At 32.0% G+C, this 64,201-nt stretch overlaps 3 protein-coding genes, 1 long non-coding RNA gene and 1 pseudogene across 4 annotated transcripts; all 5 read left to right on the top strand.

The window, feature by feature from the left end:
* The first annotated feature begins 16,794 nt into the window (after positions 1–16,794).
* Positions 16,795–17,228, top strand: LOC110673505 (uncharacterized mitochondrial protein AtMg00810-like). The gene is made up of 2 exons (XM_021836647.2): positions 16,795–16,930; positions 17,077–17,228. The coding sequence occupies exons 1-2, from the start codon at positions 16,795–16,797 to the stop codon at positions 17,226–17,228; spliced, it is 288 nt and encodes a 95-aa protein (XP_021692339.2).
* Positions 17,229–18,922: 1,694 nt separating this feature from the next.
* On the top strand, positions 18,923–22,094 carry LOC131172897 (receptor-like protein EIX2; annotated as a pseudogene).
* Positions 22,095–30,418: 8,324 nt separating this feature from the next.
* On the top strand, positions 30,419–31,540 carry LOC131173161 (uncharacterized). The gene is made up of 2 exons (XR_009143391.1): positions 30,419–30,940; positions 31,040–31,540. It is a non-coding gene; the product is annotated as an uncharacterized LOC131173161 (long non-coding RNA).
* A 5,934-nt stretch (positions 31,541–37,474) lies between these two features.
* Positions 37,475–40,488, top strand: LOC131172896 (receptor-like protein EIX2). Its single transcript, XM_058134437.1, has one exon. It carries the CDS (start codon positions 37,489–37,491, stop codon positions 40,486–40,488), a length of 3,000 nt encoding a protein of 999 aa, XP_057990420.1. The 5' UTR covers positions 37,475–37,488.
* Positions 40,489–47,365: 6,877 nt separating this feature from the next.
* LOC131172895 (receptor-like protein EIX2) lies at positions 47,366–50,365 on the top strand. The gene is made up of 2 exons (XM_058134436.1): positions 47,366–48,891; positions 48,943–50,365. Exons 1-2 carry the CDS (start codon positions 47,366–47,368, stop codon positions 50,363–50,365), a joined length of 2,949 nt encoding a protein of 982 aa, XP_057990419.1.
* Positions 50,366–64,201: the final 13,836 nt, after the last annotated feature.

Raw genomic sequence — 64,201 nt, 5'->3', positions numbered from 1 at the left:
ACACATCATCAAATACAATAGAATATCCAGTAGCCATGAGTTGCCCAACACTCAATAAAATCTGTGACAAACTAGGAATGTAATAGACATCATAGAGAAGCTTTACATTACCATAACTATTTTTTATTGCCATAGTACCTTTGCCTTCCACTTGAATCTTCTTGCTGTTTCCAAGTGTTACTTTTTGTTTGAAAGTGTCATCAAGCTCCTTGAATAGTAACCGTACACCAGTCATGTGATTAGAGTATCCGTTGTCCAGGAACCAAATGCTGCTGTCAATAATTTCTTCTTGATGAGCCATGAAAAGCTTGAGCTCCTCCTTTTCTTGTTCTGCATAATTTGCTTGTTCTTGTTTTTTTCTTTTCCAGCAGTCAGCTTTTATATGCCCAAACTGCTTACAATAGTAGCATTGAACACCACTTTTGTTACCTTCCTGCTGCTGTTTTTGATTTTGGTGCTCATCACCTCGTTCTCGTCCTCTGCCGCGACCACCTCTTCCATGAAATCCACCTCTGCCACGTCCTCTACTGCTTGCTTCTCTTTGCTCATTTTTCTTGTGTGATGCCTCCCCTTCACATGAAAAGCCTTTTCTTCATTCTTCTCATCTAACCTATTCAGTCTTGCCTCATGGGATTGCAGTGAACCCATCAATTCATCAAATGAGTAGGTAGCCAAGTTTTTGGATTCTTCTATAGTTGCTACTACATTATCAAAATTTGGAGTCAAACTTCGCAACACTTTTACAACTATGGTTTGATCAAAAATCTTTTCTGCATAGGACCTCATTTGATTAACAATTGTAGTTATTCTAGACAAAAACTCTTGCACTGATTCTCCACTTTTCATATGTAAGGTTTCAAAATCTCGGTGAAGAGTTTAAAGTTTCACTGTGATTACCTTCGAGGAGCCTTGGAACACTGTCTGCAAAGTAGTCCAAGCCTCTTTGGCAGTAGTTACTGCTGTAATTTTTGAGAAAATTGACTCATGCACTGCTTGCTGAATGAAGAATAATGCATTCGAGTCTTTCTTCTTGTTCTCTCTTAGCCTGGCCTCTTCATCTGGATCAACAAATCCATTCTCATCCAAGTCCACAGATCTTGAGACTTGAATAATGTCTTCATCTTAATACTCCAAAACTCATAGCTTTCACCTTTAAAAACTGGAATTGCTGGCTGAGAAATGTTCACAACATTGCCATTAGTTGCCATGAATCTTTACGCCCAGTTACAAACAAACCTGGCTCTAATACCACTAATGTTGGAAATCTGCAGTAAATGCAAGAGGCTGTCGCACAAGACTTTTATTAGATAGATAGTGACCAAAAAAATCTGCAGTAGGCTTGAGCTAATTTAAGAATTAAACAAAGCAACAAAAAAACAGAGGAATTATAATAGAAAGACGGGATATAGTTGACTAAAGTTGCTATTTTATTCACTTGCAAAATGAAGTAAACAACAGGCCTATAAATAGGCTTTACACAATAACAAATTAGCAAAAGAAGAGCAGCAAAATACTAGCATAAAGTAGAAAATAAAGGAACAGAATTAACAACATCCAACTCAGTAAAAAAAAAAAAACTAATATTTTGGTAACTGACTTTGAATCATTCTCCAACAGTTCTTTGAAGGCTCTTGCAACTACAGATACTTTGTATCCTGCTTGGGAGATATGTAACACTATGGTGTTATCATGGTTAATCCATTCTTTGTCTTAGTCAATTACTCACAGTGTGATTTGGATTGATAAGGCAGCAGATGTATGGAAAGATTTGAAGGAAAGGTTTTCTTAGGGAGACATCCTTCAAATTTCAGATCTGCAGGAAGAGATTATTCTCTCAAGCAAGGTAATCAAACAATTACTGAATATTTTACAGAATTAAAGATATTGTGGGATGAATTAATGAATTTTAGACCTATTCCTAAGCTTTCCAACGGTATAAATTTCAGATCATTTGGACTTGTTTTGAGTGAGTTATGGCTAAAAGACTGACTGCTGTTCAAATGGTCAATTTATGGGTTACCAAGTTTGTAATTCCGGATTAGGTCAGTTTTAGTGTCACTTTCCGGACAAAATTTTGGTAGGCTTTCAACATGAAAGTTGGCACATTTTATGTCTAGTTTCACCTCTAATTGGCCTCATACCAATTGGAGTCACACAATTCCATTTATAGCCTAAAATACATACTGCCCTTAACACATTTATGAAGCACCAACCAATCACACATTCAACTAGCTATAACTTCACTTCCCAAACCTAATTCTGCATTTGTATCATACCACAACCATTCATCACTTTATATTATAGTCACTTTGGGCAGAATACAATAACCTTTAATACACCAATTATAGTCCTAAATCACAATACACCAAATATAGTCCTAAATTACAAAGTTCATTTACAACAATATATACATGTAAACACTCCCAATATTACATTTAACTTCACTAGTAAATTATATACATATTCTGCCACCTTTAATACCATAATTTAACAAACCATTCATGAAATTAAACACTTCCAACTTCACTATAATGCTGTCCAAGTTACACATATACATCAAACTTTCATTTTCAATTCATAAACTAACAATTCAAACTATATACATGGTAAATCAACTCCTATACATTTAAGTACTTAAATCAACACCTCAAATCACCATTTACATGAAGAAATAATTCATTAACCTTGAGATTCCATGGCTGCCGAAAATAGTACTTTCCAATAACTCATTAAAACCTCAAAATTTCTTGACAAATCCACTCACCACAACACCAACACAAACTTTAACAAAGAAATGAAAGAAAATTGGACATGTACCTCAAGTGAAACTTGTCAAACCTCTTCAAATCTCTCCCTTTTTGCTTCCAAAATGCTGCCCAAGGTGTGGTGATCAACTTTAATGAAGACAACTAGGAGAAATAGTGACTTGAAGATGGTGGAGTGGAGCTCATGCATGTGGCCGGCCATGGAGTTTCCATGGAGAATTGGTTTCGGCTGAATGGTGAGAGGTTGAAGATGAGATTATTTTTTGTCCAAGAAGGCTTACATATGGCCACTTAAGCATGGTTAGTGGAGCACTAACCTTGCTTAATTATTTAAATAATCTAAAGTTTCTTAATTTTGCAATTTTGCCACCAACTTTCACTATTTATAATATGTACCACATTTCTTATTTTTCATGACATTTTCAAAGTTTAATATTATTTTATTTTTATAGACATTTAGGTCAAAAGGCAACTCGGGATATCAATTGACCAAAATGCCCTTCTTCGGGTTGTATTTCGAATTTTTCGATGCTACCGATTAACTTCTTGACCTATCGATTTCTTTAATTTTCGTTTTTGTTTATATTGACTTGCTAAATTTTCTTTGACATTTCCAATGTCAATTACACCTCTATGAATTTTTATTTAAGTCTTAAAAATATTTCCCAGGATTCCCCGTGGTCCAAAGCTAGTCAACAGTCATCGCCGTAACTTCCCGGTGCGGTCACCCATCGCTACGATTTTTGGCTCGTTTAACTTAGTTACATTTCATTGCTCTTATTTTTTCTTTATTTTTCTTGTATTTTCCTCTATTGTATTTCATTATTTTATGTCTTCTCACTAACATTTAAGTGTAGTTCTAGGCATTCTATCTGTCCGGACAGACACTGGTCACCGGAATAGTAGAACGCACTACCGAATATAGGGGTGTTACACCTATTCATACAACCAATCTTGTTTCTTCCTTTGACTCCAACATAGGCAATCATTTTGTTTTTCCTTGTAAAAGTAATTCTGATTAGTGGATCCTTGACACTGGAGCCACAGATCACATAACTCATTCTTTAAAGTTTTTTTGTTCTTCAAAATTAATTCCTCTTGTTTCTGTCACTTTGCCAAATGGTACTAAAGTCACAACTAACATTTCTAGTATTGTCATTCTTTCTTCTCACTTAGTTCTATATGATGTTTTGTATATTCCTGCTTTTCATTTTAATCTCATTTCAGTCACAAAATTAATTTTTTCTTCTGATTGTTGCTTATTTTTTCATAAACAAATATGTTTTATTCAGAAACTTCCAAACTGGAAGATAATTGGTATAGCTGAAGAGCAAGGAGGCCTCTATACATTGAACAATCCTACAAGTTCATTTCATTTTCACAAAGTCTTTGCTTCTTCCTCTATTGCCTTTGATCCTTGGCATTATAGACTTGGACATCCATTTGATTCAAGACTCAAAATTCTTTAACAATATCTTTCAAGTTTTTCAGTAAATAATGCTAATTGTGACATTTGTCATTTTGCTAAACAAAAGAAACTCTCATTTGCTATTAGTACCTCTATTACAAATAAACCATTTGAATTGATACATGTAGACCTTTGGGGTCCTTTCTCTGTTCCACTACCATAATCATAAATTTTCTTGATAATTATGGATGATTACATTAGACATACTTGGATATTTCTTTTAAAATCTAAATCTCAAATAAGACAAGTTTTAAAATCTTTTTTCTTTAGTTGAAACACAATTTTCGCCTCAATTAAAATTATAAGAAGTGACAATGGTGCTGAATTTAATATGCCGCTTTTTATGCGAAAAGGAACTATCCATCAAACTTCTTGTGTTGAAACTCCACAACAAAATGGCATTGTGAAGAGAAAACATCAACATATCATGAATGTTGCTAGATCCCTTTTATTTCAATCAAATTTACCTAAAGTTTACTGGTCTTACACTATTCTTCATGTTGTTTTCCTCATCAATAGACTTCCTTCTCCCCTTTTCAATAACAAAACTCCCTATGAAATGCTTTATTCTTAAATACCAGATTTTACAGAACTGAAAACATTTGGATCTCTTTGTTTTGCATCCACCTTGACAACTCATAGAACTAAATTTGATCCAAGGGCTCGAAAATGCGTTTTCTTAGTTTTTAAACCTAGAACTAAAGGATTTATGTTGCTTGACATTCAAAATGGAAACATCTTTACATCCAGACATGTCATTTTTCATGAAAATATATTTCCTTTCCATCACACTTCTACTACCATTCCACCATTACTTTCTCTTCCTCAAAATTCTTCTTTACCTATTTTTTATGATTTCCCCGCCATTCCTTCTGCTACTTCACAAAAATCCTTCTTCTTCTGCTTCTCATTCTCCTCTTCCTTCTACTTCCTCATAAAATATTCCTTCTAGATAGTCTCAAAGAATCAAAAGACCTCCATCATACTTGCAAGATTACCATTGCAATATTATTTTTGTTTCAGTTGTTACTAATGATCTACCAGGTACTCTTTATCCCTTAGAGTCTGTCATTTCATATTCTCATCTTTCTCCTACACATAAACATTTTCTTCTCTCTATTACTGCTTATGACAAACCTAAAACTTTTCAACAAGCTGTAAAACATGATTGTTGGAGAAAGGCTTTGCAGGCTGAAATCCAGGATCTTGAGGAAAATAAAACTTGGAATATTACTGAGTTACCTACTGGCAAAACTCCAATGGGTTACAAATGGGTTTTTAAGATCAAATATAAGGCGGATGGGACAATTGAAAGGCATAATGCACATTTAGTTGCAAAAGAGTACCCTCAGCAAGAGGGTGTGGATTACTTTGATATATTCAGTCTAGTTGCTAAGATGACTATAATTAGATTGCTATTGGCAATTGCTTCTACCAATAACTAGATTTTACAACAACTCGATGTCATTAATGCATTTCTTCATGGTGACCTCCTTGAAGAAGTGTATATGGTATTACCACCCAGTTTTTCAAGCTCTAAACCCAACCAAGTTTGTCATCTTCAAAAGTCACTCTATGGACTTAAGTAGGCAAGTAGACAATGGTTTAGCAAACTAACTCAGGCATTGGAGTATCATCAATCAAGTTCTGATTACTCTCTTTTTGTCAAGAAAACTTCAGCAGATATTATACTGCTTCTTGTTTATGTTGATGATGTCATCCTAGCTGGCACTAATCTTGTAGAGATTAATGTAAAAGCCTTTCTTGACCATAAATTTAGAATTAAAGACTTTGAAAATTTAAAATTTTTCCATGGTCTTGAAGTGACTAGAACTTCTTTTGGTATTGTTGACCCCACAAGCTCAAAGGAGCATAGATTTTGATGATACCAAAACTCAACTAGAATCAAACTAACATTGTTTTAAGTGTTGTGTATTTCAAAGAAAAATGACAAAAGGATTTCATGATGGATTCATGCTTATGAAGAAAGGATGACATTCTAAGGATAACACAAGACGAAGCAAAAGAGATAAAAGAAGAAAATGTTACCTTCCAAGGCTGCATTGAAAATCAGAATTGAAGGTACATCTAGTATAGAAATTAGTTTTAATTTCTAGAATTACTTGTGAAAAGAATTGAGGAGTAAAAGTCAATGATACTTATTTTCAATCCCTCAAAAGATTTTCTTTTTAAACATCATTATTGGCCTAAAAAAAGTATTTGACTATGATTTGGTGTGAAGTTTTATAGTTTTGAAAGTTATGCAGAAAAGCTTTCCTGGTATGCTAACTGGTTTGCTACTTATTTTAGTATGCTAACTGGTTTGCTATTTTCTCAAGTACGCTAACTGTTTCAACTCTGCACAACATCGCAGAAAACGACAAAATAACGGCTATTTTCTTGAAATTCGTATCTGTAACGTTCAAATGAGTTCTGCAACGGTAAAAAACGTTCCAAAGCTATAAATACACCTTCCTTTGGCCATTTTGCACTTAATGAAAGTCCCTCTACTGTTCAAAATCTTTAAAACTTTCATTCAAAGTGCTCAAAGTGATTTATTGCTCATCATTGGCTTATTTACTCAACTCTTCTTTATAGTTTCTGTTGTATTGAGTGAGAGTGAGTTTTAAACACATTATTATCATTTGTGAGAGGTCATTCAAGCACCTATTGAAGCTTGGTTGTGATAAGTGTTTGGGATAACACTTGGTAGAAGTGTGAAGCTACTTGTAAAAGCTTTGTTGAGAAGATTTGTAAAGGGCTTTGTCTCTTGCCTTGAAAAGAGAAGAATAGTGGAGTGAAGACTCAAAGTGTGATCTTTGAGAGAGTGGATGTAGGCTAGTTAAAGCTGAACCACTATAAAAATTCCAGTGTTCATTTTCTAAACCCTTGCTCTTTACATTTTTGCAATTTAGCTTTATGAATGATATGCTTTTGCTGATATGAAAATTGATATCATATGCTGTTGATCTTGCTGCTATCTGAGAAAAATAGTTTACTGCAAAATCTGCTGATATCTGATATATTCTGTTGGTTATCTGTTGTGCTGTCAGATAGGATATCTGGTATACTGCTCTAGTTGCTGTGATAAAAACGTATTCAGTTTACTGATATATTTACTGAATGTTAATATAGTCTGTTATATCAGTATACTGATTGCATACAGCTCAAACTTGAGTCAACTTGTCAATAGAGCTATATTGTTCATTTTTCACATTAGTTAATTTAGTTGAACCTAGCTGCAATTTTCAAAGGTTTTGAGCAAGAACCGAAAATTGTTTTTAAAGTCCAATTCACCCCCCTCTTGGACATATTTTGGGACATCAATTTGGTATCAGAGCTTGTCTCTCTTGCTTGAGGATTAAACCCCTTAGAGTGATCCACACACATGGCTAGTTCATCTAGAAATTCTGGTATACCTGCCCCCTTAGCTGAAGGTTATTCCATCACTAGACCACCACTTTTTAATGGCACAAATTACTCCTTTTGGAAAACTAGAATGAGAAACTTTATACAATCTGTTGACATTGATGCTTGGAGAATAGTTAAAGATGGTCCTTATATTCCTTATAAAACCAGTGAAGGAACTGTAGAAATTCCTAAAGCTGAAGTTGAATTTGATGATAATGATTGGAAGAAAATTTCTACAAATGCCAAGGCTATTAATATTCTTCATTGTGCTCTTGATATTAATGAGTATAATCGTGTTTCAGGATGTCAAACTGCAAAAGAGATATGGGACAAACTTGAAGTCACATATGAAGGAACAGATGTGGTAAAAGAGTCAAAGGCAAACCTCCTCATCCGTGATTATGAATTATTTGAGATGAAATCTGGTGAAACCATTGCTGAAATGAGTACCAGATTTACTGACCTTGTAAATCTACTTAAAGCTCTTGGAAAGAGATTTGAAGAACAAGAACTTGTGAAGAAAATTCTGAGGTCTCTTCCAAAAACGTGGGAAGCAAAAACTACTGTTATTCAAGACACCAAGGATTTCAGAAAATACACCTATGATGAGCTGATTGGTTCTCTCATTGCACATGAGATGATTTATAAGAAAGATGAGAATGAAGGTGATCAAAAGAAAAAGAAAGGGATAGCTTTCATATCCGAAAAAGTAGATGAGAAAAAGAAAAATGTTGTTCTTAAAGCTAGTTCAAGTGATGATTCAAGTGCTTCAAGTGATGATGATGAAGATATGGCTATGATAGTCAAAAGATTCAAAAGAGCATTTAGAAAAGGTGGAAGAAAATACAAGAAGTTCACAAAGAAATATGCTCCAAAGACTCCAAATCATTCAAGTGAAATAGTTTGTTATGAGTGTAACAAACCAGGCCACATTAAGCCAAAATGTCCTACATTGAAGAAGAAAAATAAGTTTAGAAAGGACAAAAGCAAAAAGGCAATGGCAGCAACTTGGAGTGACAGTGATTCTTCATCAAATGATGAAACAAGTGACAAAGAGGTTGCAAATACTTGTATGATGGCAATTGAAGAAAAAGGTGAAAGCTCACACATCGAAGATAGTGAAAATGAGGTAAATCTTGAACTTTCTAATGTTAATGAATTAGAACTTGCATTTGTAAAGACATATGATAAGTATAGAACTTTTAAAAAGAAATGCAAAATTTTAGTTCATGAAAATTGTGCTTTAAGATCAGAAAATATTTCATTGAGTATGGTTTCAAAGGAAAATGAATTTTATAAATCTCAAATGAAATTATTTAAGGAAGTTAATGATGAGCTTCAAAGATCAAAAGAAGTATGTGAACAACTTCTTGAGAAAAACAGAATTCTTGAGGAAAAAGTTGAATCTTTGACAAGAGATTTATCTAAATTTACAAAAGGAAAAGAAACACTTGATATACTTCTTGGGAATCAAAGATTCACAAATGAAAAATCTGGAATTGGATATGATGGATTTATGAAGTATGGGAAATACAAACAATTCTTTGTTAAAGCTACATCCTTTTCTCAACCGAGTATTACATGCTTTTATTGTAATCATAGAGGTCATATGATTAATGCTTGTCCTATTAGGAAAGGAACCTTTAAGGCAAAGAAAGTATGGGTGCCTAAAGGAACCCTACCTAATGTTACTAACATTCAAGGACCCAAAGTTGCTTGGGTACCTAAGAACGATTAATCGATTTCAGTGCGCCTAAGGAGTATCTTTGGAAAGCAGAACATTGGTACATTGATAGTGGCTGCTCTAGGCACATGACAGGAAATAAAGGCAAGTTTTCCTCTCTTACCTTGAAAGAAGAAGGTTATGTGAAATTTGGTGATAAAAGCAAAGCTAAAATTGTTGGATGTGGAACTATTGGTAAAAATCCTTGTATTGAGAATGTTGCATTAGTTCAAGGATTAAAGTATAATCTTCTAAGTGTTAGTCAATTGTGTGACAATGGTTTTAAAGTCATTTTTACTTCAACACATTGTGAAATTCATGGAAATAATGTTATGTTTGCTGGTGCTAGAATAGATAATATTTACCTACTTGATTTAACAAGTCTTGAAGAAAATTGTGAAACATGTTTTATGACATCAGATGATAATGCATGGTTATGGCATAGAAAATTAGGACATGCTAGCATGAGTACTCTTGCTAAACTCTCTAGAAAGAACCTTGTTAGAGGACTTCCAAAGCTAAGATTTGAAAAAGAATTTCAATGCAAAGCTTGTGCACTTGGTAAGCATACAAAATCATCTTTTAAATCAAAAAATGTTGTAACTACGTCTAGACCATTGGAATTGTTGCATCTTGATCTTTTTGGCCCAATCATTTGTAATTGTTGATGATTTTTCAAGATTCACATGGACTTTCTTTCTTGCTCATAAAGATGAAACCTTTGATATATTTGAAGCCTTTTGCAAAAGAACTCAAAATGAAAAAGGATATTGCATTACATCTTTGAGGAGTGATCATGGAAAAGAATTTGAGAATAATTTGTTTGAAAATTTCTGCTCTCAAAATGGTATTTATCATACATTTTCAGCTCCTAGAACTCCACAACAAAATGGAGTTGTTGAAAGGAAAAATAGATCTTTGCAAGAAATGGCAAGAACAATGCTGAATGAAAACAGTTTACCAAAATATTTCAAGTGTCAGAATACAAAGATGCTACATTTTGAACAGAGTTTCCATTAGAGCTATTTTAAAGAAAACTCCTTATGAACTATGGAAAGGAAGAAAACCCAATATTGCATATTTTCATGTCTTTGGTTGCAAATGTTACATTTTGAATAACAAAGACAGCAATCTCAAGAAATTTGATGCTAAATCTTGTGAAGGAATATTTCTAGGGTATTCAACAAATAGCAAAGCATATAGGATTTTCAATAGAAAAACATTGACCATGGAAGAATCAATGCATATACTTTTTGATGATGCTAACACTTCCTTGCAAAGGAAAGATTCTTGTGATGATGAATTTGAGCAGATTCTAAATTCAAAGAATTCGAATAATGATGAGCTTGAATCAAAAGAACAAATGGAGGATGATCAAAATGATAAAGAAGAAAAACTTCCTTGCTCCACAAATATTGAAATTCAAGAAGACTCCCAACCAAATGTGGAAGAACTACAAATTGAGGAACCTCAACATCAAGATATTCCACAAGAATGGAGGTACCATAGAAATCATTCCAAAGATGACATTCTTGATAGTCCATCACAAAGAATGATGACAAGAGCTCAACTTAGAAGATACTTTGTCCAAGTACATAAAGGATATGCTAAAGAAGTTCAAAATGGAGGATATGAAAAGTGTTGGAACTCCCATGAGCTCAACAATTAAATTGGAGAAAGATGAAAAAGGTAAAGAGGTAGATAACAAATTTTATAGAGGTATGATTGGTTCTTTACTCTACTTAACAGCATCTAGACCAGATATTCATTTTAGTGTATGTTTATGTGCAAGATTTCAGTCATGTCCAAAAGAATCTCATTTTGTAGCAGTTAAGAGAATTTTTAAATACCTCATTGGCACTCATAATATTGGCTTGTGGTATCCAAAATGTGAATCATTTGATCTTATTGGTTATAGTGATTCAGATTTTGCTGGTAGTAGATTGGATAGAAAAAGCACTTCTGGAACTTGTCAATTTCTAGGTCATGCATTAGTTTCATGGCACAAGAAAAGCAAACTTCATTGCACTTTCTCATGGAAGCTGAATATATTGCAGCTGGAAGTTGTGTTGCACAGATTTTGTGGATGAAACAACAGCTTGAAGACTTTGAAATTAAATTTGATCACATTCCCATAAGATGTGACAATACTAGTGCTATAAACCTATCAAAAAATCCTGTTCAACACTCTAGAAGCAAGCATATTGAAATTAGACATCATTTCATTAGGGATCATGTTCAAAATGGTGATATTCAAATCGAATTTGTCCCTTCTGAAAAACAGCTTGCTGACATTTTCACAAAGCCACTTAGTGAGGAAACTTTTTGCAAAATAAGAAGAGAACTTGGTATGATTGATGCTTTTGATTAAATTTTGATGTATTCTCATGTTTCCATATGAAAATGAAGTGATATATGTTGATTTGCAGTGTTGAAAATGCATTCTGATATTTTTGGGGTAATTTGAAAAATTCGGATTATATCGGATATGAACGATGTCTGCGAATTTGCTCTCGATGGCATACTAATCCGTTTGCTAATTTTCTTGTTTGCTAAACGCTTTACCATCGCTTCCTACTTTTTCGTTGGCAAACCGAAGTCGTCTGATTGCTCTAAAACTCTAAAATTATTTTTTTTCGAAGCGCCTATTCTGCATGCTTAAAGCCCATATGACTTAAATACCCCTCTACTTAAAGTATTGCATCATTATGTATTTAAGGGCAAAATGGACTTTTTAACACTTTGATTTGCGCGGGATTTAATTTTTTCTTCTGAACCATCAGTCTTCTCGCCGTCTCTCCTCTGCTACACGCTACCTATTCCCTGCAAAAACCTACAGTTGTGTCCTTTCAAGTTTTAAAATTCAAAACCCTTCTTTCCGTCGCCTCGTTTCCCAGAACCCGAACGGCTGCCTTTCTCTTTCCATTCACAAAACCATTTCGATCGCACCATTCCAAGCCGTCGTCTCTCTTCATCGTTCTCAAATACTTCCGAAACCCTTTGGCAGTGAATCGATTAAATCGATTATTTACAGAAAGAAAATCCTCGAAATTTTTCGTTTCCTTTATTTCACTGAATCTGCCGAAAGAAATCATTTGCTGTTGGTTATTTTTCTTTGTCGATTCGCACACTCTGTTTCAGTATATTTCAGGTATAAAGTTTAAACCTTTAATGGAATCATGCTTTACATTCTATCCATGCCTGTTTTATCTGCTTTCGCAATATGCTGATAATTTTTTCTGCTTGATTTGCTCTCGCCTGTTTGTTCTGTTTTAGCGCTCTGTTGTTAATTTTTTTTGGGCATTAACATTTCATGAAATGTGGTATATAATAATAAATCGACTGCCATGGATTCGTAAGAACCCGAATATTTTTTTCTTGCTGTCTGTTCTAATTTTTTTTATTATTGCGCTCTGTTGTGATAAATGGATGTTGATATGCTTAAATTGATTATATATATATATATTGGCTGCTCACATCACTGAATTTATAATCTCAGTTCTCTCTGTCATTTCGGCCTAATTTGTTTCTGAGATTGGTTATGGCACGTGACAAAGGAAAAGGGAAAGCCAAAATCACCACATACTCATCATCAAACTCAACTGACGCAAGTATCCCTGCGTCACCACCTCCACAAAAGGATGCTCCTCTGGTAATTGGTAAACCAAAAGAAACAACCAAGAAAAGAACAAGCGAGCCAGTTCAAGAAAGGGGAACTAAAAAGAAAAAGATTTTAAAAGCTCCAGTCGTGCATATGGAGAGGGCTATTCATGAGCCAAGGTATATTCACTGGCCTGCTTTTGTTGAAGTTTCCATTCCTTTGCAATCTTTATTTGAGTATCAAAAATGGGATAAACTGTGTTCTGATACTGAAGGAGTGTATGTGGACTTAGTGCAAGAATTCTATAAAAATTTGAGGGTTGATGATTCTGAAAAAGATGAGTCCTTTAAGGTGAGAATGAAAGGGACAATTTATGAAGTGACAGTAGCTAGATTAGCTAAAGCCCTAGGAATTCCAAATAGTGGAAACAAAATCTGCTCCCACAAAGATGTTTTTGCTGTTGGTGGATTTAACAAAAAGGATTTTGAGGGTGAAGTGTTTAAAGGAGAAGTGAAGGATAAGACTAGCATTACCCATGCTCATCAACACATTAAAATTCTTCATAGTTTTATCATTTATGTGTTGAATCCTAGAACCGGCAGTCCCAACTATTTGAGTACCCTTGACCTCTGCATAATTTGGCATATAGTGAACCAAATTGAGTTTAATCTTGCCTATTTTATGCTGAAACAAATCATGAAATGGAAGCCACCTTATAAGCTACCCTATGCTCATCTTCTAAATGGTCTATTTAGAGACTTTGGGATACCTTTGGAAACTGAGAAACTCAGGACCAATATGATCCCAATCACTAGCTTGCAAAAAGATGATGATGGTAGAAAGCTTAGATTTGAGCAAGGTGCTAGCTCCAAAGATAGTGCAAGTGGTACTTTCAATGTTGAAGGTATTTTGGAGGAAGTAAACAATTTGAGAGAATTTGTTGAGATGGAACTTGGAGAGCTACAAAAATTTAGAAGTTTTCAAACTATTCTTATGAATGCTCTAGACTCCAAAGTTGATGGATCTTTGATGTTGATGTACAAGATTGTTGAAGAGTTGTTTAAAATCAAAGTCCATTTGGGTATTTCAACCACTGAGGCTGGAGAAACCAGTAAGGTTGCTACTGGTTCTGTTCCTCTAGCCGAGAAAGTGAAAGAAAAGGAGAAAGAGAAAGAAACAGAAGAAGAAGAAGAAAAAGAAGAGGAAGAGGAAGAAGAAACAGAAGAAGAGGAAGAGAAAGAAACAGAAGAAGAAGAAGAAGAAGAGAAAGAGGAAGAAAAGGAAGAAGAGGAAGAAGCTGAAGCAGAAAAAGATGATGATGATTCTGATGAAAATGGTAATGGAGGCAGCAAAGAAGGTAGTGGGAAAGACATGAGTGACTCAGTGCGAGCGTAACACGAGACACACACTCCTGCTGCTCTACCAAAGGAAAGGGCAAAACAGCTCAACAAGAACAAAGACGCAAAGCAGAAGAGGAAAGCGGTAAACCCTCCGCAAAAGACTAAAGCGGCAAAAAGTCTGCGGTGAGTGCAGCACTCTTGAGTTAGCGGTGGGCCTATTGTTCCTTTGACACCCGGAACTGAATTGGCTGCTGCAATTCTTCAAACTTTGAGTGACAAACCTGTCAAGCCCAAAAAGCTGAAAATGGGTGCTCCAAAACCAATCAGGAGAAGTTCCAGGCTGAAAGGATAAACTGAACTTTGATTGAATTTTGTCTAACAGTCTGTCTGTTAGTTTGCTACTTAGTCTGCTACTTTTGGTTTTTCTAGTTTGCTATATCAGTTACTATTTTGACTGTTTATTCACTGCACTTAAACTGAATTTTAACTTATTCACACATGCATGATTTCTCCCATATTCTTTTGATGCTGACAAAAAGGGGGAGAAAAGTAATGAATGGTAATTTTGATACTTGATATAGTTTGTGATTAATGGTGCATGATATAGTTTGTGAATAGTATATTGTTGATATAATTTTATGGTGTGCATATTGTTGATATCACTTGTGAATGATATATACAATTTGTGATTAGTGTGTATATTGTGCATTTTTAGTTAGTATCTTTAGTCACACTTGACTCCTTGAGAAAATGCTTATGGATGTTTTATTGAAATTATTAAGGGGGAGTTATTTGTGATTAATTGTTGATATAAGCACATACATAGGGGGAGTTATTCTCACATACACATTCATACACATACTCACACTTATTGACATTTACTTGGTGATTCAATTGAGTTTTGTCATCATCAAAAAGGGGGAGATTGTTGACCCCACAAGCTCAAAGGAGCATAGATTTTGATGATACCAAAACTCAACTAGAATCAAACTAACATTGTTTTAAGTGTTGTGTATTTCAAAGAAAAAGGACAAAAGGATTTCATGATGGATTCATGCTTATGAAGAAAGGATGACATTCTAAGGATAACACAAGACGAAGCAAAAGAGATAAAAGAAGAAAATGTTACCTTCCAAGGCTGCATTGAAAATCAGAATTGAAGGTACATCTAGTATAGAAATTAGTTTTAATTTCTAGAATTACTTGTGAAAAGAATTGAGGAGTAAAAGTCAATGATCCTTATTTTCAATCCCTCAAATGATTTTTCTTTGAAACATCATGATTATTGGCCTAAAAAGTATTTGACTATGATTTGGTGTAAAGTTTTATAGTTTTGAAAGTTATGCAGAAAAGTTTTCCTGGTATGCTAACTGGTTTGCTACTATTTTAGTATGCTAACTGGTTTGCTATTTTCTCAAATCGCTAATCGTTTCAACTCTGCACAACATCATGAAAACGACAAAATAACGGCTATTTTCTTGAAATTCGTATCTGTAACGTTCAAATGAGTTCTGTAACGGTAAAAAACGTTCCAAAGCTATAAATACACCTTCCTTTGGCCATTTTGCACTTAATGAAAGTCCCTCTACTGTTCAAAATCTTTAAAACTTTCATTCAAAGTGCTCAAAGTGATTTATTGCTCATCATTGGCTTATTTACTCAACTCTTCTTTATAGTTTCTGTTGTATTGAGTGAGAGTGAGTTTTAAACACATTATTATCATTTGTGAGAGGTCATTCAAGCACCTATTGAAGCTTGGTTGTGATAAGTGTTTGGGATAACACTTGGTAGAAGTGTGAAGCTACTTGTAAAAGCTTTGTTGAGAAGATTTGTAAAGGGCTTTGTCTCTTGCCTTGAAAAGAGAAGAATAGTGGAGTGAAGACTCAAAGTGTGATCTTTGAGAGAGTGGATGTAGGCTAGTTAAAGCTGAACCACTATAAAAATTCCAGTGTTCATTTTCTAAACCCTTGCTCTTTACATTTTTGCAATTTAGCTTTATGAATGATATGCTTTTGCTGATATGAAAATTGATATCATATGCTGTTGATCTTGCTGCTATCTGAGAAAAATAGTTTACTGCAAAATCTGCTGATATCTGATATATTCTGTTGGTTATCTGTTGTCTTTGTCGGATAGGATATCCGTATCTTGCTCTAGTTCTTTGTGATAAAAGCGTATTGATTCATCGATATATTTCTTGAATGTTAATATAGTCTGTTATATCGATATCGATTGCATACAGCTCAAACTTGAGTCAACTTGTCAATAGAGCTATATTGTTCATTTTTTACATTAGTTAATTTAGTTGAACCTAGCTGCAATTTTCAAAGGTTTTGAGCAAGAACCGAAAATTGTTTTTAAAGTCCAATTCACCCCCCTCTTGGACATATTTTGGGACATCAGGTATCATTTTAAGTGAGAGAAAGTATGCCCTTGATATACTCCCTGACGCAGACTTCTTAGATTCCAAACCGGCTCTTACACCAATGGACAGCAAGTTGAAACTTAATCAATCAAAAGGTGATCCTCTCATTGACATTCAACAGTATGGAAGACTTGTTGGCAGGCTTTTGTATCTCACTTCTACAAGGCCGGATCTTTCTTTTGCCACACAACAAGTAAGTTAGTTTATGGACAAACCTACCTCAAAGACTTGCAAGTAGCACATAGAGTTCTAAGGTACATTAAAGGGTCACCAGGAGCAACAATTTTCTTCCTAGCATTATCAAATTTGCAATTGAAAGCTTTTTCTGATTCGGATTGGGCAGGATGTGTGGATTCTCACAAATCTATAACTGGTTATTGTATTTTTCTTGGAGGGTCATTTATATGTTGGAGAGCTAAGAAGCAATCAACAGTATCTCGATCCTCTTTAGAAGAAGAGTATCGAGCACTAGCTTCAACAACTTGTGAGTTCTGATGGTTGTGTTACTTGCTCAAAGATTTCCATGTTCCTCACTCAAACCCGAGACTTCTTTTCGTGATAATAAATCAACTCTCCAGTTCGCTAATCCCACCTTCCATGAACGTTCTAAGCATATTGAGATATATTGCTATCTGGTAAGTGAGAAGGTTCATTCTAGTCTCATCAAATTGCTTCCTTTTTCTTCCATAACTTAGCTAGCAGATATTTGCACAAAGTCGCTTCCTGTAGCTTCTTTTCAAAAGCTTACTGTCAAGCTGGGCATGAAGAACATATACTCCCCAGCTTGCAGGGGGCTATTAGACTAGAAAATAGAATTAGGCGCTTAGACCAGAAAAGCAATTAGGCGCTAAAACTTCAAAAGCCAGTTAGTCAGTTAGTTAGCTGCTCTATGTGTATTTGATTAGTTAGCCGGATTAGTTAGAGACAGTTTCTTAGTTCATTCTTTAGCTGGTTGTATATATATATGTATAGGCTGAAGAGACTCCAGTATTTTTTTCGTTCTTCTCAATCAATAATATTCTTTTCCTTTTTCTCATATGAGATTCATCTAATATTATCATTAAATTGAGGTTTCAAATCGTACTAACTATTCTTGTTGATAGGCACCAGTAAACTCTACAGGAATCATTTAAAATATTTTATACCCCTGAAATATCTAAGAAATTTCTCTCTAGTCCTATGAGCAGCTGGTCATCAACTTAACTATTTTTTTTCTCATTTAATTAATAAACAAAAGATCGTGCATAATGGGCAAATCGTGAAATAGGCGGCGAAGTCCTTTTTTTAATAATAATAATAATAATAATAATAATAACAATAATAATAATAATTGATGAATATGGAAACTTCACTTGCTTATGGATTAATATTAAATAAAATAAGAATATAATGAATATTATTTTATATTTTAAATATAAAACAATTTTTTCTAAAATTAATTAAATCATGTAAAATAGTTACTTAATTTCCTAGATTAAATAAGTGAAAAATTGTTATTATTGCTGTTTTAATATCTCTTAAGATTACACATTGATTATGAAAATGTGTATAAAATATATAAATTAGTATGTCTTAACAAAAACACTTTCATTAATTAATTAGGCATAAAAGTAGGGATGACAACAGATTACGTTGTATATGATCCGACTAAACCCTAATAGGATGGATTCGGATAATATATAATTGAGGATTGTGATGAATTTGAGTTTGAAATTTAATAACATGGAAAAAAATGTATAAAAAATTATTGAATGCATCCAGTATATATGCACTCCCTATCTAAATATAAGGTGCCACATTCTTAAAACTAAGAAAAAATTGACCGTTTTGTTTTTAAATAAGCACTATTTTTTAGTGTTATCTGGATATAATAATTTTCCAAAAAGTGTTTCTAATTGGTGGGGGTTAAAACCTGAAATTACGGCATAGAAAAAAAAAACCTGATAATACGGCATAAAAAAAAACCTGATAATACGCCACTTATTTTTTATTCAATGGCTGGTAAAAGCTGGTAGACTAAACTGTTTGCAGTCAGCTATACAGAATTAAAAATTGTTACAATTGGTTCCAGTTTTCTCAATAAATATCGTGGGACTGAAACTCACCTATGCATGCAGTTTTCTCAGAAAACTTTCTTGAAAATTAGACTAAATTCTTTGCTTCTGAACAGGGCATTGAGTGTTTGATCTATGGAGACCTTTCAATTTCTTTGGATCATCTGTCTGTTATCTGGAGAATTAATTTGTGGTGGGGTTGCTCAATTGGTGCACTGCAATGCAGCTGAGAGAGAGGCTCTTCTTGACCTCAAAATGGGTCTTAATGATAGCTGGAATCGGCTTTCCTCATGGCATGGAACCAATTGCTGTCAATGGTCAGGAATAGCTTGTCACAATACAACTGGTGCTGTTCTCGCACTTGATCTCCCAAATTCATCAGGTCGTCAGCCATTAGGTGGGAAGATTAGACCTTCACTTGCAAAACTTAAGTCCTTGAAACATCTGGATTTAAGTGGGAACAATTTCACTGGTAAAATTCCTCATTTCTTGTCCTCTTTGGAGAACTTGCAATATCTAAACCTGTCATATGCTGGGTTTAGTGGTGCAATTCCTCCAAATCTTGGAAACCTCTCTAGCTTGCAGTTCCTTGATGTCTCTTATTGGGGTTTAACTGTTGATAATCTTGAATGGGTGAGCGGTCTTCTTTCACTAAAATATTTGGCAATGAATTCTGTACACCTTTCAAAGTTAGGAGGAGAATGGATTGAGCCATTAAACAAGCTTCCACTTTTATCTGAGTTGCACTTAGAATTTTGTGGTTTATCTGGTTTCTCCTATTCTCTTCCTTCTCTTAATTTTACTTCGCTTAAAGTCCTAAACCTTCAGGGCAGCCTCTTCAAGGCTAAGTTGCCAACTTGGCTTGCGAACATTAGCAGCCTTGTATCTGTTGACATCGGAAATAGCATGTTGACTGGAAGGATTCCACTTGGTTTTGGTGAATTACCAAATTTGCAGTCATTGAAGCTTAATTATAATTTGAAACTCTCAGCAAGTTGCTTCCAACTATTTGCAAGAAGCTGGAAAAAGATACAAATTCTTGATTTATCTATCAATGGGTTGCATGGTAGACTTCCTACTCTTCTTGGAAATATGACATCTCTTATTCATTTTGATTTACACTTCAATTATATTGAGGGTGGGATTCCAAGCTCCATTGGCAAGCTTTCTAATTTGCAGTACATTGACTTGTATTTAAACAACCTGACCGGAAGTTTACCGGATTCAATTGGCCAGCTCAGGAATCTTGTCGAACTCCGGTTGAACGGTAACTTGCTTCAAGGTTCCATTCCTTCTTCTATTGGAAAGTTACAGTATTTGACTACCCTCACGCTTGCGTCAAATAAGCTAAATGGTTCTCTGCCTGCTAGCATTGGACTGCTCTCTGAGTTGTCTTCCCTTGATGTTTCTCTCAATAAATTGACAGGTGTTATTTCAGAAGCACATTTTCGTAGGCTGGGGAAACTGGAGAAAATTGATCTATCAGAAAATTCTTTCATTCTAAATGTCAGCTCCAACTGGGTCCCTCCTTTCCAAGTCATTTTCTTGCAGATGGGTTCATGCCATCTGGGTCCTTCCTTCCCTTCTTGGCTTAGATCTCAAAAACAGGTCCAAGTTTTAGATTTCTCCGGGGCTGGTATTTCCGGTTCTATCCCAAAATGGTTCTGGGACATGACTAGCATTATAGCCTTTTTGAATGTTTCTTTCAATAGTTTAGAGGGTCATATACCAAATCCATTCAATGTAACTTCCTATGCAAATGTTGATTTGAGCTCCAACCAATTCAAAGGACCCATTCCTCTTCCAAATGTCTTCTTACTAGATCTTTCTAATAACCAGTTTTCCGGTAGTATACCAGAAAATATTGGTCAAGTCATGTCAATGTTGTCATTTCTTTCACTTTCTGGTAACGAGTTGACCGGTGCAATCCCAGTCTCAATCGGAGAGATATCGCTCGATGTCCTTGATCTCTCAAAAAATAACTTGGCAGGAAGCATTCCTTCAAGCATAGGAAATTGTTCTTCTCTCACTGTTCTAGACCTTCAAAAACAATTTGTCTGGTGGGATTCCAAACTCTATAGGTCAGATAACTGGGCTTCAAACACTTCACTTGAGCAACAACCAACTCTCAGGAAAAATTCCATCATCTCTTCAAAATTTGTCAAAGTTGGAAACTTTAGACTTGGGAAACAACATGTTGACAGGAAATTTACCACGATGGATTGGAGAAGATTTTCCGCGTCTCAGGATACTTAGTCTCAGGTCAAATAAATTTTCTGGAGAACTTCCCTTGGCACTTTCAAATTTGAGCTCCCTGCAAATTTTGGATCTGGCGGAAAACCAATTAAATGGTTCCATTCCTGCTAACTTGAGCAATCTTAAAGCCATGACTCAACAGCAGAACGTTAACCATTATTTGCTTTATGGAACTCTTTCTGAACATCACAATTACCAAGAGAACATATATGTGACCATAAATGGCCTTGAATTAAGGTACACTAGGACTCTTTCCCTGCTAACCAGTATAGATATGTCTGGAAACAATTTCAGTGGAGAACTTCCTGAAGCAATAAAAAAATTAGTTGGTTTGGAAGTTTTGAATCTATCAAGAAACCACATCAGTGGCCCGATTCCTAAGAGCATTTCAGAATTGCGTCAGTTGTTATCTCTTGATCTCTCAGGCAATAGGCTTTCAGGTCCTATTCCCCAAAGCATATCTTCATTGACATTTCTGGGGAATTTGAATGTGTCAAACAATAACTTGTCAGGCATAATACCTTCTACAAATCAGATGTCAACTTTTAATGCATCCTCTTTTGCTGGGAACCCTGGTCTATGTGGAGATCCTCTGACGGTGAAGTGTTCGAATGATTCAAACAATGGAGGTGACAATTATCCAGATGGTGGAGGGAAAGCAGATCAGGCTGACAATGGCAATGGCTTCATCGATAAATGGTTTTACATGAGCATTGGGGTGGGATTTGCAGCAGGTTTATTGCTTCCTTATTTAGTTTTTGCGATGAAAAGGTCTTGGGGTGGAGTGTACTTTGCATTTGTGGATGGAACTGCTTATAGATTGTCAAGTGAGAAAATGAAAGCAGCTACAAGAAGAAGAAATCGGGGCGCACGCTGACGTTTTTCATTTTTCTTTTGCAAGTCTTAAATTTCTTATACAATCTAGTGAAGTAATTCAGCAAGTCTGGGATGTTAAAGTTGCTTGAATTTGGAGAAAGGGAAATTTAGGAATAAACTTTTTGGAGGGATTATTAAGTGCTCTCATCACCTCTTATAGGTATGTGAGATCCATCCTCTCTATTGTAAGTAAGGAGAATTCGCTAGTTTGTAAAAGATGGAATACTATTTTTATATACACTAGAATATTTTATAATCTTTCAACTTCTTATTATTTCAACTTAGTTGTATACTATTTTTGATTAATTAATTTAAAAGAGTTCATTTGGAATAAATTATTTATAAAAAAAATTTTAAAAATTCTTTCACTTTTTTTTTAATGAAAATTTTGCTTAATTAAAAAAAATTAACTCTTTTATTTTAAACTTAAAAATTAACTAAAAAATCAGTTAAATTGAATTCTTAATAAGAGGAAAATTCTTCCAGCATTGACATTCTTCCATGACATCTACTAAGGAAGTCCAAAAGTTTAGTCCAAATGTTTTTAAAATTATAATTTTACCTATAAAATTTAATGATTTTTTTCAAAAATTACTGTTTACTCTGTAAAATTTTTTAATTTAAAATTTTACTTGCAAAAAATTTACTGTATTTTTTAGAAAATTATTATTTACCCCCTAATATTTTTATTTTTATTGTGGTCTTTGCACTTCTATGTAAATTTCTTTTATATTTTTATATTATTCAATTTTTAATCTTTTAATATTATGTATTTTTATTTTAGTCCACATATTTTTATGGAGATTTCATTTAATTTCTTTTTAATATTTATTTTTGGCTCTTTAAAGATTAATTTCTAGTTCCACCCCTAAGTGTTGTCTTGGACTTTTGGGAAAGAATGTAAATAGATTGTTAGGGAAAGAATGTAAATAGATTGTTAGTGTATTAGAGTTAAACTCTGTTCATTTTGTGAAAAATATTTTTTATATTTTCTAACATTTCAAAGTATGTAGGAAATAAATTAATGAAAAATATTTTTTTTGATAAATAGAAAATTAAGAAATTTTATAGACTTTAATATGTATCAAATTTTTATAATATGTATCAATTTTTTTAAAAAAAAATATATATGATAAAATGATAATTTTAAATTATTTGACATTTTAAATAAATTAAAAAGTAATAATAGCTGAATTCTAAATAACTAAGACCATATATATATATATATATATATATAATCAAGCAGTCAAAATGATTTAGAGGAGAAAATTGTTAAAAAAAACATATGATTTTCAAATTTTTACAATTTTATTTTATACTATAAAAATTATTACTTAGACTCTTTAACTTTTATCAATTTTATCCTATCATTAATAAAATTAAAATTATTATTCTATTAACAGATATGTTATGTCAATTATCACATCATCTTTGACATTATACTAATGATAAGATATAATTATTAAAAGTTAAAAAGTATGAGGTTTAATTAGAAATTTAATTAGTATAGCTTAAAAAAATTAAAAGTATAGGGCCTTATATAATTTTTTCTAAAATTATTAGATTTTAAAATATAAATTACTAATTATTATATTTTATGTAGAGTATTAATTAAAATATATAAATTAAAATGGTTCGAATGTCATTCAAGTAATATAATTAAATTTGGGTCTTTAAAATACTTACCGGATTCAAAAAGAATAATTTTCACTAGTACTTTATGTATTGTTATTCCTAACATAGGTTAAAGACTAAAAAATAATTTTTTTAAAATATTTACTATAAAAATTATATATAATTAATTAAAATATATAGAACTACAATAATAATTAGCTTTTCATAATTAGATAAAATTAGTTATATAAATCATTTTTTGCCATTAATTATGTTTAATACTAATTTTGTACCAATATTCAAAGATTATAAATTTTTTCAAAATTATTTCCTTTCATGTCATTTTAAGTATTTTTCTTTCTGTTTTCTTTTTTTTTGTACTATTTTATTAAATTTTTATATTGAAACATTTTCATGCCAATTAAATTAATCCAAATCTAATTATTAATTAATTCTTAATTTTAAAAATAATTTAAAATTTTATATAAATTAAAATAAAGTGAGAAAATTATAAAAAAAACTTTATACTTTTCAAATTTTTTATAGTTCTCTATACTAAAAAATTACTAATTAAATTCCAATTGCACCTTATTGTGGCCTAATGTGACATCTCCATGGCATAATGTAAAATTAAAAATTCATTTACATTTATTTTCTAAAATATTTTTGATATCCTAATCTTATAAAATAAATAATAAATTTATAATTATATTTATTTTACTTAACATGATAATTTTATATTTATTTTTTTTTATTAAGATACATAATATGTTCATATTTTATGTATTATTACCTATGTAAATTAAATAATTTAAAATGATAAAATAATATAAAAATGAGCTTGAAAAAAATTAGGTTTTATGAGGTAAAAGGAACAGTGATATAAAGATGAGAGCCAAGAAAATGAGTTCTGCGAAGGAACAAAAATAGATGTAATTTTGTTATAAAAATTTTATTATGTGAAATTTATTTAAAATTTTTATAGTTACGGTTAGTGTCGGACATCTGTACAACGCGCGGCTAAATCAAAATCTCTTTGCCGGCACAGAAACTCACTGCTACTCTTTCCCATTTCTAAAGTTTCGAGTCTTCTTTCATGTCTGATCGCCACTGTCACAGAAATCAGCTACACGAACTAGCTTCTTTATCCTAGTCATGTCATTTACAGTCACTTTATCATCTCCTTTGAGTTGAAGTTTCCAGGGTATGTTGAATATGAGAGGAAGATACAGAAGACTTCTGTGGTATAATTGACTAGTTTGGTGGGAATGGTACAGACAGATGACAAGGCCGGCAGGAAAAGACTAACAATCATTTAGCTCAACAGTCATAAGTGGCAGATTAGATTAAGGGTGGTCATAGCAGCATTTGAACCCACAATTCTGCTTTAAGTATCTTTGTCACTATTAGAGATTGATTCAAAGTGACAATTGTTTTATTTTCTGACTTTGTCTTAGGCACATTTTTTTTCTTCCTAAAATTCTGGTTGTTTGTTAGTAGTGGGAGCATTTTTTATTTAGTGCCAATTAATTCTGCTATTTTATTGTTTTCAGTTATTGTGTTAAGCCTATTTAAAGGCCACTTTGGTTCATGAATAAAATGCCTTTGTATGTCAAAGCTTTCTGCAGATTTGTGCCCACCATATGTTTGATTAAATTTCTCTTTGAGAACTAGTTATCTCTTTGCTGTCCTCACTTTATTGCTTGCTGTGATTACTTTATTTTGCAGCATTTGTGAGTTCTAGTGAGCCATCTTACGTTCCTTTCACAACAGAAGTGGTATCAGAGCCTCGTTCGATTGTAACCGGGCGTACGACTCATGGCATCTAACGGCAATGCAATGAATATTTCTCAACCATCAATTCCAATCTTCAAAGGTGAATGCTATGAATTCTGGAGCATCAAAATGAAGACATTGTTCAAGTCTCAAGATTTGTGGGACTTGGTTGAGAACGGGTATCCTGAACGAGATGAAGAGGCTAGACTTAAAGAAAACAAGAAAAGGGACTCCAAAGCACTGTTCTTCATCCAGCAAGCAGTGGATGAGTCAATTTTTTCAAAAATAGCGGCAGCAAATACAGCCAAAGAAGCATGGATGACCTTGCAGACGGCGTTCCAAGGTTCCTCAAAGGTAATCACAGTAAAACTCCAATCACTTCGCCGTGATTTTGAAACCTTGCAAATGAAAAGCGGAGAATCAGTGCAGGATTTTCTGTCTAGAGTATCTGTAATAGTTAATCAAATGAGGTCTTATGGAGAAGTAGTTACTGATGTGACTGTTGTTGCAAAAGTGTTGCGCAGTTTAACTCCAAAGTTTGATCATGTAGTGGCAGCTATTGAGGAGTCGAAAGACTTGGCTACTTACTCGTTTGATGAACTAATGGGATCTTTACAATCCCATGAGGCAAGGTTGAACAGGCAAATGAAAAGAATGATGAAAAGGCTTTTCAAGTGATGGGGGAGTCATTTAAACAACAAGATGACTCAAGGAAAGCATTAACCAGAGGACGTGGTAGAGGAGGATATCGCGGCAAAGGTGGTAGAGGTAGAGGCAAAATTGGTAGACAAGATGAGCAAGGGCCAACAACAGAGAGGCAGAAAAATTACAAGAGCAATATCCAGTGCTATAATTGCAAGCAGTATGGGCATGTGAAGGCAGAATGCTGGAGGAAAGAAAAGCAAGCAAATTTTACAGAAGATGAGGAAGAGCTCAAGCTATTTATGGCCTCTCAAGATGACAACAAAGCCTTAAGTGACATTTGGTTTCTGGACAGCGGGTGTTCCAATCATATAACTGGAATAAAATCTTTGTTTAAGGAGCTTGACGAGTCATACAAACTGAAAGTGAGACTTGGTGATGACAAACAAGTGCAAGTTGAAGGCAAAGGCACGGTGGCAATAAGCAAAGGCCACAGTAATGTGAAGCTCCTTTACAATGTTTATTTTATTCCTTGTCTATCACAAAATTTGTTAAGTGTCGAACAACTTGTGTCTAGTGGATATTCAATTATGTTTGATGATGGCTCATGTGTGATTAGAGATAAAAAATCAGAATAGATTATTGTAGATGTTCACATGGCACCAAACAAGCTTTTTCCACTTGAAATTTCAAGTGTTGAAAAACATGCTCTTATTGTCAATGAAAATAGAGAGTCTAGATTATGGCATTTACGGTATGGGCATTTGAATGTAAAGGGTCTGAAATTATTGAGTCAAAAGGAAATGGTTTTTGGGTTACCTAGAATTGAGTCATTAGATTTGTGTGAAGGGTGTGTATATGGGAAACAATGTAAAAAACCATTTCCTATAGGAAAGTCTAGAAAAGCATCTGAATGTCTTGAGCTTGTACATGCTGATTTATGCGGCCCCATGAAAACACAATCGTTGGGTGGGAGTCGTTATTTTCTGTTGTTCACAGATGACTATAGTCGCATGAGCTGGGTTTACTTCTTGCAATTCAAATCAGAAACTTTTGACACTTTCAAGAAGTTCAAGGCACTTGTTGAGAAGCAAAGTGGAAAAAGCATAAAGGTCCTTCGCACCGATAGAGGAGGACAGTTCGTGTCTCAAGAATTCAATCAATTTTGTGATGAACAAGGCCTGCACAGAGAACTAACAGCACCATATACACCGGAGCCAAACAGAGTGGCTGAGCGCAAAAATCGCACTGTTGTTGAAATGGCAAGAAGTTTGTTAAAGGCTAAGGGAATGCCTGATCATTTTTGGGCTGAAGGTGTTGCAGTTGCTGTATATTTGTTGAATTTGTCACCAACAAAGGCTGTCCAAAACCAAACACCGTATGAAGCATGGAGTGGAAGAAGGCCTTGGGTAAGCCACTTAAAAATATTTGGTTGTATTGCCTATTCATTGGTAGATTCACATAATCGCAGCAAACTTGATGAAAAATCTATGAAATGTGTTTTTGTTGGTTATTGTACTCAATCCAAAGCATATAGGCTTTACAATCCTGTGAGTGGCAAGGTGATTGTTAGCAGGAATGTTGTGTTTGATGAAGAGGCAAGCTGGTGTTGGCAGGAGAAATCAGATGACATTCAGTTCAAGATTCCAGCAGAAAATGAAGGATCACCAACCATTAGACAGCAAGCAACCCCTCCAAACACTCCTAGTCCATTCTCATCAACCTCACCAAGCACTACTTCTTCAAGTTCCAGCAACAGTAGTGCATCTGAAGGTGAAACTCCTCCAAGAAAATTCAGATCATTGGCTGAAATTTATGAAGGCACACAAGCCTTGTTTGTAGCTGATCCAACAACATTTGAAGAAGCAGCAGAAAAAGAAGAATGGCGCAATGCAATGTTAGATGAGCTTGAAGCAATCCAGAAGAATGAAACATGGGAATTGGTAGATCTTCCTCAAGATAAGAAAGCCATTGGAGTTAAATGGGTCTTTAGAACAAAGTTTCATGCAGATGGCAGCATTCAAAAATACAAGGCACGACTCGTAGTGAAAGGCTATTCATAACAACAAGGTGTAGATTATGACGACACCTTCTCTCCGGTTACGGTTTGAAACGGTGAGAATTGTAATAGCCTTGGTGCTCAATTAAATTGGCCCATCTACCAATTTGATGTTAAATCAGCGTTCCTAAATGGGGAGTTAGAAGAAGAGGTGTATGTTTCTCACCAAGGTTTTGTTGTTCATGGAAAAGAAGACCAAGTCTACAGTGAAAGGCACTTTACGGATTGAAGCAGGCTCCACGGGCGTGGTACATCAAAATCGACTCTTATTTCCATCAGAATGGCTTTGAGAGAAGTAAGAATGAGCCCACTCTCTATACAAAAAGGCAAGGTAAAAATGATCTTCTAATTATTTGCCTTTATGTTGATGATATGATTTACATGGGCTCTTGTCCTTCTCTTATTGATGAATTCAAAGTCTGCATGAAAAAGAAGTTTGAGATGTCAGATTTGGGTGTGTTGCATTATTTTCTTGGGTTAGAGGTTAAGCAAGTTGAAGATGGTATTTTTGTGTCACAAAGGAAATATGCAACTGATTTACTTAAAAGATTCAGCATGTTAAACTGCAAAGTTGCAGCCACTCCTATGAACTTAAATGATAAGTTACAGGTTGATGATGGGACTGAACAAGCCAATGCAAGTCACTTTAGAAGCTTGGTTGGTGGCTTGATTTACTTAACACACTCACGGCCAGACATGGCATTTTCAGTTGGTGTAATTTCCAGGTTCATGCATAATCCTTCAAAGCATCATCTTGGAGCAGCAAAAAGAATTCTGCGTTATGTAGCTGGAACCATTGATTATGGGCTGTGGTATGAAAAAGTATCATTTTTCAAGTTAAGTGGGTTCACTGACAGCGATTGGGCTGGATGCTTGGAAGATAGAAGGAGCACTTCAGGATATATTTTTAATCTTGGGTCTGGTGCAATTTCTTGGAGTTCAAAGAAACAGAGCACGACAGCCTTGTCTTCATCAGAAGCTGAATACGCAGCGGCAACATCGTCAGCATGTCAAGGAGTATGGCTAAGGAGAATTCTTGCTGATCTCTGTCAAGAACAATCTGGAGCAACTGAAATTTTTTGTGACAATCAAGCAGCAATTGCCATGACAAAAAATCCAGTGTACCATGGAAGAACAAAGCATGTGGACATTCGTGTTCATTTTATTAGACATCTTGTGGCAGATGGAGAAATCAAATTACAGTATTGTAGCACAAATGAACAAGTTGCTGATATCTTCACAAAATCACTTCCACGGGACAAGCATGTCTACTTCAGAAATCAGCTTGGAGTTTGCAACTTTGAATCAAGGGGGAGTATTAGAGATTGATTCAAAGTGACAGTTGTTTTATTTTCTGACTTTGTCTTAGGCACGTTTTTTTTCTTCCTAAAATTCTGGTTGTTTGTTAGTAGTGGGAGCATTTTTTATTTAGTGCCAATTAATTCTGCTATTTTATTGTTTTCAGTTATTGTGTTAAGCCTATTTAAAGGCCACTTTGGTTCATGAATAAAATGCCTTTGTATGTCAAAGCTTTCTGCAGATTTGTGCCCACCATGTGTTTGATTAAATTTCTCTTTGAGAACTAGTTATCTCTTTGCTGTCCTCACTTTATTGCTTGCTATGATTACTTTATTTTGCAGCATTTGTGAGTTCTAGTGAGCCATCTTACGTTCCTTTCACAACAGTCACCCTGCCACGGGACCTGCTTGCCAGTTGCCACCACAAAAGGGATAACCCATCTATAACAATGGGGCAAGCTGTGTCACAAGAACACCCTGAAATAATGAACAGCATGTTCAGCAAGAATGTCATATGAGATTGTTCCCTTATTAGAAACACTGTTTGGATAATAGTTAATAAGTTTGCACTTTATGGTTGTGAATAGTAGAATCAACCATTTGTTATGCTATTCTGGAATTTATGCTGTGCAACGATGTGTGTACATCTGTACATGTGTTAGATTGGTGTATTCCCAAATCCAGCAAAATGGAACACAGTTGAATTGCCAGATGTCCATTTATCCTTATCATGGGGTTATAGTAGTGTGCCTATGCATATCATTGTAAAAACCTCCTTGATTGATTTGATTAGTTTAATGCTTACCTTTTTTTTTTATCTTGCAAGTATATAAGGCCACAATTCTTCTACAACAATCCCTTACCTTCTTTCATCCAATATGTTATTGGACCTTATACAGATGACCTTGGAAATGTATTGCCTTATGCAGTGGAGGGTGTGGGGGTTCCTGTTGATCCCTTGCTTTTGCTGGACTCTCAGGTGAGTCCTTGATCTTTTGGATCTCTGTTATGTATGCAATACTTTCTGGTTGTATATGAGATGAGACAACTTACCGAGCAAAGAAACAAATTAGTTAAGCAATTTTGTACTTTCTTTTTTTCACCTTCTGATAAGTGAGTGTCAATACTTAATCATGAAGAATGCTAAAGATTTAGGATATGTTCAGTCACATGGTACTGGTAAAAGTTTCCTGATAAAAGAGTATAGTGAAGGATGCAAATCCTTCTTGTACATCAGTTATCCGTAGGCCTGCAAACCAGGTGTAAACTGACTTGTACACTTGCTGTTAATCATTTGTTTTGAACTTTTATATTAGGACTATGCTTGAGGTCCTATTACAAACAATAATAAGAAGCAGAAGCTTTATAAGCACCTCTCTTGACTGATACAGACTTTGTGCACTGTAGCAATAGATCAAGTTGGCAAATGAAACTGAAGAATGATGGATCATTCGATTTTTTATTTCCACAAATTCTACATTTATTAATTGTCATGGTTGCCATTATAATTATCATGTTATGATCGGTAACATTAATTTAGCATACACTTATACATTTGCTGATTGGTTATGTTGGGTTGTGAGCTGGTTTATGAGTTTGGCTAGCAGCCTGGGACAGCGAGACCAACTTGAAGTATGTTGTTTTGGTTTGGTTGTTCTGGTTCTATATTTTTACAGAAGATGGTGTCCCATGTTTGAGATCTTGACTCCTGACAATACTATGCGTCTGCAGGAATGGTTGTGACTTCATTGAATTTGTTACCCTGTGGCAGACTCGAAGGAGGTCGCATAGCACAAGCTATGTTTGGAAGAAGCACAGTCACATTTCTTTCTTTTGCAACATCCCTCTTGCTGGGCATTGGTGGTCTGAGTGGAAGTGTGCTGTGTCTGGCGTGGGGATTATTTGCAACCTTCTTTCGAGGTGGGGAGGAACTACCTGCTAAAGATGAGATAACTTCTTTGGTAAATGACAGATATGCTTGGGGGTTTGTTCTTGGCCTTATCTGTCTCCTCACTCTTCCCCAATGGAGGAGGAACCTTCTCCAACCCATTCTTAAGTGATCCATTTTTCAGGGGTGATCTTTAAGATTTTTCTTTGTTCGTGCATATAATTTTTCAAAGTGTCAAAGACGTATATATATGTATATATTTTTCATGTAATCGATCAACTTTGAAACTGTGAAATTTCGGGTGAATTTCAATCAGAAATGTGTAGATATAATCATTATTGGTATATTATTTAAGTAAATGAAAATATAGCAATATAACATTTCTTTTATTTATATTTAATCTATTTAAAATGCTCTAAGAAATGTTTGTAAAATGAATCATAAAATATAAAGAAAATAAATACCACAAATAAATAAAAATTAATCATTTTCTTTTAATGTTTTGATTATTAAAATATCATTGAATAGGTTTGATGGAAAATTTTGGTTGAATATTATATTTTTCTATTTATATTAAGAGGTGGTTAATTTGATTTTGATGTGTCATATTGATTTATATAGTTTATATTATGATTTTTGATTTTTTTTAATATTAATTAAGTTAAAACTAATTAATTAATTGTTGTTGTTGTGTATATTATCTAATTTTAAGCGAAACCTAGAAATGATTTTTCATTATTTTTGCTGATTTAGTGATTTTGTCAGTACTAATGAGTAATGATCCTTTGTTGAAATAACATGTACTAAACCATTATCAATAATTCTATAATGGATATGGAAGTTGAAAAAAAAAAAAAAGAAGAAGAAGACGGAAGACGACTTTTATGGCGTGTGAAAGGTGATGATTTCGAAGAAGGTGACTAAGGGTAGGGTGAGTATTCGATTCAAATCAAATTAAATTGAACTAAATCGAATTAAATTATAAAAATCAAATTACATATTTTAGAAACTGAATCGAATTAAAATGGATAAAAATCAAATCGAATCGAACCGTTCTATTTCGGTTCGGTTCAATTTAAATAGATTGGTTTTGATTTTTTAATTTAGATTTGATTTTTAAGTTTTTTGGCCTAATTTTGACTTTGGTTTGAACCTAATAATCATTAATCAATGAAATTAAACAATTTATATATATATATATAATTAAATATAATTCATGAATTTTCCATAAAAATAAATCAATTCAAAAATTGATTTAGTTCGATTTAAATATATAAAATTACTATTCGGTTCAATTCACTGATTTTTTTCTTCAAAACTGAACCGAACCAAAATAATTGAAATTTTTATAATATAAAATCAAACCAAACTGATTAAATTTTAAAACCAAACCGATTGAACCGAAGATTTGGTTCGATTCAATTTTTTAGTTTAAACTGAAATTTGCTCACCCCTAACAAAGGAGGTGTTTAGTTTACGTATTGGATATAACTGATAGCTGATGACTGATAGGTGAACTAGAGTTTTTGGTAAGCTTCAAAAAATAAAGCTGATGACTGATAGGTAATTGATATGCTACCTATCAGTTGCAGTTTGTATCAGCTCTATTTTTAGAGCTATTTCTTATCGACTGATAGCTGATTTGATTTTATTTTTTATTTTGACTATATTATCCTTTTTTATTTAACTCAAAAATTAATATGATTAATACTTTTATCTTTTTCATTTATAATTTTAATATTTTAATTAATTAATGCATTTCAATTTTGTTAAAACATTTTTTTATTAATAACATAAAATATAAAATATTTATTTACATCTAAAAACTTAAAATTAATTATAAGTTTTTCCTTTATCAACAATAATAATTACTTTATTATTTTATCTATATTTTTAAAGTTATTTAATTATTTTTTAAAAAAATTTAATTATTTTCTTATTTCAATAATAAAATAAACAATATAATATAATAGATTAATAATTATATATTAATTTTAATAATATAATAAATGATATAATATATTAATTTTATAATTATATATTTAATTTAATAATAAAATAAATAATATAATATAATAAATTTATAATTTTATATTTATTTCAATAATAAAATAAATTATATAATATATACATTTATTAATCATTTCGCATATAAATAGTAACAGCTAAATATAGTATTACCAAACACCGAACATAAATCAGCTATCATCAACTACCAGCTATCGGCTATCAGCTAATAGTAACAGCTATCAATTAACAATTATCAGCTGTATTCAACAGTTAAACCAAACAGGCCCTAAATTATAAGAAATGACAGGAAAGGCTTATTCTAAGAAAGAATTACAGATTAGAAAAAGAAAATATTGGGGTGGATGTATAAGGTGCAAAATGGAATAGAAGATTATGCTAATTGAAATATACTTAAATGACCCGTAATTCAATAGAATTAATTGATAATTTCATTTATAGTATTAGAATTTTATTGAGCTATGTATAGATAGATGGAAGATTTGATGTATCAATATTTTGTGTTTGAACGTGCTGAGTTTTGTGCTCCCAACTTAAATTTCTGATTTCACTCGATTATATTACTTGAAAAATACTTGAATCTATTTAAATTTATATATTTTAGTTAATAATTTATATAAAATATATATCATTTATTAATTATATATTTTAAAATTTAATAATTTTAGAGAAAAAATAAAAAACTGTATTTTTAATTTTTTTAATTATACCATATACTAATTAAATTACTATTTAAATCATATACTTTTGAGCTTTCTCTAATTATATCTTCTTGTTGGCGTGACGTGATAAATCCATTATGTAATTAATATACGAATTCAATGATTGTGGAATATAATTAGTAAAAATTGAAAAATATAGTGTTGTGCACTGCAGAAGCGTGTAAACTGCAAAGAAATAAAGTAAACACACAAAACACTAATATTTACGTGGTTCACCCTCTCAATATAGAGCTACATCTTCGGGCATGCCATCTTCCACTAGCAATAATAAATAAATCATCGTTACAAGCTCGTAGCTATACTACTCATCAACCCAATTACACCCAAGAGAATCCATATAATATCAAATTGTTCATATTAAATATATTAGTTAGTCCCTCTCAGTCTCCTCTAGACATAACCCAATATATTTACTATTACAACACTACACAATAAAGGGTGTCTTCAACTATATGGGCAAAAGCACTCTCACCAATGGACAAGAATCCCTTTCTCTTGAATTCTATGTCTTTACTCCACCTTCTGCAATGGACAAGTGACCTTCATCAATGGGCAGAGTCAAATCCTCAGCAATTGACAAGGCCCCTCTTTACAATGGGCAACAGCCTCACTCCATGAACTGAAAGCCAAATAACCCTTTCCACCATTCTCCTATTTATAGTATTAATTCCCTCAATTAGGAGTCCCACTCAATTTAGAAATAACACTAAAATAAGAGTTTTACTTTATATAGGAAATATTCCTCTATCCTATTGAGGAATATTTCTCCTACTCAAATTAGAAAAACGTCTCTTCAAATCTTACTAGGATTTCGAGTCATAATTCTAACAATCTCCACCTTGACTCAAAATCCATCAACCATTGCATACCTCAAATTCTTGGGTGCCTTCAATCATCACATCTCTATGCTTGAACTCGAACCCTTCAAATCATCAATCTTTCCAATCTTCATCTTGGATGTAACTTGCTTCTTTGCTTCTTTGCTTCTTTCTTCAAAAACTTTTCACGTAATCAATCTTCTTGATTTTGCATCAAGAGCTTCACTTCAATTTCAACTCACCATCATCACCATTATTGCATGTGCGACTTTTACATGTCGCAGTAGCTCCACCTTCAACCAAACTCACCAATATTATTTCCATGTTGTGATACCAATTGTTGTGTACTGCGGAAGTATGTAAACTACAAAGAAATGAAGCAAACACACAAAACACCAATACTTACGTGATTCACCCTCTCAACATACGGCTACATTCACGGGCATGCCATTTTTCACTATCAACAATAAATAAATCATCGTTACAAGCTTATAACTATACTACCCATTAACCCAATAACACCCAAGAAAACCCATACAATATCAAACTGCTCATAGTAAATATATTAGTTAGTCCCTCTCAGTCTCTTCTAGACATAACCTAATATATTTACTATTACAACATTACACCACAAAGGGTGCCTTCAACTATATGAACAAGAGTCCTCTCACCAATGGATAAGAATCACTTTCTCTTGAATTCTATGTTTTTACTCCACCTTAAGCCGAAGCATTTCTCCACTATAATGGGTAAGTGCCCCTCATCAATGGGAAGAGCCAAATCCTTAGCAATTGGCAAGGCCCCTCTCTACAATGGGCAACAGCCTCACTCCATAAGTTGAAAGCCAAATAACCCTTTCCACCATCTCCTATTTATAGTGTTAATTCCCTCAATCCTAATCTGATTAGGAGTCCCACTTAATTTAGGAATAACACTAAAATAGGAGTTCTACTTTATATAGAAAATATTCATTTATAGAAAATATTTCTATATCCTATTAAGGAATATTTCTCTTACTCAAATTAGAAAAAAGTCCCTTTAAATCTTACTAGAATTTTGAGTTATAATTCTAACATATATGATTAAATTGATTCTTTAAACTTTTATTTGAAAATAAGATTTAAACCGCCCCATAAAACTGCAAATGAATCGAAATTTTGACTAAATAAATTAGCAGACTTCGATCGTTAATCCAATTTAAGTTCACTCCAAATCACAAATCGAAACCAATTTGTTGCCAAGCTACTTCATCTTCCAACGTTACAATGGCAAACCTTAAATGACGGTTGCTTTTACTATAGAAGAAGTGAAGGAAAAAACATGATATCTATTCTTGTTCTTTTTGACTGAAAAGATTAAAATATATAATTAAAATTACTCTTTAGGAATGGCATTTACTTTCCAAAAGCATTATATTAAATAATAATTATATTAAAAAAATTATTAAATAATTAATATAGTTAATTTATTTAATAAAATTTATTCAGTTTTATTATTAAATCGATAATTTAAACCTTAATAATCGTTTTTTTTTAATAATTTATAAATTTTTCGATAATCACTTAAAATAACTTTCCGAAATATTTAAGAAATTTCCCTCGAGTCCTATGAGCAGCTGGTCATCAACTTAACTATTTTTTTCTGAATTAATTAATAAACAAAAGATCGTGCATGATGGGCAAATCGTGAAATAGACGGCAAAGTCCCTTTTTTAAAAATAATAAAATAATGCTAAGAATTGATAAATATGGAAACTTCACTTGCTTATGGATTAATATGAAATAAAATAAGAATATAATGAATATTATTTTATATTTTAAATATAAAACAATTTTTTTTAAATTAATTAAATCATGTAAAACTAGTTACTTAATTTCCTAAATTAAATAAGTGAAAAATTGTTATTATTGTGGCTCCAATATCTTTCAGGATTAAGCATCCATTATGAAAATATGTGTATAAAATATATAAATTAACATGTCTTAACAAAAATGCTTTCATTAATCAATTAGACATAAAAGTAGGGATGACAACAAATCAAGTTTTTATGGGTGCTCATTCTAACTGAACCCTGATAAAATAGATTGAGACAATATATAATCGGGTTTGGAGGCAACCAATTTCGGAAATTGAGTTATCAAAAGTCTTTCCGGCTGGATCTCCTAGTTAATAACCTAACAGAACTTTTCAAAAGAAAATGTAGTACCCCATTAAAGCAATCACTGCGGATAGTCATTATATCTACCCAATGAAGATAGATGGCCACTGTCCTCTAGGATCTCTCAGGCTCAGGATTATGTGATAGTAATTGTGATTGAAATTATTGAGCGCACTCAGTGTGTATGCATCTTTTTTTTATTTAAATATAAGGTGTCATCTTTTTTAAATTAAGGAAAAACTGACTTTTTATTTTTTAGTGCTATGGCTCGTGCAATAATTTTCCAAAAAGTGTAGCTAATTGGTGGGGGTCAAAACCTGAAAATACGGCATAAAAAAAAAACCTGATACTACGCCACTTATTTTTTATTCAATGGCTGGTAAAACCTGGTAGACTAAACTGTTTGTAGTCAGCTATACAGAATTAAAAATTGTTGCAATTTGTTCCATTTTTGCCTTTAAATATCGTGGGATGAAACTTACCTATGCATGCAGTTTTCTCAGAAAACTTACTTGAAAATTAGTCTAATTTCTTTGCTTTTGAAGAGGGCATTGAGTGTTTGATCTATGGAGACCTTTCCATTTCTTTGGATTATCTGTCTGTTATCCGGAGAATTAATTTGGGGTGGGTTTGCTCAATTGGTGCACTGCAATGCAGCTGAGAGAGAGGCTCTTCTTGACCTCAAAATGGGTCTTAATGATTCCTGGAATCGGCTCTCCTCATGGCATGGAACCAATTGCTGTCAATGGTCAGGAATAGCTTGTGACAATACAACTGGTGCTGTTCTCGCAGTTGATCTCCCAAATTCATCAGGTCGTCAGCCATTAGGTGGGGAGATTAGACCTTCACTCGCAAAACTTAAGTCCTTGAAATACCTGGATTTAAGTGGGAACAAATTCAGTGGTAAAATTCCTCATTTCTTTTCCTCTTTAGAGAACTTGCAATATTTGAACTTGTCATTTGCTGGGTTTAGTGGCGCAATTCCTCCAAATCTTGGAAACCTCTCTAGCTTGCAATTTCTTGATGTCTCTTCATTTAGTTCAAATGTTGATAATCTTGAATGGGTGAGTGGTCTTGTCTCACTAAAGTATTTGAATATGTATTCTGTAGACCTTTCAAAGGTAGGAGGAGAATGGATTGAGCCATTGAACAAGCTTCCACTTTTATCTGAGTTGCACTTAGAATTCTGTGTTTTATCTGGTTTCATATATTCTATTTCTTCTGTTAATTTTACTTCCCTTAAAGTCCTAAATCTTCGAGACAACTCCTTCAAGGCCAACTTACCGAATTGGTTTGTGAACATTAGCAGCCTTGTATCTGTTGACATCAGAAATGGCATGTTGACTGGAAGGATTCCACTGGGTTTTGGTGAATTACCAAATTTGCAGTCATTGAAGCTTAATTATAATTTCGAACTCTCAGCAAGCTGCTTCCAACTATTTTCAAGAAGCTGGAAAAAGATACAAGTTCTTGATTTATCTATTACTGAGCTACATGGTAGACTTCCTGCTCTTCTTGGAAATATGACATCTCTCATTCAATTTGATTTACACTTCAATTATATTGAGGGTGGCATTCCAAGCTCCATTGGTAAGCTTTCTAATTTGCAGTACATTGACTTGTCGTTAAACAACTTGACCGGAAGTTTACCAGATTCAATTGGCCAGCTCAAGAATCTTGTCGAGCTTCGGTTGAACAATAACTTGCTTCAAGGTTCCATTCCTTCTTCTATTGGAAACTTACAGCGTTTGACTACCCTCACGCTTGCGTCAAATAAGCTAAATGGTGCTCTGCCTGATAGCATTGGACTGCTCTCTGAGTTGTCTTCCCTTGATGTTTCTCTCAATAAATTGACAGGTGTTATTTCAGAAGCACATTTTCATAGTCTGGGGAAACTGGAGAACATTAGTTTATCAGAAAATTCTTTCATTTTGAATGTAAGCTCCAATTGGGTCCCTCCTTTCCAATTCATTGCCTTGGAGATGGGTTCATGCCATCTAGGTATGTCCTTCCCTTCTTGGCTTAAATCTCAAAAACAGGTCCACGTTTTAGATTTCTCAGGGGCTGGTATTTCCGGTTCTATCCCAAATTGGTTCTGGGACATGACTAGCAGTCTAGCCATTTTGAATGTTTCTTTCAATAGTTTAGAGGGTCATATACCAAATCCATTCAATATAATTTCCTATGCAAGTGTTGATTTGAGCTCCAACCAATTCAAAGGACCCATTCCTCTTCCAAATGTCATCTTACTAGATCTTTCTAATAACCAGTTTTCCGGTAGTATACCAGAAAATATTGGTCAAGTCATGTCAGTGTTGTTATTTCTTTCACTTTCTGGTAACAAGTTGACTGGTGCAATCCCAGCCTCAATTGGAGAGATATCGCTCGATGTCCTTGATCTTTCAAAAAATAACTTGGCAGGAAGCATTCCTTCAAGCATAGGAAATTGTTCTTCTCTTACTGTTCTAGACCTTCAAAAAAACAATTTGTCCGGTGAGATTCCAAACTCTATAGGTCAGATAACTGGGCTTCAAACACTTCACTTGGGCAACAACCAACTCTCAGGAAAAATTCCATCATCTCTTCAGAATTTGTCAAAGTTGGAAACCTTAGACTTCGGAAACAACATGTTGACAGGAAACTTACCACGATGGATTGGAGAAGCTTTTCCGCGTCTCAGGATACTTAGTCTCAGGTCAAATAAATTTTCTGGAGAACTTCCCTTGGCACTTTCAAATTCGAGTTCCCTGCAAATTTTGGATCTGGCAGAAAACCAATTAAATGGTTCCATTCCTGCTAACTTGAGCAATCTCAAAGCCATGACTCAACAGCAGAACGTTAACCATTATTTGCTTTATGGAACTCTTTTTGACGATCACAATTACCAAGAGAACATATATGTGACCATAAATGGCCTTGGATTAACGTACACTAGGACTCTTTCCCTGCTAACCAGCATAGATATGTCTGGAAACAATTTAAGTGGAGAACTTCCTGAAGCAATAACAAAATTAGTTGGTTTGGAAGTTTTGAATCTATCAAGAAACCACATCAGTGGCCAGATTCCTAAGAGCATTTCGGAATTGCGTCAGTTGTTATCTCTTGATCTCTCAGGCAATAGGCTTTCAGGTCCTATTCCCCAAAGCATATCTTCATTGACATTTCTGGGGAATTTGAATGTGTCAAACAATAACTTGTCAGGAATAATACCTTCTACAAATCAGATGTCAACTTTTAATGCATCCTCTTTCGCTGGGAACCCTGGTCTATGTGGAGATCCTCTTACGGTGAAGTGTTCTAATGATTCAAACAATGGAGGAGACAATTATCCAGATGGTGGAGGGAAAGCAGATCAGACTGACAATGGCAATGGCTTCATTGATAAATGGTTTTACATGAGCATTGGGGTGGGATTTGCAGCAGGTTTATTGCTTCCTTATTTAGTTTTTGCAATGAAAAGGTCTTGGGGTGGAGTATACTTTGCATTTGTGGATGGAACTGCTTATAGATTGTCAAGTGAGAAAATGAAAGCAGCTGCAAGAAGAAGAAATCGGGGCGCTCGTTGACGTTTTTCATTTTTCTTTTGCAAGTCTCGGATTGTTTGAATTTGGAGAAAGGGAAATTTAAGAATAAACTTTTTGTTTCTTCAACTTAATTGCTTGCCCTCTTCTTACTAATTAATTTAAAATAGTTAGTTTGGAATAAATTATTTGTAAAGACAAATTTAAAAGAATTATTACATAATTATGTATAATTTTTTAAATAAAAAAATTTTAAATTAAAAATAATTAATTAAATTAATTTCTTAAAAAATTTTACCTTCGAAACAAGGGAGCGTTAACATAATTCCATGACATCTACTAAGGAAGTGTTGCAGGAGCAGCGGTTACTCCAAAAGTTTTCAAAATTATAATTTTACATATATAATTTAATAAATTTTTTTAAAAAAATTATTGTTTGACCCCTTAAAAGTTTTCAAAATGAAAATTTTATTTATAAACTTTAATTAATTTTTTCAAAATTACTATTTGCTCTGTAAAAACTTTTAAATTTAAAATTTAACCTATAAAATTTTAGTGTATTCTTACAAAATTACTATTTGCCTCTCTAATATTTTTATTTTTATTGTATTTTTTATACTTCTATGTAAATTTCATTCATATTTTTATATTATTCAATTTTTGATCTTTTAATATTATATGTTTTTATTTTAATTTATATATTTTTATCAAGATTTCATTTAGGTTTTTTTTTTTTATAGAAATTGTATTTAAAATCAATATCTTACTCTATAAGTCGAACACTCGCTTTTGTTCATCCTATTTTTCCAGACTACAGGAGAAATTCTTTTTTAGAATAACTTGTTTCCTTCCTCGCAATTTTATTAGCAGTTATTTATTTGTATTATTATTTTCCAAAATTATAATCTAGAACACTGCATATATTAGCAATAGTAATAATCTCATCAAGTATTATATAAATTTAAGTTTTGGCGTTTTACTAAATGCAAAATTTTTATGATATTTAAAATGTTTGCAAACAGTAGTATCAGGGCTGAGCTGTGTTCCCCTGATTTTAGTTTTGATGGTTATCGGCTTGAGTTGACCCAAATAAAAATGTAATATTTTATTTTATTTTATTTACAAAATAGGCATCAGTTTTTGGCCCTGGTTATGAATTTGGGAATAATAAGGCTTACTATAGGCCTCAAAGGTTTTATACTGACCTAGGTTTTAATGCCGGTACGGCCCGCGGGTTCGAGTCATGACAGAAATAAGAATGAAAATGGAGATACTTAAGTAAATAGTATCAAAAGATTTATAATATTTGAATATTGATATGAAATTGATTTCGAATATAACTTAATAGAAAAAAAAATTCACATAGCTAATTTTAACTAGTTTGAGAGACTTAATTATTATTGTTATTGTATGTTATTTAATTAATTATATGTAACTTTATAGTAAATATTTAAGGAAAAAAATTAATTTTTAGTCTTTACATTATGCTAAGATGACAACATATAAAATATATATATATATAAATTATTCTATTCGAATTCAATTAGTAATTTAAATACCCAAAACCAATTATTTTACTTAGAAAATACTTGAACCCATTTAAATTTACATATTTTAATTAATAATTTACATAAAATATATTTATAATTAATAATTTATATTTTAAAATTTTTAATAATTTTAGAGAAAATACAAAAAATCTATATTTTCAATTTTTTAATTATATCGCATATCAATTAAATTCTATACTTTTTAACTTTTTCTAAAATTATTGTGATAAATTCGTTATATTTAGAATATAAAATTAATTAATTGTAACATACCTTACCCGTCTAAACTGTAGGCGAGCGAGGCATGTCACACTCAGTACCGGAGCACCCTATCTTATCTTATTTTATTCCTAAATAAATTTTTTTTTCTTCTTGCCCTTTTAATTAATCATTCAATTTATTTATGAGGGAAAAACTGGCGGAGTTTTCCCTATTGTATTACCGTTTAGTGTATTTCACTATTCACCTGCTTGAAATTTTTCAATAACATTCTACAATAAAAATCTCATCAATTATTCTCACAATCAACTCATATTCCAAATATCATCCATATATTTCAATTTCATATTCATTTCCATGCATGCACAATTTATATATAAAAATTCTCAAGTTTTATTAATTTACATGATTTACAGAATGATTACATGAATTTATAATTTACATGATCTATAAATTAATTACAATTTCATAATCTATATTTCAACATACAATTCATAATTTACATTATAAATAATAACTAATTATAATGTACAAAATACATAATATAACCTATATGAGCTTTATCTATATACATTGCTGAGGAGGTGATAACCTTGAATACTCTGCAGATTGGAACTCCAAAATCCCAGTCTAATGTCTACTAGGCTTTGTCTCCAGTACCTGTGCGAGGAAAAAAAATCCATTGCGCTAAGCATTTCTACTTAGTGGTGCAATAATATAACAAGAAAATAATATATACAAATAAAGAAAGAATGGATCATAATTTGGATATTCTAGAATTTAATCTAATTTAATATAATACTTCTAGCATCAACTATTTTTTGTTCTAATTTATTCCTCTTCAGAAGCGCTTAATTCCTAAATTCACAGTAATAATATACAATCCACAAAAATTCTAAGAATATTATTCTTAACTTTATATAATTATGAAAATGTGCATTTGTAATGTTTATTTAAGTTATATTTTTATTGCTAATCTTTTTATCATTTCGTTCAATACTTGCTAGGTTATCTTAGATTATTTTATAATAATTAACGTTCTCAGAGTCATTTTATAATAGATAAATTTTAACATCAGTCCAGTTCATTTCAGTTCTTTCTATTAAATAGATTCTTAGAGCTAATCTAATTTATTTCAGGTCTTCTTACTCATTTAGTTAATCTCTAATATTTTTAATTTCTAATATTTTTAACTTATTTTAACAAATTACACTGCCCAAGTAATCTATGATAGGCTGATTAAACTGGATAAGAGGGTCACTGGGCACTGGACACCGTGGTGTCTTGGGCCGTCATACCATGAGACGTGAAATACGGAACGTCAACCATGTATGAAATCAGTATGGCTAAAAGCCATGATAACAGATCAGTATGACTAAAAGCCATGATAACAGATAATCGGGGATAAAAGCCATAAATAAGGCATAAAACCTTACGCAGTACTGCTAAAACAATACCCTATTGGCATGCCAATCTATCAAATCTGATAGAAGTGTCTAGGCAATATATAAGCACATTAGTACCATTAAATGTTCCTAAGTTTTACTATTTCATTTTATTTTCTAATTATAATCTATAGTATTTAAATTTTATTCATAGCAGAAGCATAAATATCTAATCTCATTTTTACATAACTTTATACATTCATCCTAATTTATACATTCAAATTTATACATTCATTATATTATCCATATTGATCACAATTCATAACAATTATTCTCATATATAACTGTACTCAAAGCAATTTTTCCTTTCTCAAATAAAGAGAACTAATGTCTCATGCTTACATTCTTTTGATTCATTTATTCATTATACCATTTATATAAATTATCATTCAGATTCCAAATAATCCATGAACATTTTATGGATTTTAGATTAACTTAAATTTCTCTTTTTAATCATTTATTTTGAAGTAGTATAACTTTAATTTTAAAGAAATAAGTAATGATCGAGTCTTTGAACCACTGTAAGTCTATTCATTTCCAGATTTTCTATTTTTATTGGTCATACAATTCCAAGCACTCAGGCTTAGAATTGGTTCCAGGTTCCTAAAATAAAGTCCTAAGTCTTCATCTTATTTATTCATATTAATTTGTATTATGTCAATTAAAGTTTTAGGGCTCCAGTTATGGTCAAATAACAATAACTGGTTCATTATTTTCTTCTAAATCCAGAACCAAAAAAATTCTGGAATCCCAATCTTGTCCAAATGGTTGAACATATTACAGTCATAATTTTTACCTAAGGTCCTTTATATTGGTTATTCCCTTATGTCCTAGGGTCACTCAAATTCAAGAATTTTTAATTCACTAATTACACTATATATATTAGTACTCATAATGGCTTCTTTAATTTATTATTTCTTATATTTTTTGAGTTACTATTCACACATTACTATTCACTCAATTTGTTGACTTTTTCATATATAATTTGTATACAAATTTTAGATACATAATTATACCACATTTTGAGTTCTAAATTTATTGGCATTGATTGCCAATTGTACTTCAAAGCCTCCTAGAAGTATTTTCAAAAATTCAGTTTTTGTGTCCTATGTTTACTGTTCCATTGGTCTAAGCTACAGTGAGAATTTGGCAAACTTTTCTTTATCAAAGTTGTTCCTTTATGTGTCTTCTTTAATTCCCTTTTTGAATCACTCCATTTAGAGTTTTGTAACTCAAGTTATGGCCAAATTACCATAACTGGCCGGATTAGTCTCTACCCAGAATTTCTGGGCAAAAACCAATTTTGGCAGTTTTGGTGTCCTGAATTTGATGGACAATTTCATTAAGTTCTGATCAAAATTTAGAGTTATGTTCTTCATGAAAGTTATTCTAAATTGTCTAAGCTTTCTATTGATATAAAATTCAGGTCAATTGGACATTTCTACACTGAGTTATGACCATTTGAACAAACACTGTTCATTTAGTCATTTTCTAGGGACAGCTTGTGTGTTACCCAGATTGAGGCAATTTTTAGGTCAACTTAAATTGGTTTTCTGGGCAAAGTTTCTTCATAAAAAATGTGGGAAATTGTCCTACGTTTCATCTCCAATTGGCCTCACACCAATTGGAGTAACACAACTCTACTTATGATCATAATTATATACTGGACTCAAGGTTCAAAAATTCCTGTAAAGAAACTACACTTCTAATAGCCCAATTCCATCAACTACCAACTTCAAATTGCAACCAACACACATCAATTGCTCAACAATTGACCTCAACATCCACAATTAAGCATCATAACATCATTTCTCCCAAATTGGTTCTAAACCCTAACTTCAAAATCACAATTTCATACTATACATGCAAATTTAACTTACTTTTCATATCTAGCACCTCTCCTAAGTTAGAATTCAAGTTTAAATCTCATTAAACACATCACTTCCTCCATATACCTAGGCTGGCAAAATTCCTCCCATGCATACATACCCGATTTTATAAATTCTTCTTGCTATTTCCCATGCTTAGAAACCAAATCCAAGAATTAATCAAGAAAATAATGGAGAATAAGCACTAACCTTAGTGGCAGAATTTTCTCTTAGCCCAACTTAGATTTTCCTTCACTTTCTTTCTTTTTCTAGGCTGCCAAACACTCTCCCAAGAAAATTGACAAGGTTTAATGAAGGAAAGAAGGGTATTATGGTGGGAAATCAAAGAAGCATGAAGAGAGAGATGAAAAGAATTTTAATGGAGGAAAGATACTAAGTTTCGGCCATGGGAGGGATAAATTGAAGAAGCAAATTTTTGGGTTGTTTTTATCATCTTTTAATGAGTTTGCTTAATTGTGATTGGTGGGGATAATTTTAAAAATTAAAAAGTATAAAATTAAAAAATTATATTTGAAATTAAAATTAGAACCACCTCGCAAAACTTATCTGAAAATGAATCAAAATTTTGAATAAATAAATTAGCAAAGACTTGACCGTTAATCCAATTTACGTTCACTCCAAATCACAAAGCGCAAGCTACTCCATCTTCCAACTCTACAATGGCAAACCTTAAATGACGGTTGCTTTTTACTTAGAGGAGAAGCGAAGGAAAAAGCAATAATACCTATTCTTCTTTTTGACTAAAAAGATTAAAATATATAATTAAAATTAGTCTTTAGTAATGGCATTTACTTTCCAAAAGCATTATATTAATAATAATTATTAAATAGTTAAAAGATTAATTTAATTGATAAGATTCGCCTAATTTAATCATTAAATTGAGATTTCAAATCTTACCAACCATTTTTATTGATAAGCATCTGTAAATTCTATTGTAATCATTTAAAATAGCTTATGCCTTTGAAGTATCTAAGAAATTTCCCTTGAATCCTATGAGCAGCTGATCATCAACTTAACCATTTTTTTCTAAATTAATTAGTGAAAAAAAGATCGAGTATAATGGGCAAATCGTGAAATAGACGGCGAAGTCTTTCTTTAATAATAATAATAATTATTATTATTATTATTGAAAAATATGAAAACTTCACTTGCTTATGGTTTAATATGAAATAAAATAAGAATATAATGAATATTATTTTATATTTTAAATGTAAAATATATTTTTTAAATTAATTAAATCACGTAAAATAGTTACTTAATTTCCTAAATTAAATAAGTGAAAAATTGTTATTGTTGTTTTAATATCTTTTGGGATTCTACATCGATTATAAAAATATGTGTATAAAATATATAATTTAGCAAGTCTTAACAAAAATACTTTTGTTAATTAGTTACACATAAAAATAGTGATGGCAACGAGTTCAGTTTTTGTGAATATCCGATCTGATCGAACCTATTAGAATGAATTTAAATAATATATAATCGCATTTGAGATTGAGTTTGGATTTAAAATTTAATAACATAGAAAAAAAAATTGTGAGGCTAAGTTGGTGGGGGATAAAACCTGAAAATACGGCATAAAAAAAAAACCTGATAATACGCCACTTATTTTTTATTCAATGGCTGGTAAAAGCTGGTAGACCATACTGTTTGCAGTCAGCTATACAGAATTAAAAATTGTTACAATTGGTTCCAGTTTTCCCAATAAATATCATTGGACTAAAGCCTACCTATGCTATGCATGCAGTTTTCTTAGAAAGCTTACTTGAAAATTAGTCTAAATTCTATGCTTCTAAACAAGGCATTGAGTGTTTGATCTATGGAGACCTTTCCATTTCTTTGGATTATCTGTCTGTTATCTGGAGAATTAATTTGGGGTGGAGTTGCTCAATTGGTGCACTGCAATGCAGCTGAGAGAGGCGCTCTTCTTGACCTCAAAATGGGTCTTAATGATTCCTGGAATCGGCTCTCCTCATGGCATGGAACCAATTGTTGTCAATGGTCAGGAATAGCTTGTGACAATACAACTGGTGCTGTTCTCGCAGTTGATCTCCCAAATTCATCAGGTCGTCGGCCATTAGGTGGGGAGATTAGACCTTCACTCGCAAAACTCAAGTCTTTGAAACATCTGGATTTAAGTGAGAACAAATTCAGCGGTAAAATTCCTCATTTCTTTTCCACTTTAGAGAACTTGCAATATTTGAACCTGTCATTTGCTGGGTTTAGTGGCGCAATTCCTCCAAATCTTGGAAACCTCTCTAACTTGCAGTTTCTTGATGTCTCTTCAGTTAGTTTAAATGTTGATAATCTTGAATGGGCGAGTGGTCTTGTCTCGCTAAAATATTTGAATATGTATTCTGCAGACCTTTCAAAGGTAGGAGGAGGATGGATTGAGCCATTGAACAAGCTTCCACTTTTATCTGAGTTGCGCTTAGAATTCTGTTTTTTATCTGGTTTCATATATTATCTTCCTTCTGTTAATTTTACTTCCCTTGAATTCCTAAGCCTTCAAGGAAACTCCTTCGAGGCCAACTTACCGAATTGGTTTCTGAACATTAGCAGCCTTGTATCTGTTGACATCAGAAATAGCTGGTTGACTGGAAGGATTCCACTTGGTTTTGCTGAATTACCAAATTTGGAGTCATTGATGCTTGATTATAATGTGAAACTCTCAGCAAGCTGCTTCCAACTATTTTCAAGAAGCTGGAAAAAGATACAAGTTCTTGATTTATCTATCACTGAGTTACATGGTAGACTTCCTGCTCTCCTTGGAAATATGACATCCCTCATTCATTTTGATTTACACAACAATCATATTGATGGTGGGATTCCAAGCTCCATTGGCAAGCTTTCTAATTTGCAGTACATTGACTTGTCGTTAAACAACCTGACGGGAAGTTTACCAGATTCAATTGGCCAGCTCAAGAATCTTGTCGAACTCCGGTTGAACAATAACTTGCTTCAAGGTTCCATTCCTTCTTCCATTGGAAACTTGCAGCGTTTGACTACCCTCACGCTTGCGTCAAATAAGCTAAATGGTACTCTGCCTGATAGCATTGGACTGCTCTCTGAGTTGTCTTCCCTTGATGTTTCTCTCAATAAATTGACAGGCGTTATTTCAGAAGCACATTTTCATAGTCTGGGGAAACTGGAGAACATTATTTTATCAGAAAATTCTTTCGTTTTGAATGTAAGCTCCATTTGGGTCCCGCCTTTCCAAGTCATTGCCTTGGAGATGGGTTCATGCCATCTAGGTATGTCCTTCCCTTCTTGGCTTAGATCTCAAAAACGGGTCCTCGTTTTAGATTTCTCAGGGGCTGGTATTTCCGGTTCTATCCCAAATTGGTTCTGGGACATGACTAGCATTCTAGCCTTTTTGAATGTTTCTTTCAATAGTTTAGAGGGTCATATACCAAATCCATTCAATATAATTTCCTATGCAGATGTTGATTTGAGCTCCAACCAATTCAAAGGACCCATTCCACTTCCAAATGTCAACTTACTAGATCTTTCTAATAACCAGTTTTCCGGTAGTATACCAGAAAATATTGGTCAAGTCATGTCAGTGTTGTCATTTCTTTCACTTTCCGGTAACAAGTTGACCGGTGCAATCCCAGCCTCAATGGGAGAGTTATCGCTCGATGTCCTTGATCTCTCAAAAAATAACTTGGCAGGAAGCATTCCTTCAAGCATAGGAAATTGTTCTTCTCTCACTGTTCTAGACCTTCAAAAAAACAATTTGTCTTGTGGGATTCCAAACTCTATAGGTCAGATAACTGGGCTTCAAACACTTCACTTGAGCAACAACCAACTCTCTGGAAAAATTCCATCATCTCTTCAGAATTTGTCAAAGTTGGAAACTTTAGACTTCGGAAACAACATGTTGACAGGAAATTTACCACGATGGATTGGAGAAGCTTTTCCGCGTCTCAGGATACTTCGTCTCAGGTCAAATAAATTTTCTGGAGAACTTCCTTTGGCACTTTCAAATTGGAGTTCCCTGCAAATTTTGGATCTGGCAGAAAACCAATTAAATGGTTCCATTCCTGCTAGCTTGAGCAATCTTAAAGCCATGACTCAACAGCAGAGCGTTAACCATTATTTGCTTTATGGAACTCTTTCTGAACATCACAATTACCAAGAGAACATATATGTGACCATAAATGGCCTTGGATTAAGGTACACTAGGACTCTTTCCCTGCTAACCTGTATAGATATGTCTGGAAACAATTTAAGTGGAGAACTTCCTGAAGCAATAACAAAATTAGTTGGTTTGGAAGTTTTGAATCTATCAAGAAACCACATCAGTGGCCAGATTCCTGAGAGCATTTCAGAATTGCGTCAGTTGTTATCTCTTGATCTCTCAGGCAATACGCTTTCAGGTCCTATTCCCCAAAGCATATCTTCATTGACATTTCTGGGGAGTTTGAATGTGTCAAACAATAACTTGTCAGGCATAATACCTTCTACAAATCAGATGTCAACTTTTAATGCATCCTCTTTCGCTGGGAACCCTGGTCTATGTGGAGATCCTCTTACGGTGAAGTGTTCTAATGATTCAAACAATGGAGGAGACAATTATCCAGAAGGTGGAGGGAAAGCAGATCAGACAGACAATGGCAATGGCTTCATTGATAAGTGGTTTTACATGAGCATTGGGGTAGGATTCGCAGCAGGTTTATTGCTTCCTTATTTAGTTTTTGCAATGAAAAGGTCTTGGGGTGGAGTATACTTTGCATTTGTGGATGGAACTGCTTATAGATTGTCAAGTGAGAAAATGAAAGCAGCTGCAAGAAGAAGAAATCGGGGCGCTCGTTGACGTTTTTCATTTTTCTTTTGCAAGTCTTAAATTTCTTGTACAATCTAGTGAAGTATTTCAGCAAGTCTCGGATTGTTTGAATTTGGAGAAAGGGAAATTTAAGAATAAACTTTTTGTTACTTCAACTTAATTGCTTGCTCTCTTCTTATTAATTAATTTAAAATGGTTAATTTGGAATAAATTATTTATAAGGAAAAATTTAAAAGAATTATTACATAATTATGCATATTTTTTTTTAAATAAAAAGTTTTTAAATTAAAAAAATATATTCTTTTATTTTAAACTTAAATATAATTAATTAAATTAAATTCTTAAAAATTTTTACAATTTTTACCTATAAAATTTAATAATTTTTTTTTTAAAAAATTATTGTTTGACCCCTTAAAATTTTTCAAAATTATAATTTTATTTATAAGCTTTAATTAATTTTTTCAAAATTACTATTTGCTCTGTAAAGCTTTTAAATTTAAAATTTAACCTATAAAATTTTAGTGTATTCTTAGAAAATTACTATTTGCCTCTCTAATATTTTTATTTTTATTGTATTCTTTACACTTCTATGTAAATTTCATTCATATTTTTATATTATTCAATTTTTGATCTTTTAATATTATACGTTTTTATTTTAATTTATATATTTTTATCAAGATTTCATTTAGTTTTTTTTTTATAGAAATTGTATTTAAAATCAATATCTTACTCTACGAGTCGAACACTTGCTTTTGTTCATCCTATTTTTTCAGACTATAGGAGAAATTCTTTTTTAGAATAAATTGTTTCCTTCCTCACAGTTTTATTAGCAGTTATTTATTTGTATTATTATTTTCCAAAATTATAATCTAGAACTCTGTATGTATTAGCACTAGCAATAATCTCGTCAAGTATTATGTAAATTTAAGTTTTGGCGTTTTACTAAATGCAAAATTTTTATGATATTTAAAATGTTTGCAAACAGTGGTATCAGGGCTGAGCTGTGTTCTCCTTATTTTAGTTTTGATGGTTATTGGGTTGAGTTGACCCAAATAAAAATATAATATTTTATTTTATTTTATTTACAAAATAGGCATCAGTTTTTGGCCCTGGTTATGAATTTGAGAATAATAAAACTTACTATAGGCCTCGAAGGTTTTATACTGACCCAGGTTTTAATGTCGGTACGGCCCGCGGGATCAGATCGTGACAGAAATAAGAATGAAAATGGAGATACTTAAGTAAATAGTATCAAAAGATTTATAATATTTGAATATTGACATGAAATTGATTTCGAATATAACTTAATAGAAAAAAAAAATTCATATAGCTAATTTTAACTAGTTTGAGAGACTTAATTATTATTGTTATTGTATGTTATTTAATTAATTATATGTAACTTTATAGTAAATATTTAAGGAAAAAATTAATTTTTAGTCTTTACATTATGCTAAGATGACAACATATAAAATATATATATAAATTATTCTTTGAATTCAATTAGTAATTTAAATACCCAAAACCAATTATTTTACTTAGAAAATACTTGAACCCATTTAAATTTACATATTTTAATTAATAATTTACATAAAATATATTTATAATTAATAATTTATATTTTAAATTTTTTAATAATTTTAGAGAAAATACAAAAAATCTATATTTTCAATTTTTAAATTATATTGCATATCAATTAAATTCTATACTTTTTAACTTTTTCTAAAATTATTGTGATAAATTCGTTATATTTAGAATATAAAATTAATTAATTGTAACACACCTCACCCGTTTACAGTGTAGGCGAGCGAGGCATGTCACACTCGGTGCCAGAGCACCCTATCTTATCTTACTTTATTCCTAAATAATTTTTTTTTCTTCTTGCCCTTTTAATTAATCATTCAATTTGTTTATGAGGGAGAAACTGGTGGAATTTTTCCTATTGTATTATCGTTTGGTGTATTTCACTATTCACCTGCTTGAAATTTTTCAATAATATTCTACAATAAAAATCTCATCAATTATTCTCATAATCAACTCATATTCCAAATAATATCTATATATTTCAATTTCATATTCATTTCCATGCATTTCCATTCATGCACAATTTATATATAGAAATTCTCAAGTTTCATTAATTTACATGATTTACAGAATGATTACATAAATTTATAAATTACATGATCTACAAATTAATTACAATTCTATAATCTATATTTCGACATACAATTCATAATTTACATTACAAATAATAACTAATTATAATATACAAAATACATAATATAACATATATGGGCTTTATTTACATGCATTGCTGAGGAGGTGCTAACCTTGAATACTCTGCAGATCCTAACTCCAAAATCCCAGTCTAATGTCTACTAGGCTTTGTCTCCAGTACCTATGCGAGGAAAAGAAATCTATCGCGCTAAGTATTTCTGCTTAGTGGTGCAATAATATAACAAGAAAATAATATATACAAATAAAGAAAGAATGGATCATAATTTAGATATTCTAGAATTTAATCTAATTTAATATAATACTTCTTGCATCAACTATCTTTTGTTAATTCCTAAATTCACAGTAATAATATACAATCCACAAAAATTCTAAGAATATTATTCTTAACTTTATATTATTATGAAAATGTGCATTTGTATTGTTTATTTAAGTTATATTTTTATTGCTAATCTTTTTATCATTTCATTCAATACTTGCTAGGTTATCTTAGATTATTTTATAATAATTAACGTTCTCAGAGTTATTTTATAATAGATAAATTTTAACATCAGTCCAGTTCATTTCAATTCTTTCTATTAAATAGATTCTTAGAGCTAATCTAATTTATTTCAGGTCTTCTCACTCATTTAGTTAATCTCTAATATTTTTAATTTCTAATATTTTTAACTTATTTCAATAAATTACACTGCCCAAGAAACCTATGATAGGCTGACTAAACTGGATAAGCGGGTCACTGGGCACTGGACACTGCGGTGTCTTGGGCTGTCATACCATGAGACGTGAAATACGGAATGTCAACCACGTATGAAATGAGTATGGCTAAAAGCCATGATAACAGATCAGTATGACTAAAAGCCATGATAACAGATAATCGGGCATACAAGCCATAAATAAGGCATAAAACCTTACGCAGTACTGCTAAAATAATACCCTATTGGCATACCAATCTATCCAATCTGACACACGTCTCTAGGCAATACATGGGCACATTAGTACCATTAAATGTTCCTAAGTTTTACTATTTCATTTTATTTTCCAATTATAATCTATAGTATTTAAATTTTATTCATAGCAGAAGCATAAATATCTAATCTCATTTTTACATAACTTTATACATTCATCCTAATTTATACATTTATTATATTATTTATATTGATCACAATTCATAACAATTATTCTCATATATAACTGTACTCAAAGCAGTTTTTCCTTTCTCCAATAAAGAGAACTAATGTCTCATGCTTACATTCATTTAATTCATTTATTCATTATACCATTCATATAAATTATCATTCAGATTCCAAATAATCCATGAACATTTCATGGATTTCAGATTAACTTAAATTTCTCTTTTTAATCATTTATTTTGAAGTAGTATAACTCTAATTTTAAAGAAATAAGTAATGACTGTCCAGGGTGCTGAACCCTGTAAGTTTATTCATTTCCAGATTTTCTATTTTTATTGGTCATACAATTCCAAGCACTCAGGCTTAGAATTGGTTTCAGGTTCCTAAAATAAAATCCTAAGTCTTCATCTTATTTATTCATATTAATTTGAATTATGTCAATTAAAGTTTTAGGGCTCCAGTTATGGTCAAATAACAATAACAGGTTCGTTATTTTCTTCTAAATCCAGAACCAGACAAATTCTGGAATCCCAATCTTGTCCAAATGGTTGAACATATTACAGTCATAATTTTTATCTAAGGTCCTTTATATTGGTTGTTCCCTTATGTCCTAGGGTCACTCAAATTCGAGAATTTTTAATTCACTAATTATACTATATATATTAGTACTCATAATGGCTTCTTTAATTTCTTTTATTATTCCTTATGTTTTTGGAGTTACTATTCACACATTACTATTCACTCAATTTGTTGACTTTTTTATACATAATATGTATACAAATTTTAGATGTATAACTATACCACATTTTGAGTTCTAAATTCATTGGCATTGATTGCCAATTGTACTTCAAAGCCTCCTAGATGTATTTTCAAAAATTCAGTTTTTGTATCTTATGTTTACTATTCCATTGGTCTAAGCTACAGTGAGAATTTGGCAAACTTTTCTTCATCAAAGTTGTTCCTTTATGTGTCTTCTTTAATTTCCTTTTTGAATCACTCCATTTAGAGTTTTGTACCTCAAGTTATGGCCTAATTACCATAACTGGCCGGATTAGTCTCTACCCAGAATTTCTGGGCAAAAACCAATTCTGGTAGTTTTGGTGTCTTGAATTTGATGGACAATTTCATTCAGTTTTGGTCAAAATTTGGAGTTATATTTTTCATGAAAGTTGTTATAAATTGTCTAAGCTTTCTATTGATATAAAATTCAGGTCAATTGGACATTTCTACACTGAGTTATGACCATTTGAACAAACACTGTTCATTTAATCATTTTCAAGGAACAACTTGTGTGTTACCCGGATTGAGGTAATTTTTAGGTCAACTTAAGTTATTTTTCTGGGCCGGTTTTCTTCATGAAAAATGTGGCAAATTGTCCTAGGTTTCATCTCCAATTGGTCTCACACCAATTGGAGTAATACAACTCTACTTATGATCATAATTATGTACTGGACTCATGGTTTAAAAATTCCTGTAAAGAAACAACACTTCCAATAGCTCAATTCCATCAACTACCAACTTCAAATTGCAACCATCACACATCAATTGCTCAACAATTGACCTCAACATCCACAATTAAGCATCATAACATCATTTCTCCCAAATTGGTTCTAAACCCTAACTTCAAAATCACAATTTCATATTATACATGCAAATTTAACTTACTTTTCATATCTAGCACCTCTCCTAAGTTAGAATTCAAGTTTAAATCTCATTAAACACATCACTTCCTCCATATGCCTAGGCTGGCAAAATTCCTCCCATGCATGCATACCCGATTTTATAAATTCTTCTTGCTATTTCCCATGCTTAGAAACCAAATCCAAGAATTAATCAAGAAAATAATGGAGAATAAGCACTAATCTTAGTGGCAGAATTTTCTCTTAGCCCAACTTAGATTTTCCTTCACTTTCTTTCTTTTTTTAGGCTGCCAAACACTTTCCCAAGAAGAATTGACAAGGTTTAATGAAGGAAAGAATGGGTATTATGGTGGGAAATCAAAGAAGCATGAAGAGAGAGATGAGAAGAATTTTAATGGAGGAAAGAGACTAAGTTTCGGCCATGGGAGGGATAAAATGAAGAAGCAGATTTTTAGGTTGTTTTTATCCTCTTTTAATGAGTTTGCTTAATTGTGATTGGTGGGGATAATTTTAATGACATCATCCCATATCACAATTATGTAATATTAACTTTTTAATTTCATTTTATTTTCTTTTTCTTTCTTCTTTCTTTACTCATTTTTAATTAAATTATTATCAATATTTGTTCACATTTTATGTCATATAATTCTCTTACTTAAATGGACAAGTTGGTCAAAAATCGTCTCTGAAGGCGAAATGACCAAAATGCACTCCATTTAGCTTAACAAGCTAAAATCATATGTATCGATTGATAAAATTTTTTAAGCATTTTCTTGGCGTTCTAATACCATCGAAAACTCAATAACTCTTCTCTGGAGTCTCAAAAATTATTTTACTGGGTTTCTCTTGAGTTTAGGGCTACTAGCTGTTTTTATAGCAACTTCTCGTTAGGTCACTCATTGCCGAGGCATCGGCTCATTTAACTTTATTGTATTTTATTTTTAAATTTTTTTTGTAAATTTTTCTTATCATTATTTGAGTTATTTATGACTTCTCACTCTAGTTTAATTATAGTTCCAGACATTCTGGCTCTCCGGACAGCTATTGATTACCAGAACAGTAAAATATACAGAATTATCTAAAGTGAGAGCGTTACATTAATATTCATTATTCCGTAATTATATACTATTGTTAATGTGATGTGATAAATTCTTTAAGTAATTATTGTGCGAATTCGATAATAATAGGATGTAATTAATAAAAATTAAAAAGTATAAAATTAAAAAATTCTATTTGAAATTAAAATTAGAACCACCTCGCAAAACTTATCTGAAAATGAATCAAAATTTTGAATAAATAAATTAGCAAAGACTTGACCGTTAATCCAATTTAAGTTCACTCCAAATCACAAAACGCAAGCTACTCCATCTTCCAACGCTACAATGGCAAACCTTAAATGACGGTTGCTTTTTACTTAGAGGAGAAGTGAGGGAAAAAACAATAATACCTACTCTTCTTTTTGACTAAAAAGATTAAAATATATAATTAAAATTAGTCTTTAGTAATGGCATTTACTTTCCAAAAGCATTATATTAATAATAATTATTAAATAGTTAAAAGATTAATTTAGTTGATAAGATTCGCATAATATTATCATTAAATTGAGATTTCAAATCTTATTAACTATTTTTATTGATAAGTATCTGTAAATTCTATTGTAATCATTTAAAATAGCTTGTACCTATGAAGTATCTAAGAAATTTCCCTTGAATCCTATGAGCAGCTGATCATCAACTTAACCATTTTTTTCTAAATTAATTAGTAAACAAAATATCGAGTATAATGGGCAAATCGTGAAATAGACGGTGAAGTCTTTTTTTAATAATAATAATAATAATAATAATAATAATAATTATTATTATTATTATTATTATTATTATTATTATTGAAAAATATGAAAACTTCACCTACTTATGGATTAATATGAAATAAAATAAGAATATAATGAATATTATTTTATATTTTAAATGTAAAATATATTTTTTAAATTAATTAAATCACATAAAATAGTTACTTAATTTCCTAAATTAAATAAGTGAAAAATTGTTACGGTTGTTTTTTTAATATCTTTAAGGATTTTAGATCGTTTTATAAAAATATGTGTATAAAATATATAATTTAGTATGTCTTAATAAAAACGTTTTTGTTAATTAGTTACGTATAAAAATAGTAATAGCAAAAAATTTAATTTTTTTCAGATATTCGATCTGATCAAACCCTAGTAAAATGAATTTAAATAATATATAATTCAGTTTGAAATTAACTTTGGATTTAAAATTTAATAATATGAAAAAAAAAGGGTGAGGCTAAGTTGGTGGGGGATAAAACCTGAAAATACGGCATAAAAAAAAAAAAAACCTGATAATACGCCACTTATTTTTTATTCAATGGCTGCTAAAAGCTGGTCGACTAAACTGTTTGTAGTCAGCGATACAGAACTAAAAATTGCTACAAGTAGTTCCAGTTTTCCCTTTAAATATCGTTGGACTGAAAATTACCTATGCATGCAGTTTTCTTAGAAAACTTACTTGAAAATTAGTCTAAATTATATATTTTATAAAATAGTATTTAAATATTTTTTTAAATTATTAAAATTTTAAATAAAAATTATTAATAAAAAATAGTTTTTTATGTATATTATTAATTAAAATATATAAAATTAAATGAGTTCGAGTATTTTTAAATAATAACAGTTGAGTTTGAGACTGATTTGAGTAAATGAAAATAAATTTTGATAAGTTTAGGTTTTAAGTATATTAGTCAGTTTTATGTTTGGGTAGGATGATTTTCATAGGTATTCTACCTATTGCCACCCCTATCATACTCGAACCCAAACCCATCACAGATATTATTTCTCAAACTCGAATGTATCATGAGTATTATTACTCAAACTCGAATTCATCACAAATCTAATTATATATTATTTATTGTTGTTGATTAAAATCCAAAACTCTGCATGTGCTATTGACATTTTATTTAGATGAATCTGTAAAAGATTAACTATTTAAATTTATTAATTTATTGATTATGTATGTGTGGACTTATGAATTTTTTCGTTTATGTGGATGAGGGAGCTGGGCTCCCAGTGATCACATTGTGTTACTTGAAAATGTTGTGAGTGAGCTGGGCTCCCAGTGATCACATTGTGTTAATTGAAAATGTTGTGAGTGAGCTGAGCTCTCTAAATTATTATATATTGTGATTACAGGTTGAGTGAGTCAAAAACTCTACATTGGATGGTCCTGGATATGGCCGGACTCTGTTCGGATATTTTCTTGATTTGGATTTTGAAATTGGGCTTATGGTTTGGGTTTAAACAGTGAGGCTTACTACAGGCTTTGGGAGCTTTATCCCTACCCACGTCTTAGTGTCGATCCGGTCCATAAATTGGATCGTTATAAGTCATATCGAATACCTATAAATATCTAACTCGTTGTCGTCCCTAAATTTATTTGCTAATCTAGTTTGAACTAATTTCCCTTTTTTCTTAAAAATAAGTATATGACTAAAAATGAAAATAAGATGCATGCCCCCTCCACATATTAATTATTATTAATAATAAAACAAATAAACCGTATTGTGGCTCTAAATCATATTTTTATAAAATTAAATAAAAATAAAAATAAAAATAAAATGTTTTTAAGAGTAGTAACGTGTTCTGAGTTTATTTGTAAAATCAAGTTAACTATCTAATTCTTATTATTTGATTCGAAACTAATTTATTTAAATTAATTTTAGTGTAAATTAAAGTAAATTATATATATATATATATATATATATATATATATATATATATATATATATATATATATATTGGTAGAAATCATTTGGTATTCTAAATCTGTTGGCCCAACTAATCCGAATTCGCGTCGGACAGGCTCATAAAGGAGGGTAAAGTACTCCCTTCTATGTTTTAAAGGTGCTTCACATTCAGAGTTTGAACTCGAAGCCACTAGTTAAAGGAGAAGGGTACTTGTCATTCCATCTCACCCCTTAGGAGTAAATTTTTAAATATATTAAAAATACATAACAATTCCTCTTTTTTGAATTTGAATTAAATTATTTTTAAAAAATTAATTCTATTAATAAAATGGTCAATCCTAATTAATATCCTTAAATTATTTTAATTTTGAATAATTATATATTTTGAGTATTGTTTTGTTAAAAAATGGTCTATCTATTTAAATTTTATAGTTAAATAATTATATTTTTTTATTTAAAATATAATACATATATTATACTCTCATTTAAGCTATATGGAATACAAATAAAGGTTATATTTATTGAAAAAAATTCTCAAAATTCATTGAAAATATTGAAAAATAATTATAATTTAATAGATCTTTTACATATAAAAACATGCATGAGGAAATCTGCATGTTGGAATCTTGGGCCGAAGAGCGTGATGTATTTTTTGTCATTATTACTAAAATTGCTATTTAACTCTTATACTTTTCGACTTTTACTAACCATATCCCATTATCACTTGTGCTGTTAATTTACTAGTAGCGCTACCATGTCAGCTGTCATATCATGCCAATAATAGGATATAAACAAAAAAAATTGAAAAACATAGGGTTTGAATTGTAATTTAGTTAGTATATAATATAATTGAAAACAAAATTAAAAGCACAATTTTTTTAAGTAATTTCTTATAAAATTACTCACAATCTATTTTAATATATACAAAATTTTAAATTATTTTTAAAATTGAGAAGTAATTAACTGTTTAATTTGGATTATCACGAATATTTGATAAATTAATGATTAAAAAAAATAAGAATGAAAAGGGAGAGATTTAAGTAAATAGTCACAATATTTGAATATTGACATAAAATTGATTTCAAATATAACTTAATAGAAATAAAAAGATTCATATAGTTAATTTTGACTAGTTTGTGAGACTTAATTATTGTTATTGTTGTATATTATTTAATTAATTGTATATAAATTTATAGTAAATATTTAAGGAAAAATTAAATTTTATCCTTTACATTATGCTAAGATGACAAAATATAAAATATCTATAAAAATTATTCTATTTGAATTCAATTAGTATTTTAAATACCTAAATCTGATTTTATTATTTGAAAAATACTTGAACCCATTTAAATTTACATATTTTAATTAATAATTTACATAATATATATTTATAATTAATAATTTATATTTTACAATCTTTAATAATTTTAGAGAAAATATAAAAAATTTTTATTTTCAATTTTCATAATTATGCCACATATTAATTAAATTTCCCCTAAGTAGTTTGCGCTTAGCGAGTCCCAAGCCCGGATAAAGGAGGAGGATTGCGGTAGGTAACAACCATCATAAAAATTTCGTCACACCTTATGATATGGATTCAGATGATATAAACGTTGGGGCGTCCTCTACTTACGACGCGCTACATCGGAGCCTGGGTATAGTGAGAAATATGCAAGGGTGTAGGGCGTTCATCGAAAGCAATGCGCCATGCCGGTGCCCGAGTGTGGTGTTAAGTGAGCAAGGATTCCCACATCATGGACGGGTGTGGGTAAAGAAGTTAGTCTATAGGACAGATAGTATAACAAATAGCGGAACAGAGCACAAGATAGACATAAAAAACAATAGAAGATATCATAGAAAGAGACCAAGTAGGAAGAAACAGGATAGGAGGAGGATCAGGGTTGATACTTGGAATGTTAGATCACTTACAGGAAAATTAATGGGGCTAGTGCATATCTTGGAAAGGAGAATGGTGAATATTGCTTGCATTCAGGAGACTAAAAAGGTAGGAGAGAAATGTAAGGAAGTGGGTAATTCAGGGTATAAACTGTGATTTATCGGAAATGAGAGAAACAATAATGGAGTGGGCATAATCATAGACAGGACATTGAAAGACGCAGCAATAGCTGTGAAAAGAGTAGGAGATAGAGTTATACTAGTAAAGTTAGTACTAGAAGGAGAAATAATAAATGTAGTTAGTACTTATACCCCACAAATAGGACTAGACAATGAGAGTAAATAAAAGTTTTGGGAAGATATAGATGGTTTAATGCAAAGCATACTGAATGAAGAGAATGTTTTCGTTGGTGGAGATTTGAATTGACATGTAGGAAGTGATAGACAAGGTTATGAGAATATTCATGGAGGTTTTGATTTTGGCAGTCAAAATGAGGAGGGAAAAAGCATCCTAGATTTTGCTATGGCAAACGACCTAATACTAGCAAATACCTACTTTATAAAAAGAGAGTCACATTTAGTGACTTTCAAAAGTGGGCAACATAGAAGCCAAATCGACTTCCTCTTAATCAGGAAGACAAATAGAGCTCTATGAAAGGATTGCAAGGTCATTTCAGGAGAGGCTTTAACAAGTCAACATCGATTGGTGGTCTTGGATGTCAAGTTTAGGAACAATTCAAGTAAGGTCAAAAGAAATAGTGTAGCTCGAATAAAGTGGTGGGAGTTCAAAGGAGTAAAGCAAGTGAAATTCAAAAATGAGCTTCTCGAGTCCGAAGGATGGAAGTTGGATATAAAGGCCAATGATATGTGGATACAGATGGCATCAAAGATTAGAGAAGTAGCCAGAAAAGTACTTGGAGAGTCTAAAGGACATGGACCACCCTCAAAAGAGAGATGGTGGTAGAATGAGGAAGTACAAAAGGCAGTGAAGAGAAAAAGAGAATGGTATAAGAAATTACCTAAATGTGATAATAATAAGGTATATGAACAGTACAAGATAACAAAGAAAGAGGCGAAAAAGGCAGTTAGTCAAACAAGAGCATAGGCCTTTGAAAAGTTATATGAGAAACTTGGAACTAAAGAAGAGGAGAAAGATATTCATAGATTAACATGGAGGAGAGAAAGAAAATGTCAAGATCTCAATTAAGTTAGGTGCATTAAGGATAAAGAAGGAAAAGTGTTGGTGAAAGATGAGGACAGTAAAGAAAGATGGAGAAATTATTTTAATGATCTCTTTAATAATAGTTAAAATGGTAATAGCGTGAATATAGACTATAGAACAATAGAAAAGAATGTGGATTATACTAGAAGGATTAGATCTTTAGAAGTAAAGAAAGTACTTAAGAGAATGAAAGTGAGTAAAGCCTGTGGACTCGATGAAATACCAATTGAAGTGTGGAAGTATTTGGGAGATATGGGAGTAGCATGGTTAACTAAATTATTTAATAAGATTCTAAACTCAAAGAAAATGCTTGATGAATGGAGGAGGAGTATTTTAGTACCTATTTTTGAAAATAAGGGAGACATACAGAGTTGCTCAAACTATAGGAGAATTAAACTCATGAGTATACTATGAATTTCTGGGAGAGAGTTGTGGAGCATCAACTATGTCATGATACTTCTATCTCTCTCAATCAATTTGGTTTCATGCCCTATCGTTCAACTATGGAAGCGATCTTTCTCATTAGAAGCTTGATGGAGAAATATAGAGATGTGAAGAAAGATCTACACATGGTTTTTATTGATATGGTTTTTATTGATTTGGAAAAGGCTTATGATAGTGTTCCAAGAGATGGCTTATGGAATGTGTTAGAACAAAAGAGGATAACTATTAGGTACATACAAGTGTTGAAAGATATGTATGAAAGAGCAACTACTATTGTGCACACAGTGGAAGGGGACACAAGAGATTTTTCAATCTCAATTGGATTACACCAAGGATCAGCCACAAGCCCTTACCTTTTTACATTAGTTTTAGATGAATTGACGAAACATATACAAGAGAGTATTCCTTGGTGCATGATGTTTGCGGATAATATTGTTCTGATAGATGAGACACGTGAAAGAGTCAATAGAAAGCTAGAGCTTTGGAGAAGCACTCTGAGTCAAAGGGTTTTAAGTTAAGTAGAACGAAGAAAGAATACATGCATTACAAGTTCAGTGAAGGCTAAACTGGTGATAAGGAAGGAGTTAGTTTGAATGGAGTGGTACTGTCCCAAAGTAATCACTTTAAATATCTAAGCTTAGTCCTTCAAGTAGATGGGGGATATGAGGAGGATGTTAGTCATAGGATTAAAGCCGGATGGTTGAAGTAGAGACATGCCACGGGAGTTTTATGTGATCATAAGATTCCCAATAAGTTGAAAGGAAAATTTTACCGTACAACCATACGACTGGCTATGTTATATGGTAGTAAGTATTGGGCACTGAAAGAGTCATATACGTCTAAGATAAGAGTTGCAGAGATGAGAATGTTAAGGTGGATGAGTAGCCATACTAGACTAGATAAAGTCCGTAATGAGAGTATTAGAGAAAAGGTAGGAGTGGTGCCAATTGAAGATAAGTTGAGAGAAGGGAGATTAAGGTGGTTTGATCATGTGAAACGTAGACATACGGAAGCTCCAGTTAGACAAGTAGAGCACATTAGGTTAGAGGATAGAAAGAAAAAAAAGGGATAGACCTAAATTGACTTGGAGGAGAGTAGTACAACATGACCTAGAAGCATTATACATTTCTGAAGATTTAACCCAAAATCGTTTAGAGTGGAGAAAGCAAATTCATATAGCTAACCCCAAATTTTTGGGATAAAGGCTTAGTTGAGTTGAGTATTAATTAAATTTCATACTTTTCAACTTTTTTAAAAATTATTGTGATAAATTCGTTATATTTAGAATATAAAATTAATTAATATTCATTAAATTGTAATTATATCCTATCATTAGTGTGATGTGATAAATTCTTTAAGTAATTAATGTACGTATTCGATAATAATAGGATGTAATTAATAAAAATTGAAAAGTAGAGAATTAAAGAATTCTATTTGAAGCTATAATTAGAACCTTCCTTGAAAATGAATCAAAATTTTGAATAAATAAATTAGCAGAGACTTGACCGTTAATCCAATTTAAGTTCACTCCAAATCACAA

The sequence above is a fragment of the Hevea brasiliensis genome, chromosome 14 (genome assembly GCF_030052815.1).
Source record: "Hevea brasiliensis isolate MT/VB/25A 57/8 chromosome 14, ASM3005281v1, whole genome shotgun sequence".
NCBI classification, from domain to species: Eukaryota; Viridiplantae; Streptophyta; class Magnoliopsida; order Malpighiales; family Euphorbiaceae; genus Hevea; species Hevea brasiliensis.
Note: the sequence above shows the minus strand (reverse complement) of the source record. Positions and strands in the feature narration are given on the sequence as shown.

What these genes read in the sequence shown, in the direction of transcription:
- LOC110673505 (XM_021836647.2), top strand. Translation starts at nt 16,795, where the DNA reads ATGGACAGCAAGTTGAAACTTAATCAATCAAAAGGTGATCCTCTCATT. An exon ending in TTTTGCCACACAACAAGTAA is followed by an intron (nt 16,931 to 17,076) that starts GTTAGTTTATGG and finishes CGGATTGGGCAG; the next exon opens with GATGTGTGGATTCTCACAAA.
- LOC131172896 (XM_058134437.1), top strand. Translation starts at nt 37,489, where the DNA reads ATGGAGACCTTTCCATTTCTTTGGATTATCTGTCTGTTATCCGGAGAA.
- LOC131172895 (XM_058134436.1), top strand. Translation starts at nt 47,366, where the DNA reads ATGGAGACCTTTCCATTTCTTTGGATTATCTGTCTGTTATCTGGAGAA. An exon ending in TCCGGTTCTATCCCAAATTG is followed by an intron (nt 48,892 to 48,942) that starts GTTCTGGGACAT and finishes TTCTTTCAATAG; the next exon opens with TTTAGAGGGTCATATACCAA.